This window comes from Cupressus sempervirens, chromosome 1 (genome assembly GCF_028749045.1).
Source record: "Cupressus sempervirens isolate cs-2001-9-10 chromosome 1, ASM2874904v1, whole genome shotgun sequence".
NCBI classification, from domain to species: Eukaryota; Viridiplantae; Streptophyta; class Pinopsida; order Cupressales; family Cupressaceae; genus Cupressus; species Cupressus sempervirens.
In genome coordinates, this window is record NC_143118.1 from 734546296 (window position 1) to 734618384 (window position 72089).

A 72089-nucleotide genomic window follows, 5' to 3' on the forward strand; every position below is an offset into this window, starting at 1 on the left:
AGAGGTCTTTATACACTTCAATCTAGAAATGCCACCTTGTTAGAGGATTTGGAAAATAGTTGTTAAGCTAATTCTATTAAGAGATTTGATACACTACTGCAATTATTAGAGAGTAACAATGATACAACCTAATTGTTGATACAACTATATTGCTGATTTTAGATCTGTGTTCTAGGTTGAATACTTGATCCTCTTTGATTAGATGAAAAATATGTAGCTTGATCAACTCAAGATACTCTGACATCCTTCCAATTTGCTTCCTTGATTTATCTTCTCAATCCCATATTTCTTTCTTTCAATCCCACAACTTAACTTTATACTTATATCATTTACCTTGTCAAGTTAGCTTGAACATACTTTCAAATATTCAATATTCATTCCTTAGGTTAGCTAGACTTAAAAAATAAATTCATCGAACTAAATATACTGAGTAAAGAAAATCCTTCGTTAGTCAACCCAACTCAGTCAACACTAAATCAAAAAAGACTTCCTTTGGTAACTGAGAAAACTGAGAAAACTCGGTTAACATTGCATACTGAACTAAATTCCCTTTGTTAACTAATTGATCTCTGTTAACACTAGTTCCTTACCAAATTCTCTTTGGTGCCCGAGTGAACTTGATAGATATTGTCTTCCTACAAACTTCTTTTGGTGCCCAAGTGAACTTGGTAGACACTAAATCTGAACTTGATTATCTCTAGAATGCTCGGTAGACACTGGAAACTATCTTCATTGCCTAAGTGAGCTCAGCAGAAACTAACTAGTAAAGACTTGACATTTTATGTAACATCAAAGATAATATTCAATTGAACAATTGCTTTCACCAATTTCCCTCTTTGGCATTGATGGAAACACAACATGTCATACTATAATGAAATTTTAGAGAAAAATAAAAGTAAAGATAATATCCTTAGTTTCATTCTGATTATCATTCATGAGAACTCCCTCTATCAGTGTGACCTTCGTCTGACATCAATCTCTCCCTCTGGAATGATTCTTTGATTATTCTAATTACAGTTTCTCCCTCTATCAATAAACTTTCCTTCTTTATTCTTTATCTGACTTGACAAAAAACTCTCCCTTTTTGACAAATCATACCAAAAACATAAACAAACACAAAATTTCTTGATATTGACAACAAATTCTCCCTCTTTGACATCACATACCAAAGATAGCATTGATGAACTTTCCATGTACCTAATGTATTGATTCCTATGCAATCTACCCTTTACAATACTACATCAACTTGATTGATTTTCATAGGCCTGGTTGATGCATCATAAACATTGTTTAGTGAGCTTTAGATAGGGGAATGATGCCTAGCTTACCTCTTAGATACAAGAATGCATCCTCAGGTAACAACTTGGTGAATATGTTTGCAATTTGTTCTTTTATATTCACATATTCCAATCTTACCTCCTTGCCTTGCACCAATTCTCTCAAGAAATGATACTTTATTGCAATGTTCTTGGTTTTGGTATGCATCACAGGATTCTTGGAAATTTTAATTGTACTCGTTTTATCACAAAAAACAACAATTAGATCCTCAATTTCTTCCTTCATACCTACCAATAGTTGTTTGAACCAAATAATATTTGAACAATTGACTACAAAAACAACATATTCTGATTCTACTATAGACTAAGAGATATAGTTCTTCTTCTTGCTTGTCCAAGACACTAGCCTCTTTCCAAGGAAGAATGCTCCACCACTAGTGCTCTTTCTATCATCTTCCTATCCAATTTGCATCATTGAATGCCTTCAATTCAAAATTGCCTCCTTTCTTATACCACAAACCACAATCTTTAGTACCCTTTAGATACCTCATGATTCTTTTTATTGCCATCATATGAATTTCTTTTGGATTAGCAGAGAATCTTACCATCATTCGAATTGCTAATGCTATATTAGGTCTTGTATGCACCGCATACTAAAGTTTTCCAATCATTGATCTATATGTAGTATGATCTACCTCTTTGGAATTATCATTTTTGGAAATCTTATGTCCAATAGTCATAAGTGTTCCAACTGGTCTAGAATCCTCCATTCCAAAATTCTTTAGTATCTCCTTGATGTACTTTGATTGAGTAATGTAGATATCATCCTTCTTCTATTGAATCTACAAGCCAAAAAAGAATTTGATCTCTCCAAACATTGACATTTAAAATTCCTTACTCATTTCATCAGAAAAATATTTGCACAAATCATCATTTCCAATAAATAATGTATCATCCACGAAGATTTATGCCAACACAATATTTTTATCTGGTCCTTCTTTGATGTATAGGTTGATGTTATCATTAGTTTTTTGAAAACCAATCTTTATGAGATAATTATGTAACCTTTCATACCAGGATTTGGGGGCTTGTTTGAGACCATTAAAATATTTTTTTAATCTACAAACCATGTCCCTTTTGCTAGGATCAATGAAACCTTTTGGTTTCTCAATGTAGACTTCGTCTTCTAAGATTCCATTCAGAAATCTTGATTTCACATCCATTTGATACACTTTGAATCCTTCATGGGCTGCATATGCAAGGAGTATTCTAACACCTTCTAGTCTAGAAATAGGAGAAAAAGTTTCTCCATATTCAATACCTTCCTCTTGAGCACAACCCTTGTAAACTAGCATTGCCTTATTTCTTGGAACCTCTCCATTCTCATTCAACTTATTTCTAAATACCCATTTTGTGCCAATTACATTTTTATCCTTGGGTCTAGGAACAAGAGTCCAAGTTTTATTCCTTTCAATCTAACCAATCTCTTCATCCATTGCTTCAATCCATATTTCATTTTCTAATGCTTCTTTAATAGATCTAGGTTCAAATCCAATAAGAAAACATGTACCTTTTAATTTATTCCTTGTCATTGTACCAACTAACTAATATCCAATAATTTTCTTAGGTGCATGATGCCTTCTGACATATCTAGCAAGTCTAGGCTCCTTTCTAAAATCACTAGATTCACCATAATCTTTTGAATCATGCTTGGGTCCCACTAACTATGACTCAGGTCCATCAGACTGTGACTCAATTTCCACTAGCTGAAACTCAGGTCCTTCTAACTGCGACTCAAGTCTTTCTAATGAGTCAAGTTGAATTGGAGATTTTGGGGACTCAGGTGGTGAAGGTTTTTGATTCCCAATTGCATTAGGTAAAGTATTAGGTTCATAGTAAAGAAAGTTTCTTTAGTTTCTAAGTTCCTTACTACTTTGTTCTTCACTCTTTTCTACAAAATCATCAATCTTCACGTGTGCACTTTCTATAACTTTATGAGTAGATAGATTCAAACATTTATATTGTTTTCTCTTATTTGAGTAGCTCAGAAATATGCCTTCATCACTTTTCACATCAATTTTTCATTTTCTTGACTCCTTCAGAATATAAAATTTTCTTCTAAATACTTTGAAATAATAAACATTAGGCTTATGGCCACACCATAACTCATAAGGTGTTTTCTCTGAATCTTTCTTCAACTGACCTTGGTTCATGGTATGAACTAGATTGTTGATTACTTCCTTCTAGTATTTGACAACAATGTTCTTCTCTATCATCAGGGTCCTTGCACAATCCATGATTGATCTATTCCTTCTTTTAGCAATGCCATTTTGTTGAGCTATACTAGGTGCAGACACTTGTCTTTTGATTTCTCTTTCATTGCAATATTCATTGAATTCATTAAAAATGAAAATTCTCCTCCTTTGTTTGATCTTATAACTTCATATTCTTTCCTATTTCTTTCCCCACTCTAGCCAAATACCATTTGAATTTTTGAAAAGATTCTGATTTATCTGTTAGTTACATAATTGTCATCATTCTAGAATAATCATCAACAAATAAAAAGTACTTATCTCCATAGTAGCTTTATGTGCCAATAGGTCTACAAAGGTTTGTATAAACCAACTCCAAAATTTCTTCAAAATGATAGTTCTTGCTTTTAAAACTTGTCTTTCCCATCTTACCAATTTGACAGTTCTTGCACAATCCCATGTTAGGTTTCTTGAGGCTTGGAATGCCTCTCACTCTTTTGTTTTTTTTTTCTTATGTTGTCTAGGTTATCAAAATTCACATGACATAACCTTTTATGCCATAACCAACTTTCTTCTACTTGAGCAATGAAACATGAACTTTAATTTAGATCTAGGTAGAATAGATTACTTTTTTTTTGCTTGATAGTCCCAACCAAATTTCCTTTTCCATCTAGGAGATTGGTCTTTCCATTCATGAATTCTATCTTGAATCCAATGTTATTTAATTGAGCCACACTAAGTAGATTATGCTTCAGTCCTTCAACCCAATAAGCATTATCACATATGAGATCTTTGGTTACTGCAATACTACCTTTACCTTTCACATAACATGGCCTGTCATTTTCAAATCTAACACTTCCACCATCATAGTTTACCAAGTTCTCAAATTTAGATTTATCACTAGTCATATGGTGAGAATAACCACTATTAATAATCCATGTATCATTCTTACTAACATGTGATATGAGTTCCATCTTATCATTCTCGTCATCTCACTCATCCTTAACAACAATGTAGACCATTTCATCTTCTTCACTACTATCAAAATCTTTACAAATGTAACAAGATTTCTTACCTTTTTCCTTGTAATATTTTTAGCTTTTAAATCCTTCTCGCCTTTGTACTTTTCATGCTTCTTTTCTTCTTTTCCTTCTCTGGTTGGACACCTTGCAACAATGTGACAAATTTCTTCACAAGAAAAATAGATTAAAGAAATTTTTCCTTTGTACTTCCCTTTTCCCTTGGGAAATCTTCTAGCAAGTAATGCTTCAAGGACTTCAATATCTTCATCAGAACCATCTTCAACTTCACTATTAGATTGCCTTTTAGATTTTACATCTTTCTTCTTGAGTGATAGCTTGGCTTGAAATGTAGACTCAAGGTTGCTAGAGTTAGGAACATAGTTATCATAGTTATCTAACTCAAAGTTGTCAACCTTTACACTAGTGCATCCAAAGTTACATCATTCTTGGGATTGCATCTCGTCTCTTGAATTTTTGAAACTCTAATTGTATATATAGGAAGAAGTGTTCTGAGAACCTTGCCTACCACTATCTCATCATCTATCTTTCCTCTTGAGGCTCTAATTGCACACATACTGGATTTGATCATTTCACAGTATTTTGAAATATTATCATCTTCTCTCATCCTCATTTGATCAAATTGACCTCTGAGACTTTTTTCCTTAGCTCTCCTCACATTGTCATCTCCTCCATAGATGGCTTTCACCTTGATACACATCTCATAAGAAGTACTGCAGTCTATAACTTCATCAAATTCAGCATAGTTGAGAGTCGAGACAATATCAATCATCATAATGTTATGATTCTTCTTTTCTATAATTTCTTCAACAATCATAGTTCTATTAGGTGCCACATACTTGCTGTTTAGGTACTTTAGGCCCAAGTCTCCAATGGTTGCCAAATGGAATCTCATGAGTTCTTGACATGCCTTGAAGTTATCTTTGTTGAGCTTGGGAATCTCCCTTCTGTAAGACATCTTAATCTTTAGCTTAGGTCCTTGAAACCTTCTCTACAAGCACCAAAAGCTCTAATACCAATTGTTGGAAATATAAGAGGAGTAACTGAGAGCAGAGGGGTGAATCAATTACCACAAAAATAAATCCAAGATCCCTTAAGATGTCGATATAATTCAAAGTCAAACTCTGTTTAAACTAAAATATTGTTATAACTTGGTTAGCACTGAATCACTCGATTAACACAGTAACTCAGTTAATATTGAATATATGCACTATTACTCAGTTATCACTGAATATGCAGATCTTATGATATTAAATGTGATTACCTTTGATTAACTCAGTTGTAGAAACATAAAGAAAATAACATGAATGCATATGACACCATGATTTAACATGGAAATCCAATTTGGAAAAAACCATCAATTGCAACTAGTGATTATTTTTCACTCTTTTGAACTAAGCCCTATTAAAAGCCAACCCTATTAAAGGTTACAAAACACACTTTTAGGTGTGATCATGTTAAAGGATTTAAATCACCTTGTTAGGAGTGGCCTTGTTAGAGGTCTTTAGACATTTCAATCTAGAAACACCACTTTGTTAGAGGATTTGGCAAATAGTTGTTAAGCTAACTCTGTTAAGAGATTTGATATACTACTACAATTATTAGAGAGTAACAATGATACGACTTGATAATAATGCTACAATGAAATAATGGGTTTGAAGAAAAAGGTGGAAATTTTGCAACATAACCTGGATACTATCAATGCTAAACTTAGTCATATGGAAGGACAGATGGGAGACATCCCTAACAAACTTAACAACTATGAGCAGAACCTCACAATGTTAATCAAGGAGAGTAGCACTAAGATGGAACAGGTCACCTCGATTATTTGTGCAACCGCTGCAAGCCTAGGCAAAAGGGCGAATGAAGATATCATTTCGGTTGAGGGTCCGAGCAAAAGAACAAGGTAGAGCTCGAGGAAGAGTTCTATGAAAGCTGCTGCTACTATGGATGCTATTTCCATTCAAGAGACTGCTGCAATTGGTAAGGAAGCAACTAAATTGATCCTGGAGCTGCAATAGTGGCACTGGGGTGGGTTCTCTGGTTTGGTGCCTATCTGGTATTGGTCGCTGGTTGGGGACTCTGGTCTTGGTTTCTGGTTTTTTATAGTTTAGATTGTTTGTGGTTCCAGGTCCCTGTAAAACCTGGGTTAGTTTTTTTTTGGACTTTTATAGTGGTTTTAGGTCCCTGTAAAACCTAATTTTGATACTGTTCTTCAGTTTGTTGCAGGTTTTTTCCTGGTTGGGCTGTCTTGCTTTATCTTTCTATTTTTTGTTAAAGGGTTTCGAGGTCCCTTCAAAACTTGCTTTTACTGTAATCTAAAATAATGATATGACCTGATTGCTGATGTAACTATATTGCTGATTTCATATCTCTATTCTGGCTTGAATACTTGATCCTCCTTGATCAAATAAAAACTTTGCATCTCTATCAACTCAAGATACTCTGATATCCTTCCAATTCACTATCTTGATTTACCTTTTCAATCTCATACTTCTTTCTTTCAATTCCACAACTTGACCTTATACTTATATCATTTACCTTGTCAAGTCGACTTGAACACACTTTCAAATATTCAATATTCATCCCTTGATTCGGCTAGACTTAACAAATAAATTCATCAAACTAAATACGTTTACTAAAGAAAAGCCTTTGTTAGCTGACCCAAATCGATCAAAACTAACTCATAAAAGACTTTCTTTAGACTTCCTTTGGTAATCAAGTGAACTCAATCAACACTACATCCTAAACTAAATTTCATTTGTTAACTACTTGAGCTTAGTTAACACTTGTTCCTTGCCAAGTTCTCTTGTGTGCCCAAGTGAACTCAGCAGACACTGTCTTCTTACAAACTTCCTTTCGTGTCTGAGTAAAATTGGTAGACACTAAATTTGAACTTGATTATCTTTGGAATGCTTGATAGACACTAAAAATTGTCTTCATCGCCCGAGTGAGCTCAGAAGACACTGACTAGCAAAGACTTGACATTTTGTGTAACATCAAATACAATATACAATTGAACAATTATTTTCAACAATCCCTTCTACTACAATTTTTGTTCAATAAAATGAAGATTTGGATGATCCCAAGAAAGTTGACTTTTTGAAAAGCTTTTATGGTAATAGGAGACTTGATCATCCAAAAGTATGCCCATGTTTGCTTCAAAATCTTTAGAAGATTTGAACAAGAAGATAGGAAGGAGAGTCCTTGCAAAATAGTCATTTCTTGCATAAGTTCTAAACTTTGTTCACTAAGTTGATAGGTGACATTGAGAACTACAAGATAAATTTTTACTTTCTTCTCTATCTTATAAAGACAATGTGAAATGATATAACTACCATCATAGGTATCTCCATCAACTCTACATTTCAATTGTGTGTATTGGAAGCACCTTTCATTTTTTGTACAAATTGAAGACCTAACTTGATGAGACAAATTATAATAGGTAAATTAAGCTAGGCTACCATTCACAATTTCATACCCATCAGTACTCAATCCCTTCTAAATGTGGTGTCCTCCATATTGCCCCCTCACATGAAACTCGTATTTTGTACAACCCATCCAAAGGGGTGTGATATCTTATTTATTTTATATGTATGGTATTTATTCAATTATATATTTATTTTTTCAAGTATTTTTCTAATTATTATTTTTTCTCCCATATTTTTGGTGTGTGTTAGTGTTTCTCCAATCAATTTCTTTTGTTGACTCCTATTTATGTGACTCTATTGCCCATGTTGGACAATGCACTGATCCTTGATCTTTTAGCAAGCCATTATAGAGTTTGAACTATACTTACTAAATTTAGCTATGGAAGTTTTCTCCCACAATGGGTTTCTAAAATAAATATAATGTTAAGGTGATTTTTTTGAAGTAATTTCTTTCTATTCAACTTTTTAAGTTATTATCTCATGATATATGTCTATTTCATTTCCAACACTATGTCAATTAAAGAAACATATGTAAGTTGACTTTATAAGAACAAAAATATTTCATAAGACTTACAAACAAATATGTAAACTAATTTTAAAAATTATAATATCATTGGTTGAATATTTGAGTAACTAGACTTCTCAATTCATAGTTTAATAGAACCACAAAATTAGCAGAAACTATTGTGGAAATTGCTTGTTGGTATTATTTGTGAATTATAGTTACAAGTGATAAAGTTGCATACAAGTTTGATTCTGGGTGCACAAACAATAGATGCAAACAATTGATTGACTACGATAGTAAAAATGTTGAAGCCAAAAAAATTGCTACTCTGTGACACTCATCCATACAAAAGATCAATATCATTAAATGATAAACTAAGCAAGTTTGAAATGCATAATAAAGAGATGTACAATATCAAGAATAAGGAGAGAAACATACCTTAAACTGATAAGGTTCCATGGCAAAGGAGCTATCAAAATGAAGAGCAGGTAAGAAGATATACAAAATCAAGTTCAACTAATCTTTCACTCTATTAATCAAGATTACATAATCCTTTTTAAAATGGATCATTCTTGAGCTAACATATAACATCCATTCATTCTTTAGCATTCATTAATAGTAGCAGATAAAAACATAACATTCAATAACATGAAAAATAAGGCATTTAGACATACCTTGACCAATTACAATCAATTTTGGATTAGTTCCCTGATTAGTTTGAAATTTTGTTAGCACCAGAAATCATAAAATGCAAGAACAATTTCATCAAAAAGATCGTAAAAAGATGATGATCATGCACCAAAGATACTAACCAATAATTTTTATGCTCTTTGGCATAATCATTCTTATAATTTTTTTGCTCAATCTCCAACTAGTTAATGTGTGTTTTGAAAAAATATTGGTGGACTGTGAGCCAAGCAAAAGAGGTATTTCAAACTTGAAAAAGATGTGCATAAATGTAGTAAAAAATTTAACTTCAATTTGGTAAACTTACAAAGAGAACCACATAATTAGAAGAAACTATTATGGCCCTTAAACACATTGTTAATACCCTCATATCAATTTGGATCAATTGGAGAAGTCGGTTAACATGATTTTTCCAGAAGAATAGGAAAAGTTTACTAATTTGGTTGAAGAATCCTCTAATTAGAGACATTGTAACACTCTATCCAAAATGGCAAGGTTTTTGGAGGAGAATCCATTGGGGTTCCTTTGTAAATACAACCCATTTTTGCCTTAAAAACAAGTACAACAACCTAGTTAACAGGGCCAACCATGTGAAGGTGGAAGCTCAACTGCCCTTTCTCCTCCCACCCCCACCCCATCCCCCAACATTACTCTAAATTTCTTGTTACTATCTAACATTCATTCCTATATATTCAATGGAATACACAAGTGGGGGAATAGAACATGGGCATCACCCGAACCACCAGAAATACCCTAATCAAGGTGACAAGGCTATGGTTATGCAAAAAAGATGTAAAAATAACATGTCCACATTTTAGTTAATGACATAAAGAGTATAAAAAATAAATCATTATTAAACTATTTTTATAATTAAATATTTCATTACTACTTACTAGGTCAGCAGATTCTGCAATAATAGTATCATAATCCTCCTCACCAGAGATCTCCTCGAGGATTGGTGCAAATTTTCTTTCCTTTTTCCCAACCATCTATTTGTGATAACAATATTATTAACACTATCAAACTTAGTCCAATACACTGAAGAATATAACATAAAAAAATAGCATTGTTCTTCTATCTAATTTGAACAATTACAATGAGGTTTACATGCCTGGAAGAAGAGTCTGGCATGTCAATTTCCCTATCTATACCATGTGCTTTCTCCATATCTATTTGTTGTAATGTGTGTTGAAGCCTCTTTATATCATTATGTAATCTAAATTAAGGATTTTAATTTATAGAAGAAGTAAAAAAGTGAAGAAGATACCTGTGCAATATATGATCTTCAATGATCATCGAGGTTCTACAATTCAATTCTAAGATGATATAATCTCAATTGTATTAGGCTAACTATTAGAATAGTTCATAACAATATTTCATTGGATGAACTAAAGTATGATTAGAATAGTTCATAATAAATTTCAGCCCAATTACATTAGGTACATAAAAGTTCATAACAAAAATTTAGTATGAACTATTAGTTTGTAATTCGAATAGTTAAAGGCTAGTAATCATACTCTAGTTCATACATTGCAATTTTGTTATGAACTATTAGTTAATAATCAGAATAGTTAAAGATTGGAAATCATGCTTAGAGTAGTTCAATTATATGAACTATTCTAATTATATTTAGATTATTATGAACTTTTCTCTAGTTCAATGTATGAACTAAAGTATGATTCTAATCTTCCACCATTTGATAGGAAATAAACACAATATAACTTCTTGATGTCCACCCTTATGTTCAAACTTGTAAACAAATGGAATTAGGGATTTATCCTATCAGTAATGATAGGATTCCGTAGGTTGGAGAGGAAGACTTCTACCATTAACTACTATGCTTATTTTGATGTCCATACCCCATTCCCAAGCTCCAATTTTAGCATAGGTAAGAAGCATGCTAAAAAAGTTGTGAAATGTTTCTAGATAGCTATCATCACCAATTCCATTTGTTTACAAGTTTGAATAGACTATACCATTTAGTGCATATCCCACAATCATGGATTTCCATGAGATGACATCTCTTTAAAGAATTTGATGAAAGAATCACCCAACACCAATTTTGATTGCCGAATGAGTTATTGATATCCAATATTGCAACATGCTTTTAGAGTGATCATTAAGAAGTTATATTACTTTTGTTTCTTATCAAATGGTGGAAGAATTCCTCTCCTAAACTAAGTTGCAGCACCAATGCAACCCCCTGGCCAATTTGTATAACTTGCCCATTCCATGGTAGGAAGGGTATGTCCTTGGGATATGTAGTAAATAGATATATTAAATATCTATGTTGTTCAAATTTTGTAAAAAAATGAAATTGTGCATGGTGGAAGTCTTCCTCTCCAACTACCAGAATCCTATTGAATCTAGAACCATGCATCTAGAAATGAATAGTTCCATTTTTTTGCAAGTTTAAACAACCTATATTTAATATATCCATTTATTGCATGTCCTACTCATGGATTTCCATGAGATGCCATATCTTTAAAGAATTCAGTGAAATAATATTTTGTCTTGTCTATTCTTCTATATTGTGCATATGTATCTACTAGTGCATTTCCAATTGTAAGAATTATTTGATAATAATAGTCTTTTTATTATGCTTTGATGGATGTCCATGACCTAGTCTAAGATAAATCTTAAATCTTAAATATTCTAAAATATTTCAAAAAATGCAATGTAGATCTAGACACAATTAAATCTTAAATCTCCAAAAAATATTTCAAATTCACACCATGGTCTTTTCAAACTATATTTGTAAGGAGATTGTTAATGTCAATATTTGAAAAGAGTAATGAATGGAGGCATGGGGTTGTAGTCAAAATAACCATAAAACTATTGCTTCATAAAAATATTGATTGTAATGTTAATCTAGCCTCAAGAATAAAGTGTATGCCATAGATGATTTGTACAAATACTTACACTTGTTCATTTGGACAAAGGGGTCGAAAAAGAGTATGTATCAATGATCTAGATAGTTAGATATGTTTAAACCTTATCCATATTAAGAGAAACATGAAGAAGAAAGTTTCCTCAACCTAATTAAATATAATAGTCCCTACACTTAAACATGGGAGAAAAGACCATGGCAATAAGGATCTAAGGGATGATCAAGGACCTAGTAAATGTACTAGGGAAAGTTCAAAGAAACCTGAGGCTACGGAAGATAAAGAGCTTGATGAGCTAAGGGCTTCTACAATTAAAATGAACATTTTGGCTGATCAGGTTGTGGGCCTATTAAATGTTAGTCCTTAGATAGTTTTGACATTTGAGTGTCAACACACTTAATAACTTTTTGTATTGAAGTCGAGTACACTATGTATGCCAAGCCACAGTGTGTGTCAAGTTAGTATTTCAATAGATGCCGAGTGATTTCAGGTGCTAAGTAGTATATAAGTGCTGAGTGACATATAAGTGCTGAGTCATAGTTGATGCTGAGCAAGTTAGAATGCAGTATATGCTGAGTGAGCCATAATCATATATGTGTCGAGCAAGATAGAGTGTAGTTGGTGCCGAGCAATACAGGATAGTATGTGCTGAGCACCAGTAGTCCAGTATGTGTCAAGTAACATAGAATCAACATATGAGTTTGAGCCCTCAATATGGATTTTAGATCCATACCTAACCCTAAGTCTTCACAAGCTTCAAAAGGAGGTCAAAAACTCAATTTAGGTATGTGGATGAGAACAATGTATGGGGAGATTATAGAAAAATTACAGTGAGAAGTGAGTAAGACTTAGAGGAATATAGCAATAATTTCATATCCAGTTGATCAAAATAGCACAAGGGACAAGGAACACGATCAGATATCAGATCTCAGAGGATCAAGGTTAGAAGGAGCAGAACAAGTGCCTAAAATCAGCAATTGAAGACTGTATGCAATTAGGTCAAAGATTCCTAATAGTTTCTTATCATTGTATTAGATGCTGAAATTCTATATTGATAGGTTAACTTAATAGCTAGGTAGGAGAACCTTTGGAGAAGGTGATTGAAAATTCTAGGTATGGTTTAACAACCTATTGTAAATCCTTTAACAAGGCGACACTTCATGTAAAGTGTTTGTAAATCCTCTAACCAGGTCACTATTGACACAGTGTAAATCCTTTAACAAAGCAGGCCTTTCACAGGGCAGACCATTAGAAGTGGTTGAACATTTATCACTGCAGTAATTTTTGTGGGTATCATCCTCACCCCAGTTTTACCTTCTTATTCCTAGGAGTTTTTGGGTTACCAAATCTAGTGTAATTTGTTATTGCATGTGATTTACTTCATGTTCATTTATATGTTTACGTGCATGCAATTTTCTTTTTAGTTATATATTTAAAGGATTAAAAAAGGGTTAAAAGTGCTGTACTTTTGATTCACCCCACCCCACCCTCTCAGAAGTACTCTTCCCATCTTTGAACATTCCAATAATTGGTATCAGAGCTTGGGTTCTCACAAGGAGAAGCCTAACAACTTAGAGAAAAGGTCTGAGGATGGAAGTCTTCAAACTTGGGAAGATTATAGACAATTAGGTGATTGATGTCCACCTAGCTCTACACAAAGTGGAAGAAGCCAGAGAAGAATTGAGAAAGTCCTTAAAAAGAAGGAAGGAGATAACCATAGCTGAAAATGACATACACTATAAGGAGATTGATACCACACAAGTGTTTTCCAATGGAGATTCTAAGGAATTTGATGCAATAATAGCAAAATTAATGAAGAAAAATAGAGCACAAGTTGAAGAAATCAGACTGCTCAAGCTTGAACAAGAATCACAAGCCATAATGCTTTGTGAAGTGACTAAACAAAAGAAGAGAGCCAGTGAAGATAAGGCCATGATAGAAGATGACAAAAGAAATATCACCAATAGACTTGAGGAGAAGACAATTGAGTTTGAAAATATTTCAAACATGCAGCTAGACACCTTAAGCTAGATGATGAATGCTCATCATGAGCTAAACATGAAGGACGTTGAGATCTCCACCTTGAAGATGTAGAATGAACAATTGTAGAATGAATTAAAGAGAGAAAAGGAGATAGCAGAAAGCTAGAAAAAACCTAATGAGGCTATCAAGTATTTTGAGCAATTACTGAAATCACCAAGGGCTAGTAATGACACTTTAGTACTTGGCTACACTAGCACTGAACAAGGAGAATCATCCAAGGCTGCAGAAGTAAGGAGCAACAAAAGTAAGAATACTAAACCTACTTGTCATTTCTATGGTAAGAAGGGGCATACCTCTAATATGTGTAGGAGCAAGAACAATCATCAACATAATAAGCCCACCAATGCAAGCTTTTGTCATAAGTACAAAAAGCGGGGACATTAAGCACATGAATGTAGAACCAAGATTATGAGGACACCAAGATTTGAAGGTCACTGCTACAACTACCAAAAATATCAATATAGAGCATTTGAATGTAGATCAAAGCCTATGTGGACACCTAATCAACCTGCAAGAGGAACCAATAATGCACATCACTACACTAGGATTACAACACTAGGTATAGCTGTCACTATTGTCAGGAGTATGGACACATCCTTGAGAATTGCATAAGAACACATTTTAAAGGAAGATATAGTAGATGGTTAAGCCAAACTATATGTTTTAGTTGCTTGAAGACTAGTCATATTAGCAAGAATTTCCCAACAAAGTCAAGAGCACCCAAGACAGAAGTCAACAAAGGAAAAGAGAAGGTTGATTTTGAACAATTAAGAGGACAAATGAACAAGATCTGGAAGAATAAAGGTGAGCACAACACATCAAATGGAGAGATCACTTCACCCAAGAGATCAAGTGATCACACTTCATCCAACTAAGAAAAAATAGATGTATGGGATTGATATACAAAGTTAAAACATACATTAGTTCCAAAGAACAAAGAAGTACTACAAGGAAGAAATTAGCATAAGAAAATATGCCAAGCAAAATTTTGAAGAAGCTACCGAGTTACCCTTAGATGCTGAGTGAAGCTCCAATGGATGATGAGTTTCTAATAACTACCGAGCTAATAGTTGAAGCCAAGTGAAGTAGAAGTCTAGTGGAAGCCAAGTAAATAAACTACAATGGAAATCTAGTCATACTGAATCCTTCAAGTGTCGAGTTTTATAGCTATAAGCACGAAGCATTTAATGTTAGGTCTTTGATAGGTATAAGGTCAAATTTTGTTCATTTTCATGTCATTCAAATGCAGAGCAAAGATGAGAAGAGCGAAGAGGTGATCAAGCAACTACCTTATAGTCATTTGCATCAATTTCAGCAGTGATTCAACACGAACTCATTGATTCAAAGGTATTTATCAAGTGTTGAACTATGCAGAGTTACAATTTTTAATACATTTTGAAGCCCTAGTTTAGTAAAATGGCCTCTAGCTCTAGAAACCCTAAGGCTAAGGAAGATCATGAGATTCAACTTGTTAGCAATGAAGTCAAACAGCCTAAATTCAGGCCAATCACCGAAGTTGCTTATAAAAATGACCTGGCTGGCACATTATCTATCATTCCACCCAAGGTTGTCATGGTCCAAGATGTAAGAAAGTGCTACAATTGCAAAATTGGTGTCATAAGTGATTTAGAAATCTTCAATTCCAATGCTAAGTTGTGTGACAATGGAATATTGAAGGATGAGTTTCAAATTGTTGAGAAGAAGGGTTTGACCAAAACCCTAGTTTTTCCTATGGTGTTTAAAATAGATTAGATTCGCATTGTTCTGAGCTGAATTCATGAAGGATATCTTTGGCTAGAGACAGGACCTATCAAGATTACAAAGAGGATTGTGCATAGGGTTACTGGTCTCCCAACCCTAGATCAGCCAAAGACTTTGAGAAGCAATAAAAAGGAGGTAATTGAGAAAAACACAGGTGCAAAATGGAACAATAGGGGAATGACTATTGACACTGTGACCAAACCCCTACTTGAATTTTCTATGAGGATAATTTCACATAAATTATATCAATCCAGTAGACTAAACAACATACCCTGCATAGTTGTTGATGTGACATATAAGTTGGTGAATGATGTAGGAGCATCCTAGGTTGCCTTGTTATCTTGTTCATTTTGTTCACCTAGTAGTTCCTTCATGTGCCTAGCAGTCCTTCATATGCCTAGCAATTCCTTCATGTGTTTAGCAGTCCTTCATGTGCCTAGTAGTTCCTTCATGTGCTTAGCAGTCCTTCATGTGCCTAGCAATTCCTTCATGTGCCTAGCAGTTCTTCATGTGCCTAGCAATTCCTTCATGTGCCTAGCAATCCTATTTTCTTCATGTGCCTAGTATCCCTATTTTCTTCATGTTCCTAGTAACCCTATTTTCTTCATGTGCCTAGTAACCCTGTTTTCCTTCATGTGCCAAGTTATTGTAGCATTCCTTCATGTGCCGAGTTACCCAGTGTATGCCGAGTGATTCTTCATGTGCCGACTTATTCAATGTATACTGAGTGTTTCTTCATGTGTGGAGTTACTCAGTGTATGCCAAGTGTTTCTTCATGTGCCGAGTTACCTAGTGTATGCCGAGTGTTTGTTCATGTGCCAAGTTACTCAGTGCATGCCGAGTGTTTCTTCATGTGCTGAGTTACTCAGTGTATGCCAAGTGTCAATATTTGGACGTGATTTTGTGAGCCAACTTACAATATTTATTTCATTCGCAACATTTATGTTAAGGTCTTTTCTTGGGATGAGTCCAGACCGTTGTTGGGTCGGCCTTCCTCTTATGTAATGATTCTAGAATGATCTATAAGCCATTTTGGCAAGTATAGATAGAATGTTCAAGCTTAGAATTAGGCAAGCTTTAGAGAGAGTAGATTAGGGAGTAGAACTTAAAGTGTGAATTTGATGTTAGATCTTTGTAACTAAATGTATTGTAATTGGCTGTAACCTAGAAGGCCTCATAGTTGGGCATGTATGAAGATATTTTGATGAATCAATAGAAGTACTTTCTCTTCTCTCTCCTTTGGTTGCTGTTCTTTGTGTTCATTTCTATTGTGTTAACTCTTGCAGGGTAGTTTGGATAGTTGGGTGAGCCTTTGGCCCTAGTTATTCCTCCTCTTTCCTACGTCAGTTGGTATTGGTGAGCCTTTGGCCCTAGTTATTCATCCTCTTACCTACATCAATTGGTATCAGAGCTTGAGGTTCATCCTTGTAGAGATTGGATCGTGTAGAACCCTAATTTGGATTTGGTTGTAGGGTGGTAGATCTGTGGATTTGACCTATAACTTGTAGAGGGTTATGATCTTGCAGGAACCTAATTTGTGAAGATGGTTCATGGTAGAGAAAATAATGTTGATAATGGTATATTGGATCAGTTGAGACAAATTGTTGCCAGATTAGATGCTATGGAGACAGCCCAGAGGAGAGGAGCACATCTTGATGATGTAAGTGATGATGAAGCAACAACACCAAACCATAATCTAAAACCTAAAGAAGATCAAGATGAGGAAAGATTGTTGAGAGTATTGTCTAGAGCGAATTCAAAGCCTGCTATAGAAGTTGTTCCTTATGATGGAAAATTGGACACCGATGTTGTGTTGAATTGGATCTCTAATATGAAGAAGTTCTTTGAGTATGAAAACACTCCTGATAATGGAAAGGTGAAGATTGTAGTCACTAGGCTAAAAGGTCATGCATCTCTATGGTGGACGCACTTGCAAATTGATGGACAAAGGAGAGGAAAGGAGAAGATCAGAACTTGGCCAAAGATGGTGAACAAGGTAAAGAACAAATTCCTTCCTACCGATTACCATGTTAGCTTGTTGAGAAAGATGCAAAATTTGAAGCAAAAAGACATGACTGTGAAAGAGTATACTGAGGAATTCTATAGACTGGACATCAGATCTGGACATGTGGATGATGATGTTGATAAAATTGCAAGGTACATTAATGGAATAAGATCTAGAATACAAGATGAAATAAGTTTTGTGAAGTTGGAAAGTGTAGAAGAAGCATACCAGTATGCCTTGAAGGCCGAGGAGATCTTGACAAAGAAGCATGAACAAAGACAGAGAGGTAGAAGTGGCAGATTCCAGAGAGGTAGAGGTAGAGCTTATGGTGAAGGTGATCGATCTGAAAGTTCTATGCAAGATAAAGGAAAATCTGAATGGAAGAATGATGACAAAGGCAATATCGAATGGAAAAGTGGTAATTCTTATTGAGGAGACACTAGTTCTTATCAAGGAAGAGGTAATTCCTATTTTAGAGGTGGATTTCATGGTAATTATTTTAGATGTGGTAAAGAAGGACATAGATCTTTTGAATGTAGATCCTATGAAAGTAGACAAGGTAACAAAAATGTTGTGATTCAAGAAGATGATGAGGGTTCACCAAGTGGACCTGAGGCTAGAGAAAATTTGATGGTGAGAAGAACCTTATGTAATAAGGGAGGTGATGAGGAACCTATTTTAAGGAGAAGTCTTTTCAAGACAAGATGTAAGATGGCTGGAAAATTTTGTAAAGTGATCATTGATAGTGGAAGTTCTACAAATCTGGCATCAGAAGAGCTAGTTAAAAAGTTACAGTTGCAGAGGCTGAAACATCCCAAACCTTATCATATTTCATGGATCAAAGATGAACATAAGATATTGGTAAGTGAGCAATGCCTTGTGAAGTTCAAAATTGGACATTACTTTGATGAAGTTTGTGTGATATTATGCCCATGGATTGTTGTCATATTTTGTTAGGTAGACCTTGGCAATATGATAGATATGATGTACATGATGGAATATTGAATCAATATACTCTTTGGGTAAATGGGAAGAAACAAACATTGTTGCCTTTGATCGAAAGTCCAGATGAAGTTAATTGTACTGCTATAAAAATTTGCATGGTTAATGGGAAACAATTTGAAAAGGAAATGAAAAAGAATCAAGTCTTTTTTGCTATAATTCCAAGAAAATCAAGTTTTGTCAGTGGTGACCGAGTGATAGATGGTAGTATTGACTAAGTACCAGAAGAAATTGTAGAGTTTTTGAGTATAAAGAAATTATTGCTGATGATATTCCTGATGGTTTACCTCCAGTAAGAAGTATAAGTCATTGTATGGATCTGATTCTTGGAGCTAGTTTTCCAAACAAAACACCATATAGATTGACACCTGCAGAGAATGAAGAACTTAACAGACAAGTGTATGAGTTGTTGCAAAAAGGTTTGATTAGAGAAAGCTTGAGTTCATGTGTTGTACCTACTCTATTAGCACCTAAAAATAATAGAGAATGGAGAATGTGTACTGATTCTAGAGTCATTAACAAGATAACTGTGAAATATAGGTTTCCTATGCCAAGGATGGATGACATAATGGATTGTTTGAGTGGAGCAAAATATTTTACCAAGATTGATTTGAAGAGTGGCTATCATTAGATCAGAATCAGAGAAGGTGATGAATGGAAGACTTCTTTCAAGAAAAAAGATGGTTTGTATGAATGGTTGGTTATGCCTTTTGGTCTGACTAATGCACCTAGTACTTTCATGAGGTTGATGAATGAAGTTCTAAAAAGATTCTTGGGTAAATTTGTGATTGTTTATTTGGATGATATTCTGATATTTAGTAAGACTAAGGAAGAACATCTTGAGCATATTAGACAAATATTATAGAGGTTGAAAGAGGAAAAGTTGTTGATCAATTTGAAAAAGTGTTCTTTTATGCAAGAGGAGATTGTGTATCTATAAGGAAACTCAGGTGCAGAAACAATGTCCTACACTAATCTCTTAAGAGAAGTATGGTGTGAATCCTATTAAAATCTTTTACACTTACAGATTCAATATCATGTAAACAACAATATTTCAGCCAAGCAAGCATAAAGAAAATAGACTCAAATTTATCATTTGCCACATGTCTTCAACTATCATTGAATCTTCCTGACATAGCTCTTACGTGTCATAGGAAATCATCATAACCATTTTAGCAATGATCTCCTTATACACAATTCAAGATGCCGACACATCAACATTATTTGCAAGAAATACATTTTACAAAACAAGTAATAAGAATAGGAATTATCCAAGGTTGAGACACCTTATTCCTAAAATTCTCCCACTTGTCGAACACCTTGTAAGAGCAATAGGAACATAACAAGAACTAATTTCTATAGGCCAAAAGGCCCATAGAATCTGAACACCATCTGAACTTCTCAGTGCCCATTGGTTTTGTTAATGCATCTGCAACATTCTTCACAGTATCTACCTTTTCCAAATTTACCTTTCCATCTTCTACCATATCTCTCACAAAGTGAAACTGCACATCAATGTGCTTCATTCTCACATGGAAAGTTGGATTCTTCGCAAGGAAAATATCACTCTAACTGTCACACCAAATAGTAATCTATTCTGCATCAACACCAACATCAAAACACAATCTCTTAAGCCAAATGGCTTCCTTACAAGCATGAGTAGCAGCCATGTACTTAGCTTCTACAGTGGACAAAGCAACCATAGGTTGTCACTTGCTCATCCAAATGATGGCACCACCAAACATAGTGAACACATAAGCACTGGTGGATCTCCTGTAGTCAATATCACCTGCCCAATCTGAATCCACAAACCCATGAATACAAACCAAATGCGGAGATCCAGAAGAGTTACCATGATAACATATGGAATAATCTGATGTACCCCTCAAATATCTTAATACTTGCTTAACTGCATCCCAATGTACCTGTCCAGGATTAGCCATAAGATGACTCAGGACTCCCACTACTTGGGCAATGTCTGGTCTAGTACAGACCATAGCATACATAAGACTACAAACTACACTAGAATAAGGTACTCTACTCATGTCCTCCATCTCACTAGGAGATTTTGGACAATCATCTATAGATAACTTTGTTCCCATAGAAATAGGAACACATAGTGGTCTACAATCTACCATGTTGAACCTGTCCAACACAGACTTCACATACTTACTCTGGCTCAACCAAAGTTTTATGTTAGACTTGTCTCTACTGATTTCCATACCCAAGATGTACCTAGCTTCCCTAAGATCTTTCATCTCAAACTGTGTTGACAACTAAGATTTAAAATTAGAAATCATACCCTTATCCTTCCCAAATAGCAACATATCATCAACATATAATGCAACAACAAGAAGACGATCATTTTCAACTCTGAAATAAACACAATGATCTAATTTTGATCTTAAAAATCCAATTGACAACACAAAGGAATCAAACTTAAGGTACCACATCCTAGGAGATTGCTTCAAACCATATAGAGATTTCTTTAATCTGCAAACAAAGGATTCTTTACCTTTAACAATGTAGTGCTTAGGCTGTGACATATAAATCTCTTCCTCCAAATCACCATGAAGGAAAGCTATCTTCACATCCATATGTTCTATCTATAAATCATATGATGCAGCAAGAGATAATAGAAATCTAATGGATGTCAACTTTGCAACAGGAGAGAATATTTCACCATAATCTATTCCCTCTATCTGTGAATACCCTTTTGCAACCAATCTAGCTTTGTACCTTTCAACACTGCCATCTGCATAGAATTTCTTCTTGAACACCCATTTATAGCCAACAGATTTTCTCCCTTTAGGCAAAGGTACAAGGTCCCAAGATTTTTTTTCTCTAATGAAGCCATCTCATCATCCATAGCCTCAATCGAAGAACCTGCATCTTCCATGTCCAAAGCCTCTTTCACAGATCTAGGCTTATCAGTGTTAGTAATCAAAGCAAAAGCACACCTGGAATCTAACGTAAAATAACCAAACCTTTCCAGTTGCTTTCTTTCTCTCATGGATCTCCTCAAGGGTTGCGGTTGAGGTTGTTCTTCCTCTTCTTCTAAACTATCAGAGCTGCTAGGACTCCCCTCATCATTAGACCCAACATGGTCTCTCTGTTCAGTCTTCTTAGGGGTAGGAGGCAACTAAACAACATCTTTTTCCTTTTCCTTTTCATTTGGTTGTAGCAAAATAGGAGAAGATGTTAGCTCTCTAAAAATAACATTTCTACTATACAACACCTTACTAGTCATAGGATCCCAAAGCTTGTATCCTTTACACCAGCACTGTACCCGATGAAAATACATTTAACAACTTTTTTTTCCAACTTAGATCTTTTCTCCTTTGGAACATGTGCATAAGCTTCACAACCAAAAACACAAAGATGTCTAATTGAAGGCTTCTTACTAGACCACACCTCCATGGGTGTCTTACCAACAAGGGCTGATGTAGGAGATTTGTTAACCAGATAGCAAGCAGTGGCCACAACTTCAGCCCAAAACCTTTGTTCTAAACCAACTCCACTAAGCATACTCCTAGCCTTCTCCATCAGTGTCTTGTTCATTCTCTCTACAACTCCATTTTGCTCTGGGGTATAAGGAGTTGTCTTATGCCTCTCGATACCTTATTCTTTATAGAATTGTTCAAACTCTACTGAGAAAAACTCACCACCATTGTCAGTTCTCACACACTTAATCTTCTTGCTAGTTTGATTCTCTACAAGGGCCTTAAATTCCTTGAATCGACTAAAGACTTGTGTCTTACTTTTAAGGAAATAAATCCATGCCCTTCTAATGTAATCGTCTATGAAAGATACAAAAAATACAGACTTGGAGATTGAAGGAACTTTTACAAGACCAAATACATCAGAATGAATAAGATCGCAAACATTAGAAGATTTGTGAGAACTAGAGTAAAACTGAACACGATTTTGTTTACCATAGACACAGTTTTCACAGAAGTTAAACTCAAGATTGCAATCATTTAACCCCTCAATGAGATTTTTATTTTTTAGGGTTCTAAGACCCTTTTCACCAATGTGACCAAATCTCAAATGCCATAACATTGTCTTTTCTACAGGAAGTTTACCTTCCAAAGTGTTTGCATTGCCATTGGAACCAATAACCACAGTATTCTTCACTGCTCATTTAGATGGTGAGGATGAAGAACTATTACATAGAGGAATACATGCATCTAGCTGAAATAAGGTACCTCTCCTAGTACCCCTTGCAAGCACTATCGATCCTCTCATCATCTTGCATCCTTCTTTCGAAAAACAACTTGCACACCTACATCATTCAACATACTTACAGATAATAGGTTTTGTGCCAAACCTGGAATGTGCATAACTCCATTGATTCCCTTTACTCATCCATCAAGAAATTTGATAGTGACCCTTCCACGTCCAACTATCTTTAGGTGAGAATCATCACCCAAGTACACCTTTCCACCATCAAACTCTTCATATTTTGAGAACCAATTTTTATGAGAGGTCATGTGAAAAGATGCACCTGAGTCAACCAACCACACATCATCAGATGCATGGGCTACCAAAGCTACGATGAATGCATCACCATCTTCTTGAGATCTTCCTGAAGCTGAATCTGAACATTTCTTCTTCTTCTTCGGCTCTTTGCAATCTTTATAGAAGTGCCCAAGTTTATCACAATTCCAACATTTTTCCTTGGACTTATTGGAAGTCTTTGACTTCCCACGGGATTTGGATCTACCCTTATTGTCAAACTTACTGTCATTTTTCTTCCCTCTTTCCATGGATCTCCCATGAACAGCAAGGGCTTCTTTTTTTGAAACGAAATCCTTTCTCCACATCTCCTCTAATAGCAGAAAAGAAACCACATCATCCATTTTTAAAGTGACTAACATGCTTCTGAGAACCATCATAAGATGGTACCATGAATCTGGTAAAGAACACAAAAGTGTGTAGCAATGATCCTCCTCCTCTAACTTGACACCAGCTGATGTCAACTATGCAGCCAACAGATTAAATGCATTTAAATGATCTGTTAAGGATCCACCTTCCTCCATTCATAGAGAGTATAAATTCTTCCTCAGGAACAACTTGTTCACCAAAGATTTGGCCTGATACACAGCCCCAAGTCTTTCCCACAAACTATATGCAGTTTTCTCATCTAGAACATTCAGAAGAATTGCATCGGCTAAACAGAGTCTTATGAGACCCTTAGTTTTACAATCTTTGATATCCCAATCTACTTGAGCTATAGTTGCTAGCCTTGTAGCATTTGAAGTCACTTCCCATAGGTCACAATCTTCCAACATGTCTTCCATCTTGAGTTTCCACAACTTGAAATTAGTGCCATTAAATTTCTCCACCTCCATTCGTCCATATGATGAACTCGCCATCTCAATTTGCAAATAAGATTTAGGATGCTCTGCACAAGACTCCCACTCAACTTGAGATTAGCTCAAAAAACCCTACCAAATAACTAGGATCAAAAGTTGATTAGGCTCTGATACCACTTGTAAGGAAACTCAGGTGCGAAAAAAACTTCCTACACTAATCTCTTAAGAGAAGTATGGTGCAAATCCTATTAAAATATTTTACACTTACAGATTCAATATCATGTAAAGAACAATATTTCAGCCAAGAAAGCATAAAGAAAATAGACAAAGAAAGAAACACATAACACAAAGATTTGCAGGTGGGGAAAAACCTTTCGGTAAAACAACCCCACCCCTCCAGAACCTGCACAATGTATTATCTTCAACACAAGGTTACAATAAACTTGCAATGCAAGTTCAATAGCGACAACAAAAGACTCCAATAGCAACTCACAGTACCAACAATACACTTTTTCACATACTCCACTTCGCAACCCTAAAAAATGCTTATAACATGCTCTTCACTTTTAGGGTTACTCCCAAAGGTAACTGTATTAGGGTTTTACCATTCTCCGAGAAAATAGGAACCCTAAAAAAATTTAGTACTTGAATTTATCAGTTGCCACATGTCTTCACCTGTCATTGAATCTTCCTGAAATAGCTCTTACATGTCATAGGAATCCGTCATAACCGTTTTAGCAATGATCTCCTTATACACAATTCAAGATGCTGACACATCAACATTTTTTGCAAGAAATACATTTTACAAAACAAATAATAAGAATAGGAATAATCCAAGGTTGAGACACCTTATTCCTAATAGTATCTAGGATTTGTGATCTCAGCTGATGGTTTGAAGATGGATCCTGAGAAGGTTAAAGCAATTTTGGAATGGCCTACACTTGAGAATGTGAGTGAGGTAAGATTATTTCATGGTTTGGCTAGTTTTTACATAAAGTTTATAAAGAATTTCAGTGTTGTTTGTAATGCTATGACTAAAACAATGAGGGGAGATAAAAAGGAATTCAAGTGGACACATGGAGCTGATAAGAGTTTTGAGACTTTGAAACAAAAGGTTGTTGAATTACCTATATTGGCTTTACCTGATTTCAACAAAGTATTTCAAGTTGAATGTGATGCAAGTGGTAATGCAATAGGAGCTGTATTAAGTCAAGAAGGTAAGCCTATTGCTTTCTTTAGTGAAAAGTTGAATGATGCTAAAAGGAAATATTTTTTGTATGATCAAAAATTTTATGCCATTGTTCAAGCATTGAAGAAATGGATACATTATTTGATGCCTAAGGAGTTTGTGTTGTATACTAATCATAAAGCTTTACAATACTCGGGAAGTCAACATAAATTGAATCAAAGACATATGAAGTGGGTTGAGTATTTGTAGAGTTTTACATTTGTGATCAAGCACAAGAGTGGAGTTACTAAAAAAGTTGTTGATGCATTGAGTAGAAGACATTCTTTGTTGACTAAAATGAAGGTTGAAGTTCTTGGTTTTGATGAAATGAAAGAATTGTATGATGCTGATCCTAATTTTTCTGAGGTGTGGAGAGAGTACAAAGCACCAAATCTGAAAAATCACATAAGTAAGTATGATGAGTATTTTATTCAAGAAGGTATGTTGTTCAAAGGCATCTAATTGTGTATTCCTAAAAGTCCTATGAGGTTGAATTTGATTAAGGAAAAGCATAGTGGTGGATTAGTTGGACATTTTGGAATTGATAAGACATTGAGTTTGCTGAAAGAGAAGTATTATTGGCCACAAATATATAAGGATGTTTAGAAATTTGTAAAGAGTTGTGGAGTTTGTCAAGTTGCAAAAGGAGTGAGTCAAAATACTGGTTTGTATACACCTATCATTGTTCGTGAGAAACCTTGGACTGACATTAGTATGTATTTTATTCTTGGATTGCCTAAAACAGTGAAAGGGCATGATTCCATATTTTTTGTAATGGATAGATTTTCTAAGATGGCTCATTTTATACCATGTAAGAAGACATCAGATGCTGAGCATGTTGCTGAACTTTTCTTTAAAGAGATTGTGAGATTGCATGGATTACCAAGAAGCATTATTTCAGATAGAGATAGTAAGTTTGTTGGTTATTTTTGGAAGGCTTTGTGGAAAACAATGGGTACTGAGCTAAAGTTTAGTTCTACATTCCGTCCACAAACAGATGAATAGACAGAGGTTGTGAATAAAATCTTGGAAAATTTGTTGAGATGTTTAGTTGGGAATAAGCCAAATAATTGGGAGATGGTATTGGCACTAGCTGAATTTGCATATAACAATTATGTGAATAGGAGTACAGGGAAGACACCTTTTGAGATTGTTACCAGAATGCATCCTAGAGGTATATCAGATTTGAGAGATGTTGCTGGTGAAGAAAAGAAAAGCGCTACAGGAGAAGAATTTGCTGATTTTATGGAGTCTTTGTATAAGGAAGTGAAGTTGAGGTTGGAACAAAGCAATCAGAAGTATAAGAAGAATGCTGAATAGTCTAGAAGACACCATAATTTTCAAGTTGGTGATGAGGTGATGGTTCATCTAAAGAAAGGAAGATTCCCAGTTGGAACATATAGCAAGCTGAAGATGAAAAAATTTGGACCTTGTAAGATCCTGAAGAAGTTTGACAGTGATAATGCTTATGAAGTTGAGTTACTTGATGACATGGATATATCTCCTATATTTAATATTGCTGATTTGTATAAGTATCATGAGTTAGAGGATGAAGTTGTTATACCAGATGATTATCCTAAGAAGCAGATTGAGGAAGTTGAATAGATATTGGATCAAAGAGTTAGCAAGAGTACAAGAGGAAAAGATTAATATGAATATTTGGTGAAGTGGAAGAACAGACCTATTGAAGATGCTTAATGGATTTCTCAATTTGAGTTGGATTCAGCTCAGGTCGGGACATCTCAGTGATTTAGGAGAATCATTTCTTTCAACCTTGGTTGTCTGATGCAGGAGCATCCTGGGTTGCCTTGTTATCCTACTTATTTTGTTCACTTAGTAGTTCCTTCATGTGCCTAGCAGTCCTTCATGTGCCTAGCAATCCCTTCATGTGCCTAGCAGTCCTTCATGTGCCTAGCAATTCCTTCATGTACCTAGCAATCTTGTTTTCTTCATGTGCATAGTAACCCTATTTTCTTCATGTGCCTAGTAACCCTATTTTCTTCATGTGCTTAGTAACCCTATTTTCCTTCATGTGCCAAGTTACTGTAGCATTCCTTCATGTGTTGAGTTACCTAGTGTATGTCGAGTGATTCTTCATGTGTTGAGTTACTCAGTGTATGCCAAGTGTTTCTTCATGTGTCGAGTTACTCAAAGTATGCCGAGTGTTTCTTCATGTGTCGAGTTACTCAGTGCATGTCGAATGTTTCTTCATGTGCCAGGTTACCCAGTGTATGCCAAGTGTCAGTATTTGGACGTGATTTTGTGAGCTAACTTGCAGGATTTATTTCATTTGTGACATTTATGTTAAGATCTTTTCTTGGGATGAGTCCAAACCATTGTTGGGTTGGCCTTCCTCTTATGTAATGATTCTAGAATGATTTGTAAGCTATTTTGGCAAATATAAATAGAATGTTCAGGCTTAGAATTAGGAAAGCTTTAGAAAGAGTAGATTAGGGAGTAGAACTGAAAGTGCAAATTTGTTGTTGGATCTTTGTAACTAAATGTATTGTAATTGGTCGTAACCTAGAAGGCCTCACAGCTGGGCATGTATGAAGATATTTTGATGAATCAATAGAAGTACTTGCTCTTCTCTCTCCTTTGGTTGTTGTTCTTTGTGTTCGTTTCTATTGTGTTAACTCTTGTAGGGTAGTTTGGATAGCTGGGTGAGCCTTTGGCCCTAGTTATTCATCCTCTTGCCTATGTCAGTGAAGAAAGATCATACCTATGATTTGGCTGAACTTATATTGTAGCAAATCAATGAGAACCTAGGAGCTATAAGGATATCAAAAGGTGCTCAATGAAAATTTGGCTTAGTTCTTATGTGCATATTATTTTATGTGATGGAAGAATTCCCTTCAATTGGGAAGGTGAACTAGGATTCTAACAAGTCTACACTCTCCCAAATAAATGAGTTCATTGATCAAATGGGAGACAATTTTGAGGCACAGATGACTAGCTACTTTGAAGACTTTAAGAAGTCTATTAAGAAAAGAATGAGAATACCAGTTTCACTGGTAGAGAAACATGTCAATGAGATATGTTTCTTGGTTGACATTGATTATACCTATATTCAAGTGGCAATACCTAGAGTAAGATGGCTAAGGCCATTAGGATATGAGCTGGATGTTGATGAAGCCTTGACAACAATCACAACATTGCTAGTAGAAGAAATTGATAAGAAGGCTCCTCACTTTGGGACATATGACATTGTCAAGTCTAAAGTTGAGACTGAGCTGAAAATTGCTTCAATCATCAAGAAGAAAGATAAAATGGTAAGGAAAATAAAGAAGACATTTGGAGCAAACATTAAAGTAGAAGTAGGAGAAGAAGAAGTAGAAGGAAACATTGAGGAAGAAGAAGAGCAAGGGCAAGGGCTAATTGAGTTGACACAAGGCCAAGGAGAAGAAAAAGAGGAAGGTGACGAGGGAGAACAAACTAAGGAAGCACCTACACCTACCAAACAGAAGAAGAGAAAGGCTAAAACTCAGCCTTCAGCTTAGCCTAAGCCAAAGAAGGTCACCAGACCAACTCCAACTAAGCTAGCAGTGACAAGGGCCACTATAAGGGCAACCACTCAAAAGGCCAAAAAGGCACTAAAGGAAAAGAAGAAACCTACTGCACAGCCAGCTAAAGAGCTTAAGAAAAGAAGAAGGTATATGGCTCAACCAGACATAGATGATGAAGAGAGGATAGAGTCAGAGGACATAAGCCAATTTAAAGTGGTAAGTCATCCTCCTAAATCTACAATTGACAAAATTTGTAATAAGATTAAAAATGTAGATTTAAATGATTTAAAGTCTCTCAATTTCAATAAGCTCAGTAGGGAAGAGTAGCATAAAATAGAGGAATCTATGTATGCCATAATGGTAGAATTTAAAAACACACCTCTAGAGCTTGATAACACTATGCCAAAGGAACTATATGAGATAGTTGAGAATAAATGGCATTATTGTTTGAAGATGGAAATGAAGATTAGAGAATCTACCCTAGCACAAGTGAAGCCTGATATGACAAATGCTCAAATAACCAAGGAAAACAAGAAACATAGTGGGAAATTTGCACCCAAATACAGAGCCTTTCGCATTCTTCAAAACAAAGTTGAAGATGTTGTAAATAAATCCACATAGATATGGAAAACAATATACAAGATAAATGATGATAAGGTGGAAGAAACAAATAAGGTAGAATCTAGTGCTAAAGAAAAGGTGGAAGAAAAGAAAGTAGAAGAACAACAAGGACATGAGAAAAAAAAGGAAGGAGAAAAGAAAGGTGAGGAAGATAAAGGAGAAGAGGAGAATAAGGAGAAAGAAGAGGAGGAATCAGCAAAGGGAAAAGAAACTATGTCAACAACTGACCAGCAGCAAGAAGATGAACAGAGTGTGCAAGACACACAATTGCCACCTCCCAGTCCACCTCATGTAACCACTACACCTGCAGAGATATCATAAAGGATGTTATTAACAAGACAGCTCAGAACATGAATCCACTTATTGCAGAGGATCTCTCAAAGATCCTTCACCAATCTACTCTATAGGCATAGTTGTGTACAAGCCCTGTATTGGTGAGTGCGGATGAACTACAAAAGGTAGTAGCAGCACCACAAAGGGAAAAGGTGAAAAAACAAGAACCACCTTTCACTTACAAAGCTACTAGGACTAAATTTCTGATGCTTCCACCACCACCTCCACCAAGTGCAACAAGTGACAATGATCAGATGCAGCAAAAGAAAAGGAGCAAGTTGTCATTCAGACATTGGTAGAATTACCAAAGATTGGCACTCCTACTAAGACCATTCAAAAGCCTAGCACTGATGCTATCCCCTTGCAATTTTCAACTCTAGGCTTGAGTTCAACAAGAGTGGCTAGGGCACTTCACTATGGAGACCTTGAATTAGATGAAGAAATGGTGATTCCTTCCTATGATTCCAAGACTATCACAATAGCACAAATGATTGAAATGCAAAATGCATTGGATAGAAGGATGAGGCAGGAAATATTAAGGAAAGAGTTTAAACATAAGCAAGAACTTCATGATATAAAGGACATCTTCATGGATGCCTTCAACTTGTAGTCACCAGATGAAGGAAAGCCAATAATTGAGCAACTATCAGACATAGTTGGCCAGGTGACCAATGAAGACTAGGACACCAATGTTAAACTCATGGAATGGTCAAAAAAAAAATTTCAAGGAAAGGTGAATGAGAAGATATCAAGTGGAATTGCACTTGAACAGGTAGAGTTGGCCAAGGCAATAGATAAGGCCAAAATTTTCCTTGAAAACATTTTTTCATTGTATAAGAATTTGTGTGACTTTTCAAATTTCACACAAGAAACTAATCAAAGAATAATGAGCTTGGAAAGGAACTTGAAAATATCTAGCATGCAATTACCTAGAGATCTAGCTCAGAGTGAGAAGCATTTTGCACAATCGCTTCACACACAAAGGGAGTTAGTTGTACTAGAAATAGAGGAAACCAATATTAAGGAAAAATTGATGCAAATCTAGTCCTCCATAACCCCTCATTTAGAAGTCCTCCACAAGGAACAAGTTTATGCTGAAACAGTTTTAAAGAAAGATCCAAATCTTTCTACCCTTGATGGACTTGTACACCTTGCTGCAAAGTCTACCATCTAACACAAGTCACTTGACATAGCTTTGAAGAATTGGGATACAGCTCTGAAAATAATAATGGACGTCAATAGTACTTTTTTGGCTAAGTGTGGTATTACTCCTTAGAGCCCTTTGACATAAGTGTCAAAAAGGGGGAGATAATAAGATAGGGGGAGAAATAATAATAAGAAAAAGGGGGAGATATATGTTTTGGGGGAGATACAAAATTTTGGCAATCATATGGAAAGTTTCTCTGATGCAAATGCAAAAATTTCATAAGCTCTGATAAACCAGATACAAAGACATAGGTACAAGATAGAAGACAAAGACCATCAGGCACATTCAACATAGAATTTTGATTTCAAGAATGACAAGGCACAATCAGCTCAGGGGGAGTTCAGGTATTTTATTATAATTTTGAATAATTTTTGAAACTTTGTGAATAAGGTACTCATAAGGGCAAATTAGCAATGTCCAGTTAAGTGTTTTTGATACTCATGTCAAAGGGGGAGATTGTTAGTCCTTAGATAGTTTTGACATTTGAGTGTCAACACACTTAATCACTTTTTGTATTGAAGTCGAGTACACTATGTATGCCAAGCCACAGTGTGTGCCAAGTTAGTATTTCAACAGGTGTCGAGTGACTTCAGGTGCCGAGCAGTATATAAGTGCTGAGTGACATATAGGTGCCCAGTTATAATTGATGCCAAGAAAGTCAAAATGTAGTATATGTCGAGTGAGCCAGAATCATATATGTGTTGAGCAAGACAGAGTATAGTTGGTACCGAGCAATCCAAGATAGTATGTGTCGAGCACCAGTAGTCCAATATGTGCCAAGTAACACAGAATCAACATATGAGTTTGAGCCCTCACAAACTTAGATGTAAACCATTTTTGGAGCCGATATAAGAGATTTTGAAAAGGAAAAAGGATAAGGACGAATCATTTACATTCCCTATGTGATCTGCATCCAACCAATTTTTAAAAATGGAGGCATGCAACCAATAAGAAAAATGTAAGGTATGAGTGGGAATTTGAGATTCAATATGGATTGTAGATCCATACCTAACCCTAAGTCTTCACAAGCTTCAAAAGGAGGTCAAAAACTCAATTTAGGTATGTCGATGAGAACAGTGTATGGGGAGATTATAGCAAAATTATAGTGAGAAGTGAGTAAGACTTAGAGGAACAAAGCAACAATTTCATATCTAGTTGATCAAAACATCATAAGGGACAAGGAACATGATCAGATATCAGATCTCAGAGGATCAAGGTCAGAAGGAGCAGAACAAGTGCCTAAAATCAGCAATTGAAGATTGTATGCAATCAGGTCAAAGATTCCTAATGCTTTCTTATCATTGTATTAGATGTTGAAATTCTATATTGATAGGTTAGCTTAACAGCTAGGTAGGAGAACCTTTGGAGAAGGTGATTGAAAATCGTATGTATTAGGTAGGTTTAATAACCTATTGTAAATCCTTTAATAGGGTGACACTTCATGTAAAGTGTTTGTAAATCCTTTAACTAGGTCACTATTGACACAGTGTAAAGCCTTTAACAGGGCAGACCTTTCATAGAGCAGGCCACCAAAATTGGTTGAACATTTATTGTTGCAGTGATTTTTGAGGGTATCATCCCCACCCCAATTTTACCTTCTTATTCCTAGAGGGTTTCTGGGTTACCAAATCTAGTGTAATGTGTTATTGTATGTGATGTACTTCATGTTCATTTATATGTTTACTTGCATGCAATTTTCTTTTCAATTATATATTTAAAGGATTAAAAAAGGGTTAAAGGTGTTGTACTTCTGATTCACCCCCCCCCCTTTTCTTAGAAGTACTCTTCCCATCTTTGAACATTCCAACATTGAAGAGTTTCTAGCTATTCTGTTGTTGTCCTTCTTTGGTTTGTCTCTATTGTCTACCCTTTTGTTGAGCAATTTTTTGTTCTGGTTCTACTATTTTGGGTGTTGATGCATAGGTTCATTTGGACTTTTAATGCTTATATTCTTTTCTCTTTGTAAAAGTTTTCGGGTCCTATAAAAACCTATTTTTACTTAATCAAAATAGTCCTTGCACTTAAATGCATACACTTGACTTAAGTTTTTATTAAAATAAATTAAGGGTTCGATTAATTATGCTTCTAGATTAGAGCATGTATTAGTTGCTTTATTAACATTTTTGATACTTTCTGTGATCTACCATCATAATGTAGAAAGCTATCTTAGCTTTTAATCAATGTTTCATCTATCCTTTCGATAATAGATCACTATTAGTATGATTTGAAACTTGGATTAAAATATTAAGATACGATCTAATGTAGAAATAAAATCAAATTTATTTATATTTTGAATTAAGAAATCTCATATCATTAGCCTTAGATAAACTATGTTATAGACAAAAATCTATAACCAAACATATATGTGAATGACATTGTTGTATTTATAGAAACATAAGTTCCACCAAACAATTTGTTTGATGTGTTTATGCTCATGATTTTGTTTGATGTGTTTTCCTTTGGACCCAATAAGGTCATGTGGACCAAGAGTCAATTCCATGAGTCAACATTGGTCAAAGGTCCTAAGGCCACTCTTCAATAACTTCCATCAACATTTGGAACTACTCCTCTACAATAATCAACATTTAGCATTTCAACTTAATAAATCGAAATGATTATTACTCTTAACATTTGGAAATACTCCTCTATAATAATAATCATTTAACAATTAAGAGATGATCAAATGAGAGGAAACAATTGAGAGCTTAGATTGACACAATTTTTAGATGATCATATGTAATGAAATGGGCATGTGAGTAGAAAGAAATTAGAAAGCCATTGTGTATAGATGAAGGTACAAGTGGATGATTTTGGAGTACTTAGTATAGACACTCATCATTCAATATGCACATATCATCATTCGAGATCAAATGGGTGTATGGGATTATACACATAGTGAACAACGAAGGAAGGAATTGAAAATAACGAGGTCCCAAGACCCGCAATTGTTGATTCCACTTCATCAATGACCCTTCTTGTGAAAGTGTTGTCTAAAACCTTTCTCATGAGATAATGTGTAATGAGATCTTTATTAGTGCAACAAAACCTGAATCCATCACCTTATCATGACTATTGTGTTGACTTCTTATATAAGTGTTGGGAGAGATGGGAAAATGGGATGCGAATATGGGATGTGTAGAGAGGCATAAATCAAAGATGAACATAGATGAAACCTATTGCTAGTCTAAAATAGATTTCATCATCTTGGTCTGCACATGTGTAAGAAAAACATCACCATAGACAAGCTTTCTTGTGTCAAAATAGTATGTGTATATATTATCATCATTAAAGAAGGGGGAGGGGGAGGTGCTAATAGAATAAATGATTCATACTACATCAAACAAGAGTTGAAGTATGTTATATACACACAACATATCAATGTGACAATATGAAATGAAATGGGTGGGTTAAGATTATGCACACAATTTATGTATCAAACCAAGGTTATACTATAGTATATAATATAAGTATATATACACTATATATATGATATTATGAGAAACAATGTGTGCACGAGATTATCCAAGCACAGTTTGTGCATCCAACAAGGGTTATAATATATACAAACAATATATATGATGGTATGATTCATTGACCCTAATTATGGAATTTTCTAATTCTAGTTTGTGGGGTTTTGATTTATGATGCTAGGTGGATTTGATGAGAAATAGTTGGGATTTTTCCAACACGGGTAAGAATACATACACACTCTTCTGACACCAAGAAAACATGTATATGGTATTTTTTTTTACACATGTACACTCTAGGCTGTGGGAATTCATTTCAGACTAGAAATAGGATTCGTATGTATTCATCCCTAATCTCTGCCTCTCCATATATCCCATCCCATCCCTTTTTCCCAATTCTTGTCCTTTACACCCATATAAGAAGTCAACACAATAACCCACATATCAAATTTTGCAAAGGCTAAGTGGGCATCTTGCAAATTGAGATGGGTTGGGTTGTCTTGGCCTATATAGTGGAGGACAATTGAAACTATTGAGAGGTTAGATTGACACAATTTTCAAATGATCATATGAAATGAAATGGTTGTGTGAGTAGAAAGAAACCAGAAACACATTTTCTACAGATGAAGGTACAAATTGATGATTTTGGGGTACTCAGCATTTAGTATGCACATATTGTCATTCGACATCAAATGGGTGTGTGGGATTATACACATAGTGAACACCAAAGGAGGGAATTGATTATAACAAGGATGTCCCAAGGCCCACACTTGTTGCTCAGTCCACTTTAACAATGACCCTTTCTGTGAAATTATTGTCTAAACCCTTTCTCACGAGATAATGTGTAATGAGCTCTTCATTAGTGCGATGGAACTTGAATCTAGGAGGCAGTTGTGCATCACCCTTATCATGATTGTTGTGTTTACTTCTTATATAGATGTCAAGAGAGATGAAAAAATGGGACAAGAATATGGAATGTGTGGAGAGGCATAAATCAAAGATAAATATGAATGAATCCTATTGCCCATCTAAAATGAATTCCCTTAGCCTGGTCTGCACATGTGTAAGAAAAGTATCACCATAGATAGGCTTTCTTGGTGTCAGAAGAATATTTTTATATATTATTATCGTTAAAGGAGGGGGAGGGGGAGGGGGAGGTGCTAATAGAATGAATGATTCATACTGCATCAAACAAGAGTTGAAGTATGTTATATACACACAATATATATCAATGTAATAATATGAAATGAAACAAGTGGGTTAAGATTATGCACACAATTTATGTATCAAACCAAGGTTATACTATAGTGTATAATATAAATATATACACAAAATATGTATCATAATATGAGAAAAAATGTGTGTGCAAGCTTATGCAAGCACAATTTGTGCATCCAACAAGAGTTACAATGTATACAAACAATATAGATGATGATATGATAAGAAATGGGCATGTGAGATCACATTGACATAATTTGTGTATCAAACAAGGGTAGGAGGTAGTGTAAACACACAATATATATGATACCATGAGAAGAAATGGGTGTGTGAGATTATCCAGGCATAAATTGTGTACAAGAATATGTGGGTGCAAGCCTACATAGACAAGTTTTGAGATGTTCAAATGAGAGGACACAATGGAGATCTTAGATTGACACAATTTTCATATGAACATATGAAATGAAATGAGCACATAAATAGAAAGAAACTATGAAGGTATGAAATAGAAGGGGTTGTAGTACTTGATACAAACACTCGGTATTCAATATATTGCACATATCATCATTTGAGATCAAATAGGCGTGTGGGATCATATGGACAATGAAGAAAAAAGGAAGGAATTGAACATACTAAGGAGGTCCCAAGGCTCACACTTGTTGAGGTTCACTTCAGCAATGACCCTTCATGTGAAAATAATGTCCAAAACCTTTCTCACGAGATAATGTGTAATTAGCTCTTCATTAGTGGGATGAAACCTAAATCCAAGAGGCAGTTGTGCATCACTCTTATCATGACCATAAAGAGCCTCCATTGGTGAATTTTCTTCCCAATCTACTCACAAGAACACAAGAAAAAAAATGGATCATTTCAACTGTCCTCCACTATATAGGCCAAGGTAGCCCAAACCATCTCAATTTTTGAGATGTCCACTTAGCCTTTACAAAATCTGATATGTGGGTTGTTGTGTTGACTTCTTATAGGGGTGAAAAGGACAAGAAGTGGGAAAAAAAGACAGGATGGGATGTATAGAGAGGCAGAGATCAAGGATGAATATTGATGAATCCTATTGCCAGTCTGAAATATATTCCCTCAGCCTGGTGTGTACATGTGTAAAAAAAGCATCACCATAGACATGCTTGTTTGGTGTTTGAAGAGTGTGTATATATGCTTACCCACGTCAAAAAAATCCCAACTATTTCTCATCAAATCCCACCTAGCTTTATAAATCAAAACCTCACAAACTAGAATTAAAAAAAAACATAATTAGGGTCAGTGTATATATTAAATGAATATATGAATGTCATGGAAATGGATGTGTTTTGCAATTGTGCCAGGGCATTGTGTTTGTGCCACAACTTAGTGTTGATAGCTAGGAAGTCATCACAAAAAGAATGGCGCCACAAATTGTGTTGCTCAAATGCGAAAAGGGTTTTTGTGTTCTCAGGGCGTAATTAATTGTGTTTTTGCACAGATTTTTTGCAGTTTCAAGCAATTTATTTTCAAATAAAATCTAGTTTCAAGCTAGGCAATTTCATTTTCAAATCACATAAATTAAGTTTCAAACAATTTCATTTTCAAATCACATAAATCAAGTTTCAAACAATTTCATTTTCAAATCACATAAATCAGGTTTCGAGCAATTTCATTTTCAAATCACATAAACTTGAAGCAGTACATGTCCTTACCTAGGGGTGTTGATGATATGTGGGCTTGCAGTGTTGACTCACACCAGAATTTGGTGTCCAAACCTTATCATGCCGGACTCGTGCCTTTTGCTTGTGCACAATCAACTGTGAAAATGATTTGGTGTTTTGTCTTTTCTTTTCTTTTTCTATTGTCTATGATCGTCAACATTTCGACAATCTCAAAATAGGTAGATGGAATTTCAATGATGTTGGGGAATTTTTTTTTAAAATGCCAATTTCAGAAAATGAGGCCCTAACATCGGAAATTAATGTCGAAAATAAAGGCCCAATGTACTAGTGTAGTTAGGAATATATTGGTAGGATGAAGGATTTTAGGATGCAAGAACCCAAAGTCGATGAGAATGATGGAAATTTTGATTTTGGGAAACAAGGATCCAAAATATATTTAGTAGGCGAGAAGTGATATTAACCTTTTGAGATCATTTTGATGGAGGGGAAAAGGTATTAATAAATAATTCGGAGGAAAGACAAAGGCACCTATTAAGGGCTTGAAAGAAGCTTCATTAAGATGAACGAAGGTTGTACCAATAATTTTAGATTGTGTGCCTTGGATGGGAAGCCAAGGATGCAATCATAGATTTCTCTTTGGCATGGATTGTCTCTAGCATATCTCGGTCATATGAGCTTAAACGTTTACCTTGATAGTTCATATTTTGAGCATTTGTTGACAATAGATTGTTGGTTGTTTTGGAAACAAGATGCGAGTACATTTTGAGGTGGGCATTGATGGGATTTGAGGTATTTTTCATCCCTCTATATGAAGATCCACCTATAAGTAAGGGTAAGATAACCAACATGATAATGTGATGGTCTTGAGATGGTTCGATAAGATTTGTTGACAATAGATTGTTGGTTGTTTTGGAAACGAGATGCAAGTACATTTTGAGGTGTTTTTCATCCCTCTATATGAAGATCCACCTATAAGTAAAGGTAAAATAACCAACATGATAATGTGATGGTCTTGAGATGGTTCGATAAGAGGTGGTTGAGTACATTTTGAGGTGTTTTTCATCCCTCTATATGAAGATCCACCTATAAGTAAAGGTAAAATAACCAACATGATAATGTGATGGTCTTGAGATGGTTTGATAAGAAGTGGTTGAGAAACTAGAAGAAACTGATTAAATAGATAATTTGTCAATGCTTGTGAACAAAGCAAATTTGAGCCATTTTATGGTTGGTAATAGCTACGACATTTTTATTCTTAGCAAGACTGTCACTGTAAACCATTGCAAGATAAATTCAATTTAAACATAACAAAATTAAATTGATGTTCCATTTAGTACATGTTATGTTTTTAATATTTTGAGGGTAGAATGAGAGCACTTTAGATAGTAGTAAGATATATTGTACTCTATAAACTTCTCGAGCTTCTATTGAAAATATTCGAGGCAGGAGAGGAGGGAATTAACATTATAATTAGTTAAGCGCTCAGCAATGCACCAGTCAATACAAAATGGAGTATTGGACAAGAAAGTAGGAGATTGACTTAAAACGGTAAACTATAAAGGGCACCCGCGCCAGGTAGGGGTCGAACCTACGACCTTCTGCTTAGGAAACAGACGCTCTATCCACTGAGCTAAGGCGCAAGTTTTCAAATATTTGAAATCCATCCATTATTATATTGTGCTGATTTATTTATTGGATGCATAACAAAATCACGTTTTAATAGTACTAGAAAACAAATGAAAAGGTGGACGTGCCGGAGTGGTTATCGGGCATGACTAGAAATCATGTGGGCTCTGCCCGCGCAGGTTCGAATCCTGCCGTCCACGCTCTTTGATGCCCTACCACTTCGAAATCCTAAAATATAGTATCTTGAAATGCTAAAACATATTTTAATCAATTAATCTTACCTAGAAAATTGTGAATACATCTAAATATTCTCACCAAATTCCTCCTCGATCAACATTCTTAATTTAAGATAAATTTTGAGTTGAATATTTTGGCAGATGGCTTTATTCTGGGCTCTCTTTTCCACATTTTCCCCAAAAATATGATATGAACAGAGGGGTTATTGCCATCTCTCACAGAAAGTTTCGTATGCAAATTACTAAATGTGGCATTTTGAAATACAAGTGGCCACTGCATAGTTCCACGTTATCTATCAGGTGTTATTACAGTTTATGGTTGGCTGCAATATTAAATTTACAGTTTTGTTTTAAGTTCTAAAATATATATTTAATAGAATGTGTTGTTGGAAAAGCTTCCAAGGCTTTTACATGTTTACTTTTATGAATGTTGTAGGAGTTTTCATTTACACTATTTTGCTTGCTTACTGTTGTCAATGAAAAAATTATTGTTTTCATATATTTTTTAGATTGTTAGTTGGATTGTTTCTATTTTGGATACGTAACTAACCCACTTAATTATTTTGTTACATTTTAGATCTATATTTTACATCTTATTTTTATTATTTAGTATTCAATTATTCATCTCTTTAGTATTGCAATGAGTTTTTGTTAACTCATTATTAAAAATTTCTATTGGATTTATTAAAACTACACAAAAATATCTTGTAATAAATATAATGTCTTTTAATTCTTTTATTACAAGTGTTGTTTTGTTGTTTTGGTTATAATTTCTAACACATTTCTTATTGACTTTCTTCCTAGAATTTAAACACCATTTATAAACATCATTGAAACAAATAGATCTAGAAAATTCCAATTTAACATTTTAGTTTTTTTATTTAAATTTTATTAATTGAAATTAAAAATATAAAAATTGTGTAGATTGTACAATTCTTAAATTTTTTTCATTTAAAATAATGACAAAATTGTTTTTAACATATAGTAAATATATAAATATTTTTGCTATTTAATATTTTATATCAAAAAATTAAATGGTGTAAATCAAATTAAAACAATATAAAAATTACATAGTTAATTTACTAAAATTACATAATTTAGTAAATAACTATTTGACTATATATTATAGTCAAAATAATATAAATAATTATGTATTTTGAAATTTATAATTACATACATTTATTATCACAACCTTTCATTTGCCTTTTTCTAAATTCCTCCATATACAATCATATACACTTATTTATTAAATTAAATTAAATTAAAGTTTTTTTGAGACAAAAATTTAACTTTTTTCAAACTAAATAATCTATTATTCTCTATATACCTATATGATTATGCTTGAACATAAAACTAAAATGCACATCTTATCAAGGTGGGCAATTGTTTATTAGTAAGCTATCTCTTGAAAAGTTCTAAATCTTTCACACAACATTTTATTGTTTGAAATTGATACACTTGATAATCTCTCTCATTTCTCTCATTTTTATTCCCAAAAAATTTCAGTTGTAAAATGTACTGCAGTTTCTGTGTGCCATGGTTAAATATACGTTTCGATTGTCAAAGCTTCTTTTTAATCCCTCTTCCACACTTCTGTCTAGCAGGGACTTGAGCTGCTCATGCAGCCCTTGTATTATTAATGCTACTATATTCAAAAAAGTCAAAAATATATTTTAAACTATAATGAAATTCTATTTATATCATTAATACTACTATATTTGAAAAACTAATTAGTTATATGGACACGTTTTATACGATATGAAGAATGATTAATTTAAATGGATTAAATTTCTATTTATATTATTAATACTTGAAAAACTAATTAGTTTAGTAGGAGATAATTTTCACAGCAAGTTAAACTATAATATTGCAATCAGGATTTAACTGTGTGATTTTTGAGTCAAACTCATTGACCCATGTTTCATGAGTAGTGATTCAACATGAATTCATCTCTCATGTGAATAAATGGAACACTTAGCACTCATTGGAAAGCCCCAACACTTGGTGAAGGTAACCATGGAGGAAACTTTGTAGTTAAGCGCACTCAGGCTAGAATAGTACTGGGATAGGTGACCTCCCGAGAAGTCTTGGTGCTTCACCCCTGCGAGCATCACCTAGATCCAATGGGTGTTAAGTGTTCCATTTATTCTCATGAGAGATGTATTCATGTTGAATCACTACTCATGAAACATGGGTCAATGAGTTTGACTCAAAAATCACACGGTTAAATCCTAATAACAATATCACACTATATGGATATGTTTTATACAATTTAGTAAAGGTTAATTTAAATGGATTAAAATTATAAGACAATACTTAGTTCAATCTTTGATAAACATTATTAAAAAAAAAAATTAAAATATATATTTTCAATTTCTTTTATATTATTTTAAATTATTTTAAAGTTCAATCTTCACAAAAAAATTAAATTAAAATTTAAGTGGTCTCAACATAATATTTTTAGACGTTTCTTTTGTGATTAGGTTTTTAACAAGTGCCACATAATGACATGTATTTGCCATCATTTATAATAGCTTAATTAGATAGAGTAGTAAAGTTTAATATTTGATAAAATTTAATATAATTTTATTAATATTTGATTAATTTTTAAAATATTACATTAAAAATCTAATTTTTAGTTAAAAAAATATTTTAATAAAATATTTATAATTAAATATAAATGTCATCATACTAATTAAGTTGTATTTCAAAGTATTAATATTTTATCTAAACTAATAAAATATTATATAAAATATTATTCATAAAATATAATCACAAGTTATTATAAAAGAAAAATATTTTATTAAAATAATTGTATAGTAACATATTATTGATTTAATATTTTACATACCAAAATATTTTTTCGTTCTAAAATATCAGGTAAAAATACTTACATCTAATTGGTTGGGATAGAAAATTTTAATAACTAATTAAGTAAAACTGATTGCAATAGTATAGCCTACGACAAATACAAGGATTCTCTTTTTTTTGGGTTCGTCAACCATAATAATCAATGGATTTGAATTCAAAAGCAACTATTAAAACGGTTCAAGATTCTTAATTGTGGGGATAAGATTCTTAATTGCATCTGGAATTTATGACCATGTTTGTCCAACTAACATTTATGGCAAAGACAAAGGAGTATGGGGTATGTGCAGGATCATGGTGTACCAAACTATGGCCTTAAGTGGCAGTGAAAAATCAGCAAATTAGGGATATGTCAACTTGACACATAATTTTAAAGTGGTTATGGAATTTATATCAAAAAGTTGTAAGAAAATAATCTATAGGAAATTGAATGTAGTTTCTAAACTACTAGGCCTTATCAGGAGAAAAAACTAATTGATTGGTCAAAAGTTTGGATTTTAATGCAGTACTACAAAAATTTCAGGGCAAAAATAAAAAGTAGGTGTATGTCTGACCACCTTAATCAAAATCAAATGATAATATTTTTAAAAAATAATTATAGATAATAAATCTAGACTCATGCCCAGATGTGATGCATATTTTTTAGTATTTTTATTCCAAATAAATAATTAAATATGAATTTTCTACCAAAACATTTTTGAAAAAAAAAAACTCTGTGTCTGACCACCTTAACTAATAGAAAATTTTACCAAATTTTATTTTATTTTATTTTTCTTATACTAGGAAAAGCATAGAATGTGACGCAACTTTTAGATTTAAAAAATGTTATACAGTTTGAAAGTTATAGCTATTTTTCAATTAGTATGTCAATCAGCACTTTACAATAATCTTCATTGATAATTAACTAATAAATACATATCGAACTCAGAATTTGATAGGAATAATATCGAAGGAATCTCGAGAGTGATATTAAAACACCCTTTTCATTTCATTCAATTTCGATCAAAATAACATTGTCAGATGGCTACCCGAAGTCGGAGTGTAACTAAAACCCTCCTCAAACACATTTTTTGGGTTGACCAGACAAGGTTGGTAAATTTTTGGAGGAAAATTTCAAAAGGAAAGATTTTTTTAATTTTAAATATGGAGGGAAACAAATTTAAAGGGAAATTAACATAAAATAATAACTTTAGACAATTTTAGAAGAAACTATACATTTCGTCAATGTGCAAACATTAATATTTTAATTATTATTACATTATACTAATATATATGATTATTATTATTAGATATAATATAGTTTTAAATAAAATATACTGATATATATGATATATATTATTATTAAATATATATAATAGTATTATATGACAAAATTAATCTATATAATAATATATATTGTTATTATTATGATTAAATCTATAATCTAGAAACATAAATGATTATTATTGTTACATAATCTAATAATATATTATTATTATATTAAAATATACAATATAATATAATTATTAAATATAATATTGACATGTAATGGGTCGAAGGGGGTCATAGGTCACCCTATGACGCCCTTTGCCCAATAAGAGTGATTCTAATATGCCCCTAGCAGTCCTAGGACCCCTAGGGACATATGTCGTCATGTAATGGGTCAAAGGGGGTCATAGGTCAACCTATGAACCCCTTTGACCAATATGAAGCATTCTAATATGTCCCTAGGGGTCCTAGGACCTGTAGGGACATATGTCGTCATGTAATGGGTCAAAGAGGGTCATAAGACACCATATGACCCCCTTTGACCCATAAGAACGATTATAATATGTCCCTGGGGGTCCTAGGACCCCTAGGGACATATGTCGTAATGTAATGGGTCGAAGACCTATGACCCCCTTTAACCCATAAGAACGATTCTAATATGTCATTGGGGGTCCTAGGACCCCTAGGGACATATGCCATCATGTAATGGGTCGAAGGGGGTCATAGGTCAACCTATGAACCCCTTTGACTCATAAGAGCGATTCTAATATGTCCCTAGGGGTCCTAAGGGTCCTAGGACCCTTAGGGACATATGTCATCATTTAATGGGTCGAAGGGGGTCATAGCTCAACCTAGGACCCCCTTTGACCCATAAAAATGGTTCTAATATGTCCCCAGGGGTCTTAGGACCCCTTGGGACATATATCGTCATGTAATGGGTCGAAGGGGTTCATAGGTCACCCTATAACCCCATTTGACCTATAGGAATGATTCTAATATGTCCCGAACCCCTGGAGACATTTGTCATCATTTAATGGATCAAACAGGGTCATAGGTCACCCTTTGACCCCCTTTAACCCATAAGAACGATTTTAATGTCCCTAGGACCCCTAGGGACATATGTCATCATATAATGGGTCGAAGGGGGTCATAGATAAACCTATCACCCCTTTGACCCATAAGAGCGATTTTAATATGTCCCTAGAGATCTTAGGACCCCTAGGGACATATGCCATCATTTAATGGATCGAAGGGGGTCATAAGTCAACCTATGACCCCCTTTGACCCATAAGAACAATTCTAATATGTCCCTAGGGGTCCTAGGACCCCTAAGGACATATGTCGTCATGTAATGGGTCAAAGGGGGTCACCCTATGACCCCATTTGACGCATAAGAATGATTCTAATATGTCCCTAGGGGTCCTAGGACCCCTTGGGACATATTTCGTCATGTAATAGGTCGAAGGGGGTCATAGGTCAACCTATGACACCCTTTGACCCATATGAAGATTTCTAATATGTCCCTAGGGGTCCTTGGACCCCTAGGGACATATGTTGTCATGTAATGGGTCGAACACTTATGACCCCCTTTGACTCATAAGAACGATTCTAATATGTCCCTATTGGTCCTAAGACCCCTAAGGACATATGTCGTCATGTAATGGGTCGAAGGTGGTCATAGGTCAACCTATGACCCCCTTTGACCCATAAGAACGATTCTAATATGTCCCTAGGGGTCCTAGGACCCCTAGGGACATATGTCATCATTTAATGGGTCGAAAGGACCTATGACCCCCTTTAACCCATAAGATGATTCTAATATGTCCTTAGGGGTCCTAGGACCCCTAGGGACATATGTCGTCATGTAATGGGTCGAGGGGGGTCATAGGTCAACCTATGACCCCCTTTGACCGATAAGAACGATTCTAATATGTCCCAAGGGGTCTTAGGACCCTTAGGGAAAGATGTCATCATGTAATGGGTCGAAGCAGGTCATAGGGTGACCTATAAGAATGATTCTAATATGCCCCTAGGGGTCCTAGGACCCCTAAGGACATATGCCATCATGTAATAGGTTGAAGGGGTTCATAGGTCACCCTATGACCCCCTTTGACCTTTAAGAATGATTCTAATCTGTCCCTAGGGGTCCTAGGTTGCCTAAGGACATATGTCATCATGTAATAGGTCGAAGGGGGTCATAGGTCAACCTATTACCCCCTTCGACCCATAAGAATGATTCTAATATGTCCCTAGGGGTCGTAGGACTCCTTGGGACATATGTGATCATGTAATGGGTCGAAGGGGGTCATAGGTCAACCTATGACCCTCTTTGACCCATATAAAGCATTCTAATATGTCCCTAGGGGTCTTAGGACCGCTACGAACATATGTCATCATGTAATGAGTTAAAGGGGGTCATAGGTCAACCTATGACCCACTTTGACCCATATGAAGCATTCTAATATGTCCCTATGTGTCTTAAGAACCCTAGGGAAATATGTCATCATGTAATGGGTTGAAGGGGGTCATAGGTCAACCTATGACCCCCTTTGACTCATAAAAAGCATTCTAATATGTCTCTAGGGGTCTTAGGACCCCTACGGACATATGACATCATGTAATGAGTTGAGATTTTAATATGTCCCTAGGGGTCCTACGACCCCTAGGAAAATATGTCATCATTTAATGGGTCGAAGGGGGTCATAAGTCAATGTATGACCCCCTTTGACCCATATGAAGCATTCTAATATGTGCCTAGGGATCTTAGGACCACTAGGGACATATGTCGTCATATAATGGGTCGAAGGGACCTATGACCCCCTTTGACCCATATGAAGCATTCTAATATGTCCTAGGGGTCCTAGGAATCCTATGGACATATGTCGTCATTTAATGGGTCGAAAGGGGTCATAGGTCAACCTATGACCCTATTTGACCCATATGCAGCATTCTAATATGTTCTTAGGGGTCCTAGGACCCTTAGGGACATATGTTGTCATGTAATAGGTCGAAGACCTATGACCCCTTTTGACCCATAAGAACGATTCTAATGACATATGTCATCATATAATGCGTCGAAGGGGGTCATATGTCAACCTATGACCCCCTTTGACCCATATGAAGCATTCTAATATGTCCCTAGGGATCCTAGGACCCCTAGGGACATATGTTGTCATGTAATGGGTCGAAGGAAGTGATAAGTCAGCCTATGACCCCCTTTAACCCATAAGAATGATTCTAATATGTCCCTAGGGGTCCTAGGACCCCTAAGCACATATATCATCATGTAATGGGTCGAAGTGTATCATAGGTCACCCTATGACAACATTTGACCTGTAAGAATGATTCTAATATGTCCCTAAGGGTACTACGACACCTAGCGGGACTCCTAGGGACATATGTCATTATGTAATAGGTCGAAGGGTATCATAGGTCACCCTATGATAGCTTTTGACCCATAAGAATGATTCGAATATGTCACTAGGGGTCCCCTAGTGACATATGTTGTTATGTAATGAGTCGAATGACCTATGACCCCCTTTGACCCATAAGAACGGTTCTAATATGTCTATGACCCCCTTTCACCCTTATGAAGCATTCTAATATGTCCCTAGGGGTCTAGGACCTCTAGGAACATATGTCATCATGTGATGGGTAGAAGGGGGTCATAGGTCACCCTATGACCCCCTTTAACATATAAGAACGAATCTAATATGTCCATAAGGGTCCTAGGACCCCTAGGGACATATGTCATCATGTAATCGATCGAAGGGAACTATGACCCCCTTTGACCCATAACAATGATTCTAATATGTCCTTAGGGGTCCTAGGACCCCTAGGGACATATGTTGTCATTTAATGGGTCGAAACCCATAAGAATGATTATAATATGTCCCTAAGGGTCTTAGGACCTCTAGGGACATATGTCATCATTTAATAGGTTGAAGGGGGTCATAGGTCAACATATGACCCCCTTTGACCCATAAGAATGATTCTAATATGTCCCTAGGGGTCCTAGGACCCCTAGGAACATATGTCTTCATTTAATGGGTCGAAGGGGTTCATAGGTCAACCTATGACCCCCTTTGACCCATAAGAATGATTCTAATATCTCCCTAGGGGTCTTAAGACCCCTAGGGACATATGTCGTCATGTAATGGGTCGAAAGGGGTCATAGGTCAACATATGACTCCCTTTGACCCATAAGAAGCATTCTAATATGCCCCTAGGGGTACCCTACGGACATATGTCATCATGTAATGAGTTAAAGGGTGTCATAGGTCAACCTATGACCTCCTTTGAAGGATAAGAATGATTCTAATATGTCCCTAGGGGTCCTATGACACCTAGGGACATATATCGTCATGTAATGGGTCGAAGGGGGTCATAGGTGACTTATAAGAACAATTCTAATATATTTAATGGGTCAAAGGGGGTCATAGGTCCAGTTATGACCCCCTTTGACCCATAACAACGATTCAAATATGTCCCTAGGGGTCATAGGACCCCTAGGGGCATATGTTGTCATGTAACGGATCAAAGGGGGTCATAGGTCACCCTATGACCCCCTTTGACCAATGAAAATGATTCTAATATCTCCCTAGGGGTCCTAGGACCCCTAGGGACATATGTCATCATGTAATGGGTCGAAGGGGATCATAGGTCAACCTATGACCCCCTTTGACCCATATGAAGCATTCTAATATGTCCCTAGGAGTTCTAGGACCCCTGAGGACATATAACATCATGTAATGGGTCGAAGGGGTTCATAGGTCACCCTATGACACCCTTTGACCCATAAGAATGAATCTAATATGTTCCTAGGGGTCCTAGGACTCCTAGGGACATATGTCATCATTTAATGGGTCAAAGGGGGTCATAGGACCCCTTTTACCCATAAGAATGATTCTAATATGTCCCTAGGCATCCTAAGATCACTAGGGACATATGTCGTCATTTAATGGGTTGAAGTGGTTCATAGGTCAACCTATGACACCCTTTGACCCATAAGAACGATTCTAATATCTCTTTAAGAGTCTTAGGACCCCTAGGGACATATGTCATCATTTAATAGGTAGAAGGGGGTAATAGGTCAAACTATGACCCCCTTTGACCCATAAGAACAATTCTAATATGTCCTTAGGGGTCCTAGGACCCTTAGGGACATATGTCATTATGTAATTGGTAGAAGGGGGTCATAGGTCAACCTATGACCCCCTTTGACCAATAAGAATGATTCTAATATGTCCCTAGGGGTCTTAGGACCCCTAAAGACATATGTTGTCATTTAATGGGTCGAAGGGGGCCATAGATCAACCTATGACCCCCTTTGACCCACATAAAGCATTCTAATATGTCCCTAGGGGTCCTAAGACCACTAGAAAAATATGTCATCATGTAATGGGTCAAAGGAGGTCATAGGTCAACCTATGACCCATATGAAGCATTCTAATATGTCCCTATGGGTCCTAAAAACCCAGAGACATATGTCATCATGTAATGGGTCGAAGGGGATCATAGGTCAACCTATGACCCCCTTTGACCCATAAGAAGCATTCTAATATGTCCCTAGGGGTCCTAGGACCGCTAAGGACATATGTCATCATGTAATTGGTTGAAATTATAATGTCCCTAGGGGTCCTAGGACTGCTAGAGAGATATGTCATCATGTAATGGGTCAAAGGGGGTCATAGGTCAACCTATGAACCCCTTTGACCCATTGAAGCATTCTAATATGTCCCTATGGGTCCTATGAACCCTAGGGACATATGTCATCATTTAACAGGTCAAAAGGGGTCATAGGTCAACCTATGACCCCCTTTGACCCATATGAAGCATTCTAATATGTCCCTAGGGGTCCTAGGACCCTTAGGGAAATATGTCATCATATAATGGGTCAAAGGGACATATGACCCCCTTTGACCCACATGAAGCATTCTAATATGTCCCTCGGGGTCCTAGGAACCCTAGGGACATATGTCATCATTTAAATGGTCGAAAGGGGTCATATGTCAACCTATGAGCCCCTTTGACCCATATGCAGCATTCTAATATGTCCCTAGGAATCCTACGACCCCTAGGAACATATGTCATCATGTAATGGGTCGAAGGGGGTCATAGGTCACCCTATGACCCCCTTTGACCCACAAGAACGATTCTAATATGTTCTTAGGGGTCCTAGGACCCCTAGGGACATATGTCATCATGTAATGGATCGAAGGTTGTCATAAGTCAACCTATGACCTCCTTTGACCCATATGAAACATTTTAGTATGTCCGTAGGGATCCTAAGACCCCTAGGGACATATGTTGTCATGTAATAGGTGAAGGGGGTCATAGAGTTTGACCAATAATAATGATTCTAATGTGTCCCTAGGGGTCCTAGGACCCCTAGGGACATATGTCGTCATGTAATGGGTCAAAGGGTATCATAGGTCACCCTATGACAACCTTTGACCCATAAGAAGAATTCTAATATGTCTCGACATATGTCATCATTTAATGGGTCGAAGGACCTATGACCCCCTTTGACCCATAAGAACAATTCTAATATGTCTATGACCCCTTTTTACCCATATGAAGCATTTTAATATGTCCCTACGAGTCCTAGGACCCGTAGTGAGATATGTCGTCATGTAATGGGTCGAAGGTGACCTATGACCCCTTTTGAATCATAAGAAGGAATCTAATATGTCCCTAGGGGTCCTAGGACCCCTAGGGACATATGTCATCATGTAATCGGTCGAAGGGACCTATGACCCCCTTTGACTCATAAGAACAATTCTAATATATCCCTAGGGGTCCTAGGACCCCTAGGGAAATATGTCATATTTTAATGGGTGGAAGGGGGTCATAGGTCAACCTATGACCCACTTTGACCCATAAGAACAATTCTAATATGTCCCTAGGGGTCTTAGGACCCCTAGGGACATAATCATCATTCATCATTTAATGTGTCGAAGGGGGTCATAGGTCAACCTATGACCCCCTTTCACCCATAAGAATGATTCTAATATGTCCATAGGGTTCCTAGGGGTCTTAGGACCCCTAGGGACATATGTCGTCATTTAATGGGTTGAAGAGGGTCATAGATCAACCTATGACCCCGTTTGACCCACAAGAATGATTCTAATATGTCCCTAGGGGTCCTAGGACATATGTCATCTTTTAATGAGTCGAATGGGGTTATAGGTCAACATATGACCCCTTTTGACCCATAAGAAGCATTCTAATATATCCTTAGGGGTCCTTGGACCCCTAGGGACATATGTCATCATGTAATGGGTCGAAGGGTGTCATAGGTCCCTTTGACCCATAAGAATGATTCTAATATGTCCCTAGGGGTCCTAGAACAACTAGGGACATATGTCGTCATGTAATGGGTCGAAGGGGGTCATAGGTCAACCTATGAAACCCTTGGATCCATAAGAACGATTCTAATATGTCCCTAAGGGTCCTAGGACCCCTAGGGACATATGTCATCATGTAATGGGTCGAAGGGGGTCATAGGTCACCCTATGACCCTCTTTGACCAATAATAATGATTCTAATATGTCACTAGGGACATATTTTTCATGTAGTGGGTCGAAGGGGGTTATGGGTCAAACTATGACCCCCTTTCACCCAGATGAAGAATTCTAATATGTCGCTAAGGGTCCTAGGACCCCTAAGGACATATGTTATCATGTAATGGGTCGAAGGGGTTCATAGGTCACCCTATGACCCCCTTTGACCCATAAGAAAGATTCTAATATGTCCCTAGGACCCCTAGGGACATATGTTATCATTTAATAGGTCAAAGGGGGTCATAGGCCCCCTTTGACCCATAAGAATGATTCTAATATGTCCTTAGGCATCCTAAGACCCCTAGGGACATATGTCGTCATTTAATGGGTTGAAGGGTGTCATAGGTCAATCTATGACCCCTTTTGACTCATAAGAATGATTCTAATATGTCCCTAGGGGTCTTAGGATGGCTATGGACATATGTCGTCATTTAATGGGTCGAAGAGGGTAATAGCTCAACCTATGACTCCTTTTGACCCATAAGAATGATTCTAATATGTCCCTAGGGGTCCTAAGACCCCTAGGGACATATGTCATCATGTAATGGGTCAAAGGGGGTCATAGGTCAACCTATGACTAACCTATGACCCCTTTTGACCCATAAGAATGATTCTAATATGTCCCTAGGGGTGCTAGGACCCCTAGGGACATATGTTGTTATTTAATGGGTGGAAGGGGGTCATAGGTCAACCTATGACCCCATTTGACTCATAAGAACGATTCTAATATGTTCCTAGGGGTCCTAGGACCCCTAGGAACATGTGTCATCATGTAATGGGTCGAAGGGGGTCATAGGTCACCCTATGACCCCTTTTGACCCATATGAAGCATTCTAATATGTCCTTAGGGGTCCTAGGACCCCTAGGGACATATGTCATCATGTAATGGGTCAAAGAGGGTCATAGGTCAACCTATGACCCCCTTTGACCCATATGAAGCATTCTAATATGTCCCTAGTGGTCCTAGGACCCTTAGGGACATATGTTGTCATGTAATGGGTCGAACGGGGTCATAGGTCACCCTATGGCCCCCTTTGACCCATAAGAACTATTCTAATGTGTCCCTAAGGGTCTTAGGACCCCTAGGGACATATGTTGTCATTTAATGGGTCGAAGGGGGTCATAGGTCAACCGATGACCCCCTTTAACCCATAAGAAGCATTCTAATATTTCTCTAAGGGTCCTAAGGACATATGTCATCATGTAATGGGTTGAATGGGGTCATAGGTTGACCCATATGAAGCATTCTTATATGTCCCTAGGGGTCCTAGGACCCCTAGGGACATATGTCGTCATGTAATGGGTCGACCCATAAGAAGCATTCTAATATTTCCCTAGGGGTCCTAGGACCCCTAGGGACATATGTCGTCATGTAATGGGACTCATACGAATGATTCTAATATGTCCTTAGGGGTCCTAGGACCCCTAGGGACATGTGTCATCATTTAATGGGTTGAAAGGGGTCATATGTCAACCTATGACCCCCTTTGACCCATGAGAATGATTATAATATGTCCCTAGGGGTCTTAGTGCCCCTAGAGACATATGTCATCATTTAATGGGTCAAAGAGGTTAATAAGTCAACTTATGACCCCCTTTGACCCATGAGAACGATTCTAATATGTCCCTATGGGTCCCAGGACCCCTAGGGACATATGTCATCATGTAATGGGTCAAAGGGGGTCATAGGTCAACCTATGACCCCCTTTGACCCATAAGAATGATTCTCATATGTCCCTAGGGGTCCTAGGACCCCTAGGGACATATGACTTCATGTAATGGGTTGAAGAGGGTCATAGGGTGATCCATATAAAGCACTCTAATATGTCCCTAAGGGTCCTAAGACCTCTAGGGACATATGTCGATATGTAATGGGTCAAAGGGGGTGAAATGTTGACCTCTAAGGACATATTAGAATGCTTCATATGGGTTGAAGGGGGTCATAGGTCAACCTATGACCCCCTTCGACTCATATAAAAAATTCTAATATGTCCTTAGTGGTCCTAGGACCCCTAGGGACATATGTCATCATGTAATGGGTCGAAGGGGATGATAGGTCAACCTATGACCCTCTTTGACCCATAAGAAGCATTCTAATATGTTCCTAGGGGTCGTACGACCCCTAGGGACATATGTCATCATGTAATGGGTCGAAGGGGGTCATAGGTCAATCTATGACCCCCTTTGACCCATAAGAATGATTCTAATATGTCCCTAGGGGTCCTAAGACTCCTAGGGACATATATATATATATATATATATATATATATATATATATATATATATATATATATATATATATATATATATATATATATATATATATATATATATATATATAATATTTTTTGATTATAATACTAATAAGATAATATATTATTATATTTTAATAACATGGCTCATAATAATAATAATATATTATAGATAATAATTATTATTATTATTATTATATATATTACATTATTATATTTAATAAAAATATAGGAAAAATAATAATAATATATATTATATTTTTAGATTATAATAGGAATAACATAATATATTAATAGATTATATGATATATCTTTACGTTACGTTATTATATATATATAATATATTATAATATATTTTTACGTAGTAATATATCTAAAATAATTGATAAGCTTTAAACTATTAACTCTCAAACTCGATTTTTCCTCCAAGATGTCCTTGGAGGCATATCAGATATTCGATTTGAAATCGGATGTCTGATATCACTGGCATCAATTTCCAACATATTCCCTGTCCCTGCAGACTCAACAACATCATTTTTTGAGGTTTTTTTAATGGATTTTACAAAAAATTGTGTTTTGGGGCCCAACCAATCGAATTTTTTTTGAAAATATAACCCTGGGTGTCCGATATTATCATCTGAATGGGGAGCAATAGTCGTCAAAAGGCTAAATGCAAAAGGAAGATATCCAATGAACATATTGCAGCATATTGGGAAAGAGACAAAATGGAACACTGAAGAAAAAGATAAGGTATGCTAAATATCAGTCAAGTTGACGATGAATTAGTCGAAGGTGAAATCATAGAGTCAGATAATGAATATGTATAGTTGGGGAATGAAAATGTACCTATTGAAAATGATAATGTCAAAATTGAAAATGTGGAAAATGAAAATTTTGAAGACAAAATGCTACCAAGTCATAATGCAAATTGCATAATTGACCATGTCGAACATGGCAATGCACAGGAACCTAACGCACAAGAACTTTACATATCTCCTAATTATAATTGACATGAAGGTTCTAAAACACCAAAATGGATAATTGAAATTGATGAATTGATTATTACTAGTTTGGAAGGGAAAAAATCAGAAAGAACCATTCGGTTATGAGCTTCAAGACTATATAAGATGTTTTTCAACAAAAAGACAGTGGTAGAGCAATGTCAACTTTTCATGCACTTATTAAAGATGCAAAAGATGAGACCTATGCTTTCCAAATTGAAAATTCCTATCAATAAAAAGTTGGAAAGAATTACCATTATTGTGAAGAATCTTTTCAGTGCTCTCAATAGCATTGGGAAAAATAATAGGGAGAAAGATAATAGAGTTGCTCGGAGGGTTATTACAAACTCTTTGGTAAGTCATCATTTGAGAAAGGGTAGATATATGAAACAAACTTGTATTGATTTGAATTTAAATCATACTACTTTGAGAAGAGCACTTAGTCGACAAGAGAAAATTGATGATCCTCTTCAAAATTAAACATGGGCATTTGGTGGGAGACTTCCACGTTTTGATAAGAAGCTATCCGATGATGTGAAGGAAGAAATTACACAATTTTGACACTCTAACTCACGAGTATCACCCAATGCTAAAGACGTGTTAAAGTTAAGAATTAGCATCAGAGACTGCACGCCACATCCTAAACACTATTTGGAGGTAAGTCAAACTATGTTGTTCAAACAATTTAGAGAGAGTCATCCAAGTCTTCATATATCGCAAAGGCCTTTTGAATCTTTGAAGCCATTTTATTGTGTGCCAATCAAAATTTGAAATACATGTTGTTGCAAATATCATGTTGAGTTTTCTATGCACCATGAACTATTACGCTCCATCTGTTCTACTTTGCATAGTAAAGAAATGTTGGAGGATTGTGGTGCTAGTGGGCTTCCAAAATCATCAAGAAACTTGCTCGATCAACTTTTATGTTGTAGAGTTGATGATTTTTTCTTTTATAGAAATGCTTGCTTAAATGAGAAGTGTTCAAAATGTGGTGGCTTATCCAAGTTTGACACATGTTTCCATGAGGGGTGCGAACAAGATCTTGGAAAGACAATAGTGAAGAAAAAGGTATATGAAATGGTGAAATACACATTGAAGAGTAGAGGTGAGAGCTCTAGATGTGAATTGGTTGGAAAAGATATTAGTGTGGCTAGTTTTATTTTAGATTTCAAGGAAAATCTTTTTTACAAGTATGCAAGACATAGTCATAGGTCTGAGTGGTTGGATGAACAATTTAGAATATGGAGGGAGACTTTTCCCATTGGCACTATTATATTAGTTGTTGATTTTGCTGAGAACTATACATTGCAACCTCAAAATGAGACAAAATCTCAGTATTACAACTCTATTCAAATTGCTATTTTTGTTCACATAACATACAAACATGCCCCTGATAGTGCGGAAGATAATTGAAAGATTATTAGAGAGTATCATTTTTATATGAGTGATGATAGATCTCACTCTCACGAGTTTGTGCAACATTGTTTCGAGAATTATTTTGATTTCTTACATGAGCATGCAATGGCTATGGATAGACATATCATTTGGTCAGATAATTGTGTAGGTCAATTCAAGAATGCTCGCATGTTTTATTGGTTGTGTAAGATGCACATAGAGAGAGGGGTGCCTCATATTTGAAGTTTTTTTGAGTCTGGCCATGGAAAAGGGGAACATGATGGAGCAGGGGCATGTGTGAAGAGAGCTCTAGTTAAGGAGCAACTGAAGATTTTAGCAACAGAGCTTCTTGATGCTCGTAGCATTGTTGATTGGTGTAGTTTAGCATTATCACAGTGGGGACTCTTGATTCAGTGGTACGCAGGTTCTTTTGGTTGGTTGAGGAAGGGTCCATAGCTGATAGATCAGATTGTGCTACAGTGAGAGACTCATAAAAAATGCATTCATTCTGAAGCTCTAATTTTAGTACATGGACCATTTGGACACAACAACTAGTTTGCTTTTGTCCTAGTTGTTTTCAGTGTGATTGGGATCACTGTGAGTCAAGTGAGTGGGTGGACACATGGGCTCCACATTATCTTACTCCATTTTCTATCATACCCTCTATCAGAAATGATGACATGGAAAGTTCACTTGAGCATAACCATCTATCAGATCTACTTCAGCCAGGACATGTCTTTGCATTGGTTGCACCACAAGGGAATGATGAGATATCCGATTATTGGTTAGCATGTTGTGTAAGAGGTAAACAAAAACTTGCACAATCGATCACAGATGATGATGGATTCACATATCGTACTGGTTCAATGGTTGTCACTAGAACATGGCTGCGAACATACATGCTTAGAAGGAATGAAATTCCTACATTCGCAAACTATCAGAAGCACAAAATAATTCTCATATACTAGCATCTTATTATAGAAACAAATGTAAAGTTGTTGAAGAATCAAGGAAGACCAAAAGTAAAAGAATTTATTACTATTGCTAATGCTAACCATGAAGCCTTGTTGGAGACCCTAAAACAGAGAGAGGACCCTATTGGAACACTCTACTAGGTATATTTACTTCTTATGTTATTTTCTTCATAATGATTCAATGAACTGATGATTATCTTGTTTAATACAATAAGTTACTAATTTTTTTATGATATTGGACTGTAGGTACATCATGAAGAGTTGAGGGGGGGGGGGGGGGGGGAGGCAGGGGGGGGGGGGGGGGGGGGCAGGGGCGGGGCGGGGCGGGGGGTGGTATTGGGGAGAATTCCTAAGGTTTATGATGTATTATGATGTAGAATGATTTTTTTTTTGTATATGGTTTTTGTAATAATGAAAAAGATAGGTTAAATTAGTTGCACATTCTAATTTGTATTTTGGTAGGTTCTTTGTAAGGAATTATAAGAGGAAGATATTGAACAAGTTCTTGCAAATCATATTTGCATGTGATACAAGGCTATAAGTACAATTTTAAAAGCATTTATAACTATATGAAAGATAATTGCTTGCAGATATCTTATTACAAGTTTGGCTTTTTCTTTATTTGACATAAAGCTGACATTATGATTACTAAAACTATTTTTATCAAACTAATCAAATAAGAAAAATCTAGAAAGTACAGATGAACAATTAGAATACTTGAATTTTGCAACCAATCATGGCATTTGAAAGCATAAAGAGTCATAATATTGTATAATGTTTTGAAAGACTTTCATATTGAAAAGTTGTAAAGGACCATGAGATTTGAATTTTAGTAATGTCTAGGTTTGAATAGGGTAAGTGAGTCATTAGATAGGTCCTAATAAGGTCTCATAATAATCTCAAGTCATTTTATAAGTTGAAACATTCAATAAGTCACTTAAAATTTAGCTTATTGCTTTAGAAAATTCATATCTTGAATGTAACGGCTACATGAGCATTTTGGAGGGAAACTACATAGTTTAAATTTTATGAAAGAATAAGAAGTGAATGATTGGAGGTGGTTGAGGGGGTTATTAACCATCCCCTAAAACTTATAAATAGTGTTTGTATAGACTGTAAGGGCAATATGTACAGACTGATTCATAATTTTGAATAAAAAAGCTTGGATTTTAATAGCAATTTGAAGGTTCTTTTGAGTTTCTAAGTTCTTTATGATATTATAATGCATTGAGGCATCTTCTAAGATCTGTAAGGAAGTTTAGGACCAAGTTTTGATTTCATTTTTGAAGGGTTATTCATCTAACTTGCTGATTGTTGGTTGTAGCAGTCCTTTTCATAAGCATTTTGACAATTTTTTCATCTAATCATAGTCATTTCATGAAATTCTTACCTAATTTTTCATGGAATGCCATTGTCCTAACATGTATAATGTCTTCTAACCCTGAAATGATCAACTAACTAGAATAATTGGTGGCCACCTGTGTGCTGGAAAAATGTACAAATTGCTGGAAGCCTAAGGAATCAAGCTAATTTAAAAGAAATTCACAAAAGCAAACAAAAAAACCAAAATTCCAACCACCTCTACTACTCAATAAGGGCAGCTATGTGTAGCCATTGTTGGTGTATCTTTGATGGAGGGTGTGTTTGGTATGCTCTCACAAACACAACAATAAGAAAATCTCTTGTGTGGAAGTGCAAATGTGAGTGTGAGTGCAAAGTGAATGTGCAATATGATCCTAGACTATATGAAAAGAAGAATACTTTCAAGATATGACTATGGAGGAAGTCACACTCAAAGGTACTCTATGATGCAATGAACATAAAATTATGAAAACTATATATGGATGCAAGCTATAACTAGAATGAAAACTAAATATGAATGCACAACAAAAACTAAGATGCAATACAAAATGTAAATCTTACCATCTATCAAATCACTAATATGCAGCCTATGAACTCCATATGGAAATGTAGCTATAATGCAAGCTCTCAATGAGGTGATTCTAGACTCAAAGCGACGACGTGTCAATGTAATCTAATAATCCTCTATATGCAATGCTTGAGACAAGGCTTCTATTTAAAGACTCTCAGGAAACATCTAGAGGGTGTCTAAAAGATAAGGATAAGAATTAACAATTAAGCACCTTATCTCATATCCTTAGTTGGGAGGATAAAATGATGATGTGCCACATGTGTGTAGAAAGTTCTCAAGTTGTAGACACCATGTGCATAAAAAGAAATGTAAACCCTTATGATGACAACTCATAAGAGTACACATACTCTTAGGCTTATGGATATAGATTAGGATAAAGATTAAATTAAATAAAATTTAATTTAATCAAGGTCTAGAAGAAATTAATAGGATATGGAGGATTTAAATAAATAAAATTTATTTAAAAAAGGGAATAAATGGAGAATCATGTGTTAAATTAAATTTAACACATTAAGGCTAGGAAATATTTAAATTAAATTTAAATACTTAGGCCAAAAATGAACTTATTTAATTAAAATAATTTTAATTAAATAAGTAGAAGAATGTGACCATTATTAATTAAATTAATAAAGTCATTTGGGACAATTTTTAGTGTCTACATTTTGCCCCTCTTTGATGTGGTGTCAGCACGACATCATATTAAAGAAAATAAAATGCAGGTTGCCCCAGAGAAGGAAGGAGAATCCTGATGCCCCCTCACGTAAATTGCGCAAGAAATACAAATTTGGGCAATTTTTGTGAAAAGGTCTTGGAACGGAAAGAAGGGAAAGAAAGAAATGAGAAAAACAAGATAAAAATATGGAGAAATCATGAGACAGACACGGCTCAGAGCGGAGAAGGGCGTAAACGGGGTCCACGGGACCTACATAAGCCTCCAAGGGACCCATGGGAAGGTCATTGTCACACCACGAGAAGAGCATCCAGAGCAGCTATGGACCCTATCGAGAGATTGCAACTTGGTGAGCGCGTTTGGGAGCACCAAAGACTAGCCGCAATGGGGGCACTAGTGAGTCATTTGATCCTCCTGGTAATTTGATAGCTAAACTAGGTTAGAGGCATTTATGATGCCCTAAATGCAGTGAAAATTGATCCTGGGCAGAGACGACAGTCTCCACCTTTTCATCTGCCCAGACGACAAAGAAGGGATACCAGCGCCTGCGGAGCCGACAAGGAACATCCTGTCGTCTACGCAGACACCAAGGCTGCGACAAAACTAACGAAGACGACAGACTATAGTCTATCGTCTATGCGATAGGGATAGCTGTATGTCATCTTCGAAAGCAGAGCAGAGATGACAAAACATGTTTTGCATAAGCGCAGACCAGCGTCTCCGCGAATTGCGTCTGCGCCGATCAGCGTCTCTACCTGACACAACAGAAATGAGAAATGGTGAGCATGAAATGCCCCATTTCTAAAAATGAAATAACTAACTTACTGCATGTCCATGCTGCAGGAGGGCACGATGCTTTTTAGGTCACGGGAGCACTATCCACCGACCATGGTTATACAGGAGAGACTCACAGACGCGGATTGGGGACACGTGCGATTGTGCAGACTAGAGCATGTCTATGAGTGGCCAGACTTGAGAGCTCACACAGCACAGCTATCGGCTCTCATAGAGCGATGGCATACACCCACAGGGAGCTTCCATCTATCGACAGGGGAGGCTACTATCACTCTCTTGGATGTATGGCGGATCCTTAGAGTGCCTATCAGAGGCACATATCCAAAGTATGTAGGTGAGGGAGTTGATCCCTTCCTGAGAGAGTGCTTCGGTAGGCGACAATAGAGACTACCAGTACAACGATCCTAGCTATCCTAGCGGGGAGCCTTGGAGCAAAGACTACCGAGACTGGCAGTATTCCTAGCCTCTTTGATATGGCGGATGCTACTAGATCATGCAGGACATGGGTGGCCTATTTGCTAGGCACGGGTGTTGAGCACCCTATTACAGGAGGATGGCGAGGTTTACTGCTGGGGACAGACCATCCTAGCAGAGTTGTATCATGACTTACATATGTGTGCATACCAAATACAGCGCACGATGGGACTAGGACTAACACTACTGATGGTCTGGTCTTGGGAGCACATCGAGGTTACTCGACCCATCACACAGATAGAGACTAGACAGCCTGGAGAGCCATATGCATGCAGATATCGGCCTCCTATCTAGTATACATCGACAAAGTTAGTGGAATTCTGGCGCAGGTGCCTTGATGAGATTATCATGTTTGATTGGACTCCTTATGATGGAGTGGAGCACTGGGGGAGAGTATAGGTAGCAGGGGGTGAGGATGATACAGAGGATCAGATGTATCTCCCATTTACACAGACCGATTGCTGGATTATTGGTCGATCCGCTCACGTGATCATACGATATATGCCTTCTCAGGTGTGATGACAGTTTGGGCGTATCCAGGATGTGGTTCCAGACAAGTTCCTGTATCCTGTAGTTACTCGTGAGTATGGTTGGCTGTGGGGTCGGGGGACGATGCTACGATTTGCCCGAGCGTCATGGTTACTGATGGATAGAGTTCCATGGGTTCATGGTTAGGATAGGGGAGATGCTGGTATGACACCGGCATATGCGCAGTGGTGGGCAGCACAACAACTAGTCAGAATGATAGTGCTTGGAATGGTTCCACCAGCAAAGCAGGCACAGGGAGAGTGAGATGGTGTAGGAGATGGGGGACAAGCTGCTATGGTAGCAGTGTCAGCTCAGGGAGCACAGCATGGGCCTCATGGCCACAGGACAGTTGCTAGGAGGGGTGCCGTAGCAGCACAGGTGCCACCACAGAGGGGACCTCAGGTACAGGCATAGGCACAGGCACAGGCACCTCCACAGGGATAGGTACCAGGAGAGGAGCTGGACATAGTCAGGGCTGAGCGGGATAGTCTACGGGAAGAGGTTGCTAGGTTATAGGCAGAGGTACAGCTGCAGAGAGTTAGAGCAGATAGCACACAGGAGGCACTAGCAATTTTACAGGCACGAGTGGATGCAGGGGATTTTGCGGGTATGGCAGTGCATGCTGACACTGAGGGGCTAGTGAGGTTATGGGGAGAGGTGTCTACCTTGCATGCTGAGCGGGTGACATATCAGGCTCAGATCGATGAGTATTGCAGGCAGCGAGACATAGCGAGATAGATGGTTACGCCAAGGGCCAATGTGACAGTGATGTAGGAGGCCATCTTAGCCAGGCAATTTGAGGCACGAGCAGTACGAGAGGCAGCCTATTACAAGTCATTGTATCATGATGTCGTACCTTCCGACCAGCGACAGCTTGATTTTGAGAGAGGGGCTAGTTCCTGGACCACAGGTGGCAGAGCTAGATTAGAGTAGTCAGTAGGGAAGAGCCGACCAATTCGAGGGGGTGACACAGGAGGAGCAGGACCCTCATAGCATGACTCCTGGATTTTGTATAGAGATCTGATATTTTGACAGATATGTGCAGATGATGCATTTGTACTATATGATTCTATATGTATTTGGACTGTACAGACATTGATTCTTTTGATATATATACATGACATGAGTCGATGATTCTATATGTGTATGAGCGTTTATGATGCATATGTATGGATTTTATGTGATGCTTATGAGACTGACGTTTATTGATGCAAGATGTGATGTAACTTTTCTATATGCTATATGATGCTTAACATGTGTGATGCAGATTGGCTAGCGATTATGAGACTTATGCATTATAATATGTATGTACCCCTAAATGTAATGCTAATGCTAAAATGAACTAGACTGTCTAATGAGCACTAAGAAATGTAATTTGATGAATAAACTAATGCAATCTATACTGAACAATTAATGTAACTTAAAAGGATGAAAAATGAACACTCCATCTAAAGATGCAACCTAATGAATATCTGTCAAAATCATCCCCCATAAAGATCCAGGAGCATAGCATAGGAGGAGGACATAAATAGAACCTTGTCTCAAGCACGACTCAAATGAAACCCTATATTACATGGACCCTAACTAAGTGAAATCAAGGGATTCTGTCGTGTTTATGTGGAGAGCACACCATTATTTTTATTTTGCAAAAGAGTGTACGCATTATATGCTATAGAAGCATAAATGTTAGAACTCCTTTGCGTAATTTCCCCCATTGCGACAGGCATTAATATCCAAGACACACACACAGTAAAACCATAAAAGACATAAAGAAAATATGACAAACCAAACAAAAGAGACTTCATGACCAAGTAGTCATTTATCTCACAGTTCCTACCAAGAGCCTTAAGTCTAGAAAAGTGAAAGTCCCCATATCGCCTACAGGAAGGACTCAACCTACGAGGAAATGTTGAATCAAGTGTTTTGTGATAATATGATTGTGTGATTCCGGCAGGGGTTGGTGAAACGAATGAACTTCTCGAATCATTAAGCCTCCAAAAGGTGATTTTATGTGTATCCAAGTGTGGTCACTATCGTAAAAGTGTGCAACAGAATGCGATTAAACAACCATTTGACAGGAAACATGCAAGAATGAAAATGAGGCCTCGTAGACAAGAGGTCTTTTGATTTAGCAACAAGCAAAAGACTAAGTACTACTCTTGCACAAATGGAAAAAAGGAATAATGGTAGGACATGAAAGGAATGGTTTGGATAGACAATGGATTGGCATTTTTTCTTTTTTCTTTTCTTTTAAATACTTTTAAAGACTGTACAAGATCTACAAATGCTCAAGCATAAAAGCGCTTGAGATGCTGAATATTTACAGGTTCAGGGAGTGGATCCCCCTCGGGTGTAGCAATCTGATATGCCCTAGAACCATATTTGGCTGTAACAACGAATGGACCTAGCCAATTTGCCTCAAATTTTCCTTTCTTTTCACGGTTCTGGAGATTCCTCATATTATGTTGTAGCACTAGATCACCCACCTCAAATTCTCTCGGTTGGACCCTCTTATTATATTGTAGTTGGAGGCGATGTTGATACACGCGGAGGTGGTTAAGGGTGTGGATGCATCTCTCATCAAGGAATGCCAACTCTTGCAAGCGAGCAACTCGATATTCTTCATTGGATATGAGGTTTTGTAGAGAGACTCTAAGGGAGGGTAACTCAATCTCAATGGGTAAAATGGCTTCAGAACCATAGACGAGGGAGAATGGAGTGGCTCCTATGGGGGTGTGAATGGAGGTTCGATAGGCCCAAAGTGCGAGAGCAATCTGGAGATGCCAATTACGGCCAGCTGCATCAACAGTCTTCTTTAGGATTTTCAGGAGGGTTTTATTTGTGGCTTCAGCTTGACCATTGCTTTGAGGGTAGTATCTAGTGGAGAAATGATGGGTTATTCCAAATTTTTGGCATAACGTGGCTACCTCTTGGTTTTTAAATGGGGTTCCATTATCAGTGATAATATCTTGAGGTATACCAAAGTGGCAAATAATATAGTTTAGAATAAATTTAGAAATTTGCTTGCCGGTGATGTAGGTTAAGGGAATGGCTTCAACCCATTTCATGAAAAACTTAGTTGTGGCAATAAAATACTTGTGGCCATTAGCAGAATTAGGAAACACTAGACCAACAAGATCAAATCCCCAGCGGGAAAAGGGCCATGGTGTGATGGTAGGTTGCAAGTCTTGGGCGAGAGCATGTATCAAATCGCCATGTTGCTGACAAGGGATGCATCTTTTCACAAAATGATATGCATCTACTTCCATAGTGGGCCAATAATAACCTGTCCTAAGAAGCGTTTTCGCTAACGTAAAGCCACTAGAGTGGGCGCCACAAATCCCTTGGTGAACCTCTTCTAACACCGTTTTAGCTTCATCTGAATTGAGACATCAGAGGAGGGTTCCATCAAAGTGTTTTCGAAAAAGGGTATCACCTATAATGGTATAGCGAGCGGTTCGGCGAATAAAGGTCTTACTTTGGTTTGGAGTGAGGGTTATGGGAATAGTTTTATGACGTAGATAGGAAAAAATGTCGGCATACCATGGAGACTCAGGACCAACAATCTCACACACCACTTCAGAATCATTCTGCTCATAAGCAGGAGTAACAAGATTCTCAATGAGAAACTCACATTTTGGACTATATTCTGGCATGGCAATCATAGAAGCAATAGTGGCCATGGCATCTGCTACTTTATTGTTATCCCTTGGAACTTGTTGAAAGACAATTTCTATAAAGTGTTGCTTAAGATTCTCAACTATTCGGTGGTAGGGCAACAACTTCTCATCTTTGGTGTGATATTCATCAGTCACTTGTTTGATAACCAGTTGTAAGTCTCCAAAGACAAGAAGATTCTTAATATTCCATTTAATGGCTTGACGCATTCCTGTCACTAATGCTTCATACTCAGCTATGTTATTTGTGCAAGGGAATGAAATTTTGTAGGACTTGGGAATTAAATCCCTTTGTGGCGTTACAAAAAAAACTCCTGCCCCTGATCCCTTTTGTGTGAAGGATCCATCAAAAAATAGTTTCCATGATATACTAGGGGCTATAGTCATAATGGTATCATCTGGAAAGTCTGCCACAATAGGGTGACTGCCTGGAAGAGGTGCTTCAGCTAATTGATCTACAATTACTTGTCCCTTAATAGCTTTACGATCCTTATACACAATGTCAAATTCACTTAGGATTAAGACCCACTTTGCTGCTCGACCAGTGAGGGCAGCTCTTGACAATAGGTATTTGAGTGGATCAATTTTGGCAATGAGAAATGTAGTATGATTAAGCATATAATGGTGTAGTTTCTGTGTACAAAAGACCACGGCCAAACATGCTTTTTCAATAGCAGTGTAATTCAACTCATAACCAACTAGTGTTTAACTGAGGTAATATATGGCTTGTTCATTTCCATTATCATCTAATTGTGCCAGGAGTGCTCCTAAGGCAACTGAAGTAGCTGAAATGTACAAGATCAATGATCATCCTGCTACCGGAGGGACTAAGACTGGAGGATTAGTCAAATATGCCTTGATTTGTTCAAATGCTTTTTGGCACAAGCAATCCCATTGAAACTGATTTCCTTTATGAAGTAAATGTTGAAGGGGATAAACTTTATCAGCTAGCTATGACACAAATCTTTTGATTGATTGTAATCTTCCTTGAAAACTATGAAGCTCTCTTAATGTGGTAGGAGGAGGCATATCCATGATGGCTTTTACTTTTGCAGGGTCTACTTCAATTCCTCTTCTAGATACAATGTAACCTAATAATTTACCAGATTTGACCCCAAATACACACTTTTTTGGATTAAGGCACACTTTGTATTTCTCCAATCTTTCAAAAATAGTAGTAAGGACATCAATGTGGGCTTCTCTGGTCTTGGATTTTCCTAAGATGTCATCAACATAGTCCTCCATTATGATGTGTAGAAGATCATGGAATATGGTAGTCATCGCGCATTGATATGTGGCGCCAGCATTTTTCAAACCAAAGGGCATGACTTGATAACAAAAGGTTCCCCAAGGCGTGATAAATTTCGTCTTATGTTGATCCTCTTCTGCAATCTTGATTTGGTTATAACCAAAAAATCCATCCATCAAAGACAACATCTCATGTCCAGCTGTTAGATCCACTATGATGTCTATGTTGGGTAGTGGAAAATCATCCTTAGGACATGCGAGATTCAAATCTCAAAAATCAAAACAAACACGAATGCCCCCAAACGCTTTTCCTATAGGAACAATATTGGAGATCCACTCAGGATAGTCAATGGGTCGAATGAACTTTGCTTCTAGCATCTTTTGTAATTCTGCCTTGACTAGAAGTGCTACCTTAGGATGCATTTTACGTAGCTTTTGTTTTACTGGCTTGATTTTGGGATCAACTATCAAATGATCTACCACTAAATCTATATCCAATCCAGGCATATCCTTATAGGTCCATGCAAATTTGATCTTTCCTTTTTTCAAGAATATTGTCATAGCTTTTTGTTCTTTAGGACTCAAGGTGGCAGCAATGTAGGTAATCTGTGGATTATCTTCTGTTTCCAAGTTTATTGGAATAGTGTCTTCATTCAAAATGGATGACTTTTCTGGCGGCAAGGATCTGAATGGAAAATTCAACTCTCCCTCTTCTGGCGCCTCTATGAGGTTTTCACCAGAAGATGCATCCTTTATTTTATCTTTTTCATCATCCAAAAGTGCCCTAGAAGGGTTTTTACTAGAGGATGTTTCTTTGATTTTTTTATTTTTGTTTTCCTTTTCATTTTTGCGACTAAGAGAGTTGATTTGGCTACCAAAGTAGGCTTTTTCATCATATTGGATCTCATGCTCGTAATCTCGAAGATTCTTAAGGCCAAAGAGTGCCATCACTGCCTCATCAAACTTACAAATGTCCAAACTTGGTGGCATATCTTGAAGGTCCCAGTCTATCATGTTAGGGTTAGTGAGAGGTAGATCAACAGATGAAAGATCATTTACGATAATGGTATGAACACGATTATTTAGGTCATCTTCGACGTATTGGAAAGGCACTTCGAAGAATTCCTCCTCTTCAGTCTCAGATTCAGGTTCGGCCAAATAGTTGTCAGCAAAGGTAACCTTAGGTTTGAGGGAACCCAAACTGTGTATTTTAGGATAGCTATTAGCTTCTAAGGGTTGTCTATTTCCATTTTCATTTGGGCCAAGACCATTACCATGATATCCCATGCTTTCAACAATGGGAAGTGCTTTGACATATCTATCCTTAGGAAACTCCACAAGTTCATCTTTGCCATCATAATATAACCAATCCAAAATATTATCTTCCATGTGTTCATCACTAAGGGAACCCCAATGTTCAAATGTCATTTTGTTAACTTGCATGGTTTCCTTATTAGTAGAGGATGGCAATTGTGAAGGCTTTCCAAGGGAACGAGGGGAGAGTGGTAATTGTCCAACACACAAGGCATTTTCAAACTTATACTCTCCCATTCCCAAGTCAGTAAAGGTGGTCTTTTTCCCTATAGTGCTAACTTTAGCATCTTCAACTTTCTCTTTTCCTTTACGGGAATTTGAACTCTCATGGGCTACTTCTGGTACTGTAGGGGAAGCAGTTTCTTTAATGATAAGAGGCTTAGGTATGACTGCAGAAAACTCACTTATGGGACAAAGATTTGCCAGAGTACCTTCCAATCTTCTACAAAATTCAAAAGGTGTAGGATCCCCTGGAATTGTAACTTCTCATCCTTGGTGCGAGAATTTCAAACATTGGTGGTATGTGGAAGGCACTGCTTTGAGAGTATGTATCCATGGTCTACCAAGCAAGATGTTATATGGAAAATCTAAATCTAGGACATGACATTCAGTATTGATAATGGCTGGTCCAACTTTGAGAGGCGACATAATAACTCCTTTTGATTCCCTTTCTCTTTCATCATATTCCTTTATAGTAATTCTTTTGCTAGAATCAAGGAGATCCTCTGGAAGTCCCAGGAAACGAATCATCTTTAATGTACAAAGATTTAGACCGGATCCATTGTCTATGAGGACTCTTTTTATTTTATGTCATTGTATAAGGACTTCAATATGGAGTGACATATTATGGTTGGGATTGGGAGCTTGGAAATCTTTATCTGTGAAGACCAAATGTTGTTGAGCGGCAAGGTTTCCAATCATGGCAGTGAATTGGGCGGCATTAATATTATCAGGGACATAGGACTCTAAAAGAGCCTTTTCCAAGATTTTCTTATGTACAGGCAAGGTGGTAAGAAGCTCGAGGATGGATATTTGTGCAGGAGTCTTACCTAGTTGGGATAATACATCATAGCGTAAAGTGGGCCTTTGTGGAGTGGATGGCACAGTTGGCACATGTGAAGCTGGTGAATTACTATTATTAGGAGTAGCTGCTTGCAAAATGAGTCTTCCACGTCGAGTGGTTGCATCACAATCAGCTGCTTGTAAGACAAGGGTATTCACATGAGCGTCTACCCCTTTGATGTGACCACATAAGGAGTCAAAACCACATATATCGTTGGTATCTATTTTACCACACAAGGAATCAAACCCTGATATGTGGTTAGTAGAGTAATCATAAGGTACAACATTTGATGTGGAGGCTTGATTCGTATTATTGTTACCGTCGTTGTGATCGGGAAATGGCTTTTGAAATATTTTCAACTTAGCATTCTTAGAGGAAGGACCTCCTTCCACTTCAATTTCTCCATTATCAACAAGGTTTTGGATAAAAACTTTGAGTTTGAAACACTTATTGGTATTATGTCCCTTGACGCAATGGTATTTGCAATATTCATTTTCTTGATACCACCTAGGTTTTGGTTGATTTTCATCAAAAGGACATGTATTAGGAAACACCATCAAGTTATGATCTACCACCTTTTGAAATATGGCTTCCAATGGTTCACGAAAGTTGGTGAATGTCCTATTTTGATCATAATCACAATTGTAATTGTTACGTGGAAAGAATCGAGTTTCCTGATTACCCTGGTTGTCTTAATTTGAGTTATTGTTGTTACGATTGCGGTAATTATTTTTGCTACTTCCTCGAAGGCTTTTGACATCCATAACACCATCATGCATAACACCCCTATTCTTAGACCATGATCTAGGCTTGTTATCATTGTTCGATTCATTATGGGAAGATGAAGAACTATAATGTTTGATGGTGCCTTTTTCTAAAAGTCCACTTTCAATGTTTTTACCCTTTTTTATTAGAGTAGGAAAGTCCTCAGGACTCGCCATTTTCAAGCGAAAGGACATTTCAGGTATCAAATTTTTGATGAACATATCTACAAGATGAGAGTCCTCAATTTTTTATGGCATACGGCTAGCAAGATGTCTCCATCTTTGCAAGAAATTGGCAAAAGTTTCTCCATTTTGTTGCTTAGTATTACACAAGTCACTTAATGAAACCTGATTGTCCGTGTTGTAAGAGTATTGTGCTATGAACTTATTTGCCAATTCATCGAAGGTAGTATGAGAATCCTTAGGCAGATTTATGAACCACTCAAATGTAGGGCCTCCGAGACTTCGTGGAAAGAGTCTCTTAAGGTAATCATCACTGTATGCCACCTCTTGACACAAAATATAGAACTCCCTTACATGTGTGACAGGGCATGTTTTTCCCATATATTTGTCAAACTTTGGAATCTCAAAACCAACCGGGAATGGAGTAACAAGAACAGATTTATCAAAAGGACAAATCTCATCAAGAGACAAGTGTTTTACCCCTTTATTATTTGTGTTGCGCACCTCATTTCGTAGTTCATGAAACATTTGAGCGAGATGTGTTACTTCAGAGTTCGTTTGTGCTTGTGACTACTGGGGTGGTGGAGTTGCTCCATTTGAACCACCCTGTTGATATGCACTCATTGCATTTGGCACCAATGTTGTTACCATGGTCGTAGGCACATGCAATTGAAGTGAAGGTGTAGGCTGTGTAGAAATGACCATTGGTTGAGTTGGTGCTTGACTAATACCAAGGCCTCCTACATTTGAAGTTGTTGAGATGTTTTGTGGAGCATTAGCATATGTGGCAAGATTAGATAGAGCATTGATGAATTGTTGAAAGATTTCAGAGTTGGCTTGAAGCGTTGGTTGTGGTAAAGTGCTAGATGTGGGCAAAGCACTAGTTGTCATCGTAGGTTCTTTTCCTTTGCTTGATGTTGGTATGGCACTTGAATTAGGTGCTAAGGGAGCACCACCTTTCTTGAATTGAGTAAATAGGGTGTTCTCATCAAAACTTGTAGGAACGTTAACACCATCCTTGATCAGATTTAAGAATATGTTGGTCTTGTTTGCCTTAATGGATTTCTCCATCATCTCTACATTGTAAGGGTCTACAAGGAAGGTCTTAACCTCACTAGAAATATCACCGAAATCAATAGGGTCTTCATCTTGGTATACTTCTTCATCATTAACACCTAGATTGTTATTATGAAAAGGTTGTTGTGGCTCTTGGATATTAGGCATACCAAGATTCGGATTAGAGGGAACCACATCCCCTAATGAAGTTGTAGCTGAGGGAGGAAGATTCTCCATTTCTGATTGCTTTGTTGATTCCCACAAATGTTTTTTGGGGTTGAATGTAAACCTTCCTGATCGTGTGTTTACCATACAAGAATGGCCAAATTATGAATGAAGGCTTATGAGAGAAATAGAAAATGAAAATGAGAGCTCTTAACCTTAGATGATCAGTGGGTCAACTACCCAAATTTGAACAAGAGACCTTAGTTTAGCAAACAAAATGATATTGAAAGATAATAGTATCGTTTTCTTACCAAAGATAGTCAAATATGATCTTGTAGGCAAGATAAGACACCAAATGGATCACTTACTATTTGGAGACTGACTTGTGGTCCCAAATAAGAAAGGTAAGGTATTAAGTGGACTGCTTACTATTTGGAGATTGACTTGTGATCCCAAATAAGTATGACTTGAGTATCTTTCTCTCACCAAAGATAGTCAAATATGATCTTATAGGCAAGATAGGACACTAAATGGATTTCTTGCTATTTGGAGACTGACTTGTGGTCCCAAATAAGAGAATGTGATTAGGATAAGGTGTTTTCTTATGGATGTAAGGTCTAATGTCACGAGATAAAAAGATGTTCTTAGGTTTTTAGCTCCCTTAGAAGAAAGTTTGAAGATGGAAGAAATGGAAATGAATAAGAAAGATGAATGTATGAGGGCCACTTATACGGTTGATTCAATTTTTGTTTACGGGAAATAAGAACCTTGGGTTTACACCTAGGAAAGTAGACCAGTTTTGAAGTTTTCCATTATAGGTGATCCTATCATAGCGGTCTTGCCTAGCTTCTTCTTTTTGAATGTCCTTGATCGTGTAGCTGAATTGTTTGTCACCATGTGTTAGTCTCTTCCTTTCTTTGTAGACAGGTGGTTTGGACAGTTTCACTTTCTTATGCTTGGTTCGGTTGACTTTTTTGGTCATGGCAAGAACAAAACAAGACTCAAACCTTTTGACATCAAAAATAAACTCAACCAAAACTCAAAACGTGATTCTAATGCAAAAACTTCCAAAAGATGACTGTGAGTCAAAGAGACCTCACCTAACCTATCTTATTGCAAAGGTTCCCTCACAATTTCACTCATTTTTTGGCTTGTTTGAAGTTTTTGTTTTGTTTTGTTTTTTTTTTTTTGATTTTTTGATTATTTGAACAAACACACCAAACACAACAACAATCCTAATAAGGCTGATACTAGGTTATATAAGGCTTAGCTAAAGGGCGTCCTCGATATACACTAGGTACGTGAGGCCCAATTTTGTAGATGAAAGGAAATACTGCCACACAGCCGATGGGAGACGGTAACCCAAATCTCCTCCTTCACTTCCCAAAGGTATAAAGTTCTTTGGGGCTTAGCCAAGAGTGACAATATTTACACTTCCAAGAAAGGTGTCTTTTGATTCACCTCCTGATTCTTATACTCTGCTAGAACGCTGGAGTTGAGGTCATCCCAAGGGGTGATGAAATCCCCAAGCAGGCCTCCTAAAAAATAAAAAATAAATCCACTTATTTCTTGTGCACCCAAGGTCACCCAAAGGTGCGAGGGGAGAG

At 36.5% G+C, this 72089-nt stretch overlaps 2 non-coding genes across 2 annotated transcripts; one reads left to right on the plus strand and one right to left on the minus strand.

Annotated features, from left to right (window-relative positions):
* Positions 1-39014: 39014 nt before the first annotated feature.
* Positions 39015-39086, minus strand: TRNAR-CCU (transfer RNA arginine (anticodon CCU)). Its single transcript has one exon. It is a non-coding gene; the product is annotated as a tRNA-Arg (tRNA).
* A 105-nt stretch (positions 39087-39191) lies between these two features.
* TRNAS-AGA (transfer RNA serine (anticodon AGA)) lies at positions 39192-39273 on the plus strand. Its single transcript has one exon. It is a non-coding gene; the product is annotated as a tRNA-Ser (tRNA).
* The last annotated feature ends 32816 nt before the right edge of the window (positions 39274-72089 follow it).